The 60,227-nt window shown below is 41.0% G+C and overlaps 2 protein-coding genes and 1 non-coding gene across 3 annotated transcripts in view; 2 read left to right on the top strand and 1 right to left on the bottom strand.

Annotated features, from left to right (window-relative positions):
• The window catches only part of IFRD1 (interferon related developmental regulator 1), a 30,851-nt gene extending 20,668 nt beyond the window's left edge, over positions 1 to 10,183 (top strand). Inside the window, exons 9-12 of the mRNA XM_024757812.1 lie at positions 6,677 to 6,811; positions 7,311 to 7,439; positions 7,893 to 7,988; positions 9,866 to 10,183. Of these exons, the coding sequence (XP_024613580.1) occupies positions 6,677 to 6,811; positions 7,311 to 7,439; positions 7,893 to 7,988; positions 9,866 to 9,955 (450 nt within the window). The 3' untranslated portion in view covers positions 9,956 to 10,183. The remainder of the gene's footprint in view (positions 1 to 6,676; positions 6,812 to 7,310; positions 7,440 to 7,892; positions 7,989 to 9,865) is intronic.
• On the bottom strand, positions 1,878 to 1,984 carry LOC112408263 (U6 spliceosomal RNA). The gene has a single exon (XR_003004910.1). It is a non-coding gene; the product is annotated as a U6 spliceosomal RNA (small nuclear RNA).
• Positions 10,184 to 14,144: 3,961 nt separating the features above from the next.
• LSMEM1 (leucine rich single-pass membrane protein 1) lies at positions 14,145 to 25,460 on the top strand. Its single transcript, XM_024757853.1, has 4 exons — positions 14,145 to 14,512; positions 18,545 to 18,676; positions 21,018 to 21,146; positions 24,880 to 25,460. Exons 2-4 carry the CDS (start codon positions 18,550 to 18,552, stop codon positions 25,008 to 25,010), a joined length of 387 nt encoding a protein of 128 aa, XP_024613621.1. The 5' UTR covers positions 14,145 to 14,512; positions 18,545 to 18,549; the 3' UTR covers positions 25,011 to 25,460.
• The last annotated feature ends 34,767 nt before the right edge of the window (positions 25,461 to 60,227 follow it).

The following is a 60,227-nucleotide window of genomic DNA, read 5'->3' as shown; positions in this document are numbered from 1 at the left end:
GCTGCTTCCCACTAGCTATCTGTTTTACGTTTGGTAGTGTATATGTGTCCATGCCACTCTGTCACTTTGTCCCAGCTTACCCTTCCCCCTCCCTGTACCCTCAAGTCCATTCTCTAGTAGGTCTGCATCCTTACTCCTGTCTTGCCCCTAGGTTCTTTGGACCATTTTCTTTTTTTTTTCTTCTTTTTTTTTTAGATTCCATATATATGTGTTAGCGTATGGTATTTGTTTTTCTCTTTCTGACTTACTTCACTCTATGACAGTCTCTAGGTCCATCCACCTCACTACAAATAACTCCGTTTCGTTCCTTTTTATGGCTGAGTATTATTTCTGTGTATGGTGTTAGGGAGTGTTCTAATTTCATTCTTGTACATGTAGCTGTCCAGTTTTCCCAGCACCACTTATTGAAGAGGCTGTCTTTTCTCCTTTGTATAGTCTTGGCTTGTTTATCAAAGATAAGGTGACCATATGTGCGTGGGTTTATCTCTCGGCTTTCTATCCTGTTCCATTGATCTATATTTCTGTTTTGTGCCAGTACCATACTGTCTTGTTTACTGTAGCCTAGTAGTATAGTCTGAAGTCAGGGAGCCTGATTCCTCCAGCTCCGTTTTTCTTTCTCAAGGTCTTTGTGTTTCCATAGAAATTGTGAAATTTTTTGTTCTAGTTCTGTGAAAAATGCCAGTGGTAGTTTGATAGGGATTGCACTGAATCTATAGATTGCTTTGGGAAGTATAGTCATTTTCACAATGTTGATTCTTCCCATCCAAGAACATGGTGTATCTCTCCATCTATTTGTATCACCTTTAATTTCTTTGAACAGTGTCTTATAATTTTCTGCATACAGGTCTTTTGTCTCCTTAGGTAGGTTTATTCCTAGATATTTTATTCTTTTTGTTGCAATGGTAAATGGGAGTGTTTTCTTAATTTTACTTTCAGATTTTTCATCATTAGTGTATAGGAATGCAAGAGATTATGTTGGCTGTGGGCTTGTCATATATGGCCTTTATTATGTTGAGGAAAGTTCCCTCTGTGCCTATTTTATGGAGGATTTTTATCATAAATGGGTGTTGAATTTTGTCGAAAGCTTTCTCTGCATCTATTGAGATGATCATATGGTTTTTCTTCTTCAAGTTGTTAATATGGTGTATCACATTGATTGATTTGCGTATATTGAAGAATCCTTGCACTCCTGGGATAAACCCCACTTGATCATAGTGTATGATCCTTTTAATGTGCTGTTGGATTCTGTTTGCTGGTATTTTGTTGAGGATTTTTGCATCTATGTTCATCAGTGATACTGGCCTGTAGTTTTCTTTCTTTGTGACATCCTTGTCTGGTTTTGGTATCAAGGTGATGGTGGCCTCACAGAATGAGTTTGGGTGTGTTCCTCCCTCTGCTTTATTTTGGAAGATTTTGAGAAGCATAGGTGTTAGCTCTTCTCTAAATGTTTTATAGATTTCGCCTTTGAAGCCATTGGGTTCTGAGCTTTCATTTGTTGGAAGATTTTTCATCACAGTCTCAACTTCAGTGCTTGTGATTGGTCTGTTTATATTTTCTATTTCTTCCTGGTTCAGTCTTGGAAGGTTGTAATTTTCTAAGAATTTGTCCATTTCTTCCAGGTTGTCCATTTTATTGGCATGTAGTTGCTTGTAGTAATCTCTCATGATCCTTTGTATTTCTGCAGTGTCAGTTGTTCCCTCTCCTTTTTCATTTCTAATTCTATTGATTTGAGTCTTCTCCCTTCTTTTCTTGTTGAGTCTGGCTAATGGTTTATCAATTTTGTTTATTTTCTCAAAGAACCAGCTTTTAGTTTTATTGATCTTTGCTATCATTTCCTTCATTTTTTTTCATTTATTTCTGATCTGATCTTTATGATTTAAAATATGGAATGCTTCACGAATTTGCATGTCATCCTTGTGCAGGGGCCATGCTAATCTTCTCTGTATCGTTCCAATTTTAGTGTATGTGCTGCCGAAATGAGCACTCTTTGCTATTTTTGTTAAGTTTTTTGAAAGGAGGGGAGTGTCTGCTGGTGGGTTAGTGTGGTTACAAGGTGTTCAAAAAAATTAGTTAAACCATAGGTTGATTTAAATTAGGTTTTTGTAGCACAAGTGTGGCATCAAATTATTCAGAACCTTTTGCTAACATTAATTATTTTGTGTTATTATTAACCTGGAAATCTAGCTATGTGATGAAATCAGCCTGGGAGACTTAGTAAAATTCTCTCTGAAGAGCTGGCTTTTAGGTTGGGTTTTAAAGAATGAGTTGGTGAAATATTAATAATAGCTATTTGTTCAAAGTTGATATGAAGAATTAGTACTCCTTCGTTTTTGAGAGCTCCCTTAGTTTACTTTGTGTGTCTGCCATGTAACCAAGCAGGTAAAGAGCGTACTTAGGAGCTGCTGTGCCTGGGTTCAAATTTTGTCTTCCACCCTTATTACCTGATGATGTTGGGCAACTTCTCTATGCCTCAGTATCCATATCTTTACAATGGAGATAATAATAGTCACTACCTAATATGGTTCTTGGGAACACATGCCAAGTACAGTGTAAGTGGTAGCAGTTCCTGCACTATTAACTGAATCATGTATTACCTCCCTCTTACTAGTACTCTAGTAGTGGCCTTTTAGGAGCTCTCTAGGGTAACTTAAACTAAGACAAGGACTATTTAGTGAGTGGAATTATAGGTCTGAGGTCCATGTGATATGCTGATTCAGGGAGATATATCAAAATATAGTATAGTCAAACCTTCCCTAATTTTCCCTGCTCTATCCCCCACCTAAGCTGACAGGGGAAGTGCTTCAGGACACAGAGACAGAGCAGAAACAAAGAAAAGAAAATTTGAAGACTCACAACACACTCCCCAGGCCTTAAATCACTTAGATTTTATATTTCCAGAAAGGACAACCCCACGTGCTTCTCATTTCTTACCTTTGTTTATAGGATAACTGACTCATGTAAACATGTCTCCATACCCTGATGGAGACATTCTGCCTCAATTAGCAGGGAATGAAAAGAATAAAAGTCTTTGTAGTTGCGTAGAGTCAGATAAAACCATTCTAGAAATAGTAGTCATCACTTTGCAGTGAAGTGAGGAGAGATCAAATTCTGTTTTAATGTTAGGCTTCCCTGTTAGGATTATTTTTTAATACATAGGACAGCTGTGCAAGATCCAGCTTATTTCATTTTGTTTACAGTCAGTGCTCCAGTAACTTCTGTATAGAAATAGTAGTTTGGGGGGTGATTTTTGTGACCTTAAGCATCTCATCCTGTGTATTTAAACTCTTCTAAAAGTTTTCTGTGGTTTCATTTCATTCTAATGCCACTCAGCCTTTGAAACCATTTAACTTATAGTCATTTTAGTATGAAATAATTATCTTTAGCCGACCTGTTTGAAGCATTTATATTGTTATACTGAAACAGGCTATATCATAAAAGAGCTGTAGCATAATGGATGTCTATGTACTGTGTTTTATATATTTTTAGAATATATAAATATATTTTACTTAGGCCTTAAATAAACCTGTGAGATGTGGGTGGTATTAACTATCCCCTTTTTATATCAGAGGACCTGAGACACAGATTGCTAATGTAATTATGCCCAAGGTTATATATGTCTAAGTAATGGATGTTTGTGATTCAAACATAGATGTTCTGACTGCAAAACCTGTTTTGTATGACAATAAACTTCCTCATATAGCTGAAATTACTACACTGATTTTTTAAAAGTCCAATTCTATGTAAATTCCTCTAAATCTAGAATACTGATGTAATAGTTCATGCTTCATAATTTATTGGGCAAATTTATATTTCCTGTCTTATTTAATCCTTAAAACTATCATGTGGTGGGAGGGTGGATATTTTCATTTTACAGGTGATGAAACAGATTTGTAACTTTTAAAACTTGGTGTAGTGAGTAGTAGGCTTGAGGTTCTCATCTAGGACTTTTGACCCCGTTGTGTGGCAATGACCATGCAATTTTCTTTTCATTATTGATAAGAGTTAGGTATTTGTCCCTCTAGGAGCCCATTTTTCATTTGTTCCTGAGTGTGAAGTTTTACTCTGCATTTATCCCAAACTTCAGTAAATTGGCTTTTGGATGCTGTTTATGGACTATTTTTGTTATATTTTTATGTTTTCTTTCTTTTTAAAGCACAGGCACTTTATGGAGACATTTCCCTACAGTACTTAATATTTATTTTCATAAGTACTATATTCTGCTCAATGGTTCAGACTCTGTAAACTAGATTGAGTTTTATTGATTGCTAAGATTATTTACCATGGAGTTTCTCAACTTCAGCACTGTTGATATGTTGGGCTGGATAATTTTTGTTGTTGGAGGGGGCGCTGTCTTGTACATTTCAGGATGTTTAGCAGCTTCCCTAGCTTCTACTCATTAGAGGCCAGTAGCACCTCCTGGCAGATGATGATAACCAAAAATGTCTTTAGACATGGCCAGATGTATGCTGGGAGGTAAGATTGTTGAGACCACTAGCAGTAGTTCCCAGTTCTTAGAACAAATTAAGGTAATGCATAAAGTCTTGTTAATTTTTGGTGTATTCTCCCATATATATTTTTTTAAATCTTCCATAAATTTTATTTTTGAGAATAATACAAAAGAACAAGTAGTCAATGAAATGAGTAGAGAACTTCTAGTCCTTGGAATGTATTTGTTTCTAGCAGTAAAATGATTCCTGTTTTTTTATGATGGAATCAAATTTATTGGAATTTAAATATACAGATCAAAGTATCATTGGACTGTTTTAATAACATCTTATCAGCTTTGGTACCTGCTTTTCCAGATGAAAATCTTCTTGACAGGTGTTATTTCCAGCTAACTCAGACATAGGAAGTTGAATCAGAACATTTGAAGAAAACATTTGTTAGAACAGTTAAGGATATACAATCTCTAAAATACTGACAATGAGAAAATACTTTAAATTAAGAATATCTGGGGCTTCCCTGGTCATAGTGGTTAAGAATCTGCCTGCCAATTCAGGGGACGTGGGTTCGAGCCATGGTCCGGGAAGATCCTACGTGCCGCGGAGCAACTAAGCCCGTGAGCCACAACTACTGAGCCTGCGCACCTAGAGCCTGTGCTCCACAACAAGAGAAGCCACCGCAACAAGAAGCCCGGGCACTGCAACAAAGAGTAGCTCCTGCTCGCCACAACTAGAGAAAGCCTGCGCACAACAACGAAGACCCAACGCAGCCAAAAATTAATTAATTAATTAAAAAAAAAAGAATGTGTTAATTTCAAGCTTATTTTCCATGAGTGTAATAATGTTTTTCATTTTAGACGTGAAAAGAAATTATATTTATATTTTTTGAGATTGAACAATTATGTATACAGTGTGAAGAATGCCTAGAATAAGAGCTGCTTATTTTATTTTTTTATCTTTGGCTGCGTTGGGTCTTTGTTGCTGCATGTGGGCTTTCTCTAGTTTCGGCGAACGGGGGCTCCTCTTCGTTGTGGTGCATGGGCTTCTCATTGCGGTGGCTTCTCTTGTTGAGGAGCATGAGCTGTAGGTGCACGGGCTTTAGTAGGTGCAGTATACGGGCTCAGTAGTTGTGGCATGCGGGCCCTAGAGTGCACGGGCTCTAGGGTGTGCGGGCTTCAGTAGTTGTGGTGTGCACGCTCAGTAGTTATGGCTCTCGGGCTCTAGAGCACAGGCTCAGTAGTTGTGGTGCATGGGCTTAGTTGCTCCATGGCATGAGGGATCTTCCCGGACCAGGGATCGAACCTGTGGTCCCCTGCATTGGCAGGCGGATTCTTACCCACTGCGCCACCAGGGAAGTCTGAGCTCCTTGTTTTAATAGAATAAGTTAAGTGATTGTTACCACCAATGCAAAAAATGTTAAATAGGCATTAATAACTAGAACTGGAGATGGGTCACATTCTGGCTTCCATGCGTGTCTGCTCTAGTTTTGGTCAGCTAAAGAACTTGGAATAATCTTTTAGTTTAATGTGGTTGTAAAATTTAATCAGGGAGTAAAAACACCCAAAATAAAGAGACTTTCAAAGTATAGCCACTTAAACTGTAAAAAGGAAGCCCATAGTTAACTTAAGGTCATAGCAAATAGTAATACATTTTGTGGCTTCCCTCCAAAAGGGATTAAAATATCTTCCTTTCTTAAATAATTTAATCACTTGAGTTGTGCACCTGATGTAAATACTCGGTTGCTTATTTGAAATATGGCCAATAAATTAGAAATTAGGTGCTTTAAAAAGCATTACTGATAGCTTGCCCTTTAAGAATATTTGGAATTCTGGGAATATGTGCTTTGGGGACTAGGGAGCCAGGGGATAGAAGCTGTATTGGTTTATGTGTATCTGGCTATCACTGAACTTGGAAATCCCAGTAATGTCTTGAATACAGTAGGAACACAGTAAGCATTGGTTGAATGCATCTGGTTATACTTGGAAGAGGAATGTTCATTGTTTGGTGGTAGTGTATCATCTTGTAGGCAACATTTCTGGATTGAATTTTTGCATGACAATGAGTGTTTATGTGTGTATCTGTGCGAAGATCTCTAAATAGCTCAAAGATTTGCGTTGCTCTGTGTAACCCTGTTGGATATTTCCAAGGTGGACTGTTTCTTGTTAATTCTAGAAGAGGGTGGGGGGAAAGAAACAACAAACTACAAACAAAACCAAATTTTTTTTTTTGACCAGGACTTTTTTTACGAAGACATGGAGTCTTTGACTCAGATGCTTAGGGCTTTGGCTACAGATGGAAATAAGCACCGGGCCAAAGTGGACAAGAGAAAGCAGCGGTCGGTGTTCAGAGACATCCTTAGGGCAGTAGAGGTAGGCCACTTAATGCTGTAATAGATACTCCTTGGTGGTTGGTCTGTAAACCCCATTTATCTTCCCTACCTTTCCTAGATTTCTGCTTCCCCCAATTTCACCACTGGCTTGTGAGGATATCTTGTCTTTCTGATTTGTCCTGTAACCTCCCCTCCCTCCGCCCCTGCCAATCCTAGACCAGTACAAATATCTGACTTTTCACCAAGTTTGTTGAGTGCTTTTGAAATTTAAAAACATTCACAACAAGGTGGTTTTGCCATTAATATTTATCCAAACTTAGTTGTGTCTTTAAGTCTACCACAACTAGGCAAATTCTACACCCTTATATGTGGCATAGTACTTCCACTTTCTAGTCTATTCATATTTCAGGGATGGAGGTATTGGTTTAAACCACATTATTCATTTCAACATATACATGTCTATTTAGAAATTGTGTTTATGTAGGATCTCTTTAGATCATTTTGGTTCCTCTTACAATTGTTGTTCTTCTATTGGCCAGGAACGGGATTTTCCAACAGAAACTGTTAAATTTGGTCCTGAACGCATGTATATTGATTGCTGGGTCAAAAAACATACATATGACATCTTTAAGGAGGTTCTTGGATCAGGGATGCAGTACCACTTGCAGGTGAGTGGGTGACATCCTTTCTGTATGTTTGCTTTTAAATTAGGGAGGAATTTTAAATCTACCTTACTTAACTGGCTTTTGAAGTTAGTTTGAATATACAGAATGTTTTCAGCATATGATGTGCAAAATAGCAAGTTTATTTTTGAAAGTTAAATTTAATAAATATGAAACTCTTCTTTTTGTTTTTGTATTGTGTAAGCCTAGTGGAGCATCTGTATAGCTGTTGGAACACTTGTTATCTTTGTAGGGAAGCAGATAGTTTGACATAGCTTTCTTGAATTCAAGGCATTGGAAAACCATTTGGTCTTACGAGAAACAGAAAGAAAATAAATGACTTACATTCATATTTATAAGCTCTACATAACTTCTGTTAACCAGATTTCACTTTATGTAGTTAAAAAAAAAGAGCTGATATTTAATACTGAGACTTATTGCCTTTCTCTTTTATTTAAGTCAAATGAATTCCTTCGCAATGTTTTTGAACTTGGACCCCCCGTGATGCTTGATGCTGCAACACTTAAAACAATGAAGATTTCTCGTTTTGAAAGGGTAGGTTTGGTTTTTGTTTTCAATAGAACTAAATGCACAGAAGAAAAGTGGAGCCAAAGCTTTGATTCTGCCAGGTGATAGGTATTTAGCTATGTCTGTGAGATTTTAGTTCTCATGATGTTTCGGACACAGAGTAGCTGGACTAAAAGTATAGAAACTTCACTGCATTTAGAGTATGGAGGGTTATGATGAAAAATTTTTATCCATAATCCTGTTAACATAGAAGCTATTTTTATCTTTTGCTTCCTTTTGCTTATGAAGTTTATCTAGTTAAGGATAAATATTTACACAGTGCTTCTTTCGTATCAGATAACTGAGCCTAAACTTAGTACCAGATTCATTTTACAAATGAGGAAACAAATGTGCTCAGAGAGTTTGTAACATTAAATAGTGGTTAATATTTTTATTTAACATTTCAAAAACCCTTATTTTTTATTTTTTTTACTAAGGTAAAATTCACATAACATAAAGAACTATTCTACACGGTGCGGTTCAGTGGCATTTAGTACGCTTACAGTGTTGCACAACTGTCACCACTATCTACTTTCCAGACATTTTCACCACCTCAAAAGGAACCTTATGTCCATTAGGTATTCATTCTCCATTCCCTTCCCCTCTTCTCCCCGCAGCTGCTGACAGTCACTAATGTGCATTCTATCTATGGATTTACCTATTCTGGATATTTCATATACATAGAATCATATAATGTGACCTTTTGTGACTGGTTTTTTCATTTAGCATAATGTTGCCAAGGTTCATCCATGTTGTAGCGTGTCATTACTTTAGTCCTTTTTGTGGCCAAATAATCCTTCATTGTGTGGATATGCCACATGTTTATCCGTTAGTTGGTGGACATTTGGCTTGTTTCCACTTTTTGGCCCTTTTAAATCGTGCTGCTATGAACATATATGTACAAGTTTTTGTTAGAGCACCTGTTTTTGATTCTTTTAGTTGTATGCCTAGGAGTGGAGTTGCTTGGTCACGTGGTAATTCTGTGTTTAACTTTTTAAGGAACCACCAAACTGTTTTCTACAGTGACTGTAGTGCATTTTGCATTCCCACTAGCAGTATAGTTCAAATTTTGACATCCCTACCAACACTTTCTTGGTTTTATTTTTGTTTTAAATTATAGCCATCCTAGTGGGTCTGAATTGTTTAATTGTATATTGTAAAGAATCTTTACATTTAATCATTTTGATAGCCATATAATTGTTGGGTATTTTAAAACTGTTTTGAATAAATACTAATATTTTTACATAATTTCTCTTTTGAATTATTTCTTGGAAGAAATCCTTGCATGGGGCTACAGGGCTTGATTATGATTTTTTGATATGCATTGCCAAATTACCTTCCAAAATAATTCTATCATTTTTAATTATTTTCAGTGGTGAATGAAAGCATGTAGCTATTACACACATATTTGACAGCATTGGGTTTTATAATTTAAAAAATTTGTTAGTTTGAATGAAACCTTATGATAGTTTCCCTTATTATTTTATTTATTTATTTATTTATTTATTTTTTCCCTTATTATTTTAATTAACAGCAAAGTTGAGTATTTTGTTCACATTAATTCATGATTTGTCTTTTCCTTGATCAGAATAGATGTTTATATACTTAAAAAAATTTTTTTGGCTGGAATTTTCTTGGTATTTTACATGTTTGGGTGTTTTTTTTCATATAGAATAGCCATGAACTATAATGTGTTAATTTTCCCCCTCATTCTTTGTGTCTGTCTTATACATTTAAAATATTTCTAGAGTCAAATTAGTTCATTTCTTTCCTTTGTGATTTTTTTATTTATCTTTTTTTTTTAACTTTATAAGAATATCTGAAGCCTTAGTGGCTCACCTGTATTTTCCTTTTCTTCATTTCAGCATTTATATAATTCTGCCGCCTTCAAAGCTCGAACAAAAGCTCGAAGCAAATGTCGAGATAAGAGAGCAGATGTTGGAGAATTCTTCTAGGCTTTTAGCATTTGAAGACCACTTTCTAATTTCCCTTTTTAAAAAAAAAAAAAATTTCTAATGTATTTAAACTCTAGAGACAGTTTTTTATCTTGGGTCAACAGATAGCTTTTGTAGTAGGGGTTATATTATAATTTAATGTGTAGTATTGCAACTGGTGAGTTCTGGTTATTGAATATTCTCTGTATATATAATCAGTAAACATGAATAAAGTGTTTGTAGTGTGTGGTCATTTTCTATTTATGAAGAGAGCAAAAATATAATATTTCACTTGATTTCATGATGAGAAAAGCTATTAGCTGAGGTTAAATTTCTTACGTTGTGGTTGTCAGAAATATTGATTATAATGATATAGATATACAAGGTATTTAACTTAAGATCTTAGACAGATGAGTTCTGGGTACAATTTTGGGAGCTAGATCTTCTGGAATAGCTGCTATTTTCAATTTTAAATGGAACCTAATAATTTTGTTACTGGGATCAACAAAGGGAATTATACCATGAGACCTTACAGCTGCACTTACAGGCCATTCAGTCCATCTGTTATTCATAATGAATTTGTATATGCCAGAACATTTGCTAGCCTTGACCTCTGAGGGCAGTAACACTAATTTTATCTGCTGTGTAAGACCTTGTGCTCTTTATTTTGAAATAAAGATCTTTTCACACTAAAAGTGCTTCTTTTTTAATAGAAGAAACATTTATGGGTTTGAAGTTCAGAGTTCAAAGTGATGAAATGGGGTAGGGAGAGAGTGAAACAGAACTTGCTTTGTATATTTGGAAACATGAAAATAAATGAAAAAATATAGCAATATATCATTGGCATTCCAACTATTAAGACTATTGCTGCTTGGTTGCCCATGAGGTGATTTTTTTACTTTATGGGAAGTTGTAAGCATTTTGACAACGTATTAGGGTTTTGTTATTATTAAACTTTATATTAAAATTACATCGCACAAGTAATACCTGCAGTTTAGAATTCATAGATTTATTTCTTTATATTAATGCAGAAGATAGTGATGAGGGGTGGGGAAGCATGTAGATAAGGACCAAAATAGAGGTATTTTTTCTAAACTAGCATCTCTCTGCCACATCTTCAACCTCTTCTGGAAGGTCTGATGTGCCCTCTTCATTGAAAATCATTGGCCGGCCTGTGCAACCACTATTGCTTCTGGGAGTATGAGTTCCATCCCTCAGAAACAGTGCAATGGAAAACAGACTTGGAATCTCGAACCTGGCATTGTGTGTTGTCACCTCTTTATATTCCAAGTAGGTTAGAACCATGGAGAAGAGATTGCAAATAATATTTTTTTTCTAAAATTTCAATTTCATATATGTATATTTGAAAATATTAATGAATTTTTATTTTTATTAAAGTGATATATATATATACATAGTATAATAGTATTTCAAGGCTTATAAGGAAGTTAGCTCCCTGTGCCATCCTTTCCCATTTCTCAGGAGGCATTTCATTTCAGCCTTTATAGTTTTTTTTTCCTAGCACCTTGGTTTCAGATTTCTAAGTAGTATGCTTACACAGCTATTTCTTTATTTGATAGGTGAAGATTTCTGCCTTTTTACTTTTCCCTTCTCCCATTTTGTTTTGGTTTTTTGTTTGTTTGTTTTTTTTGGTTAAATTAGCATCGTTTGCATTATAGTGACCATATTTCTATTCATTTCTGAACTGGATGGTTTACTCTGCTTACATTTCCATTCTCATAGGACATCTTGTCTTGGTTTTACACACATATCTCTAACTTTTCCAAAATAGTCCCAAGTAAATTTGTAAAATTCTTTAATCTACCTTCCAAATGGTCAAAGCCGAACAGAGTACTTGGTTTCAGTCTAGACTAACTTCTCTCTCATCTTAGTATACAGCTGTTTCCTGAGACTTCATCATCCTGGGATTTGTTTTCCTCTCGCGAGTTGGATTACGCATCTCCTGGACCCCCTGTGTTCGTTATTAGGTTACTTTCCTGTTAAAGTGGAACACTTCCTTCAGTAACTTCTGGAAATGAGACATTAAATGTCTGACAGATACTTTGGCTTGGTATATAAAATTCTAGGTAGAAAACCAAATTCAGGATTTTGAAGGCATTGCTCTATTCTAATTAAAGTGTTGCTGTGATATCTGGTGGGATTTTAATTTCTGATTTGTTTTTCTTTTGTTCTTTGAATCTGTACTGTTCTAAAAGCGGGTGGTACTGTGCTTTGGTGGACTCTGGCAGTCTGGAAAATACTAAGTTCTTGACCTCCCCTCCCCCTTCACACACACATACACATTTTCTTTGATCTGGAACTCCCATGAGATGCTAGAGCTGCTGGGTTGAGCGTCTGGCCTTATTTCTTTTTCTTGGAAGATTTCTGTAACATGGCTTTCCAGTCTTCTTATTGCATTATATTTTCAGCTAACGTGAAATTACCTGCCTGTATTTAGCTCCATACTTCACTTTTGCCTCCAGTTCCTGAGCCTGCCTGAATTCTGCAGGGTCTGTCACCTCACTCAGCAGTGATGGTCCTCCGGAGGTCTGCTAAGGCAGGTACCAACCACTCTCTCCTTCCCATGTTTGATACATTTGTTGAAATCCTGCTCAGTGTTGTTTCCTCCTATTTTTATACGTGTGGTTTTATAATTTTTATTCTGCCTTTTTACTGGGATTTTAGGAGGAAGAAGATAGAAGCAAGTGTTAATTTGTATATTAAATTTATAGACGGGTGCCTTTTTTTGTCAAATTGATGGGTAGTTGCTAGACAGGATAACTGGGGATTCAATGTGAAAGAATGCTTGAGTTTTCTTCAGGGCAGTAAAATGGTATATGAGAGACCAATTCATTCCTTGATTCTTGGTTAATCTTGCTGGCTTAAAGGAATTTAAAATGGTCCCTGCCTAGTAAGTTCTTCGAGGTTCAGTCATTAATTTTGAACCAACTGGTATCTTTGACTCAAGTCTTTGGTAGCATGTTTTAATTTCCTGGGAATGAGATATAATATTTGAAAGAAAAAGCAAGAAATACTTGAAAATATCCCCAGGTTGAACAGTTCATGTGAGAATACCTATTTTCTTTTTGTGACTCAAAACTTCTGGATGTGGCCTTTCAGATACAGAGTAGATAAAATGAGGTAGGTTGTCTTGTTTTGTTCTTCACTGGTTCTCCAGAAGTCTAACGGCTCATAAGCCATAAAAAATCTCATCCCCCTCGCTGGTGTAAAATAGGGTCGAATTCAGACTTTGGCAGGAGGAGTTGCTTAGTCTCCATTTTCCTCACCTTTGAGGCGGAGTGGAGGTGACTGATACTTCAAGGGTTAGGTTTACAGGAGAGAGAAAAACAGTCAATGTTCAAAATGAGGCCATCCTATTGTTTTTTCAAAGAATAGATGGTTTAAAACAGATGAGGTAGTTGGGAGATTAAAGCTGAATATGATAATTAAAATAATAGCTAACATTCTCATTTTCCAAGAAATTTGGTATAGATTTTAATATATGCTTCTAAGAAAAAGTTACTAGTTACATTGTCTTTCTTCATGAACTGGTCCTCAGGTATAGATGAAGCTTTGAAAGATGACACTCTTTTCCTCCAAAAGGAGAGTGAGGTCCATACTGAATACAGACGTAAAAGGAATTCTGTGGAGCAAACATTTTCTAATTGACATGCAATATGTCTCAAGGATGAATTAATGTCTGTCTAGCAATGGCAATGGAGGGTAGGATTATAAAGGGTTATATATCTGTTTACCACTTAACCCTCAGTATCCTGCTCAGATAGTCAGCGGGGTAGGCTTGTGGTATAGTCTACTCCTCACTGTGCTGCTTTTATGTACCCCAGAGGGCAGATGGTCCTTGGCAAGTGTGAGAGGGAACCACGTCAGAGGCTGACATTCCTGAGAAAGGAGGATGCGTTAAAAACTCACAGAATAAAGCCTTTGAAAAGGAAAGAAAGTTGATGAGATAAAGTGCCTCCACTGCCAGCAGTGGGGGCACTGGGTCTGTAGCCATGCAATCTCCCACGCACAGTCCGCTCCTGTAGCTACTGCAAGCCCTAGGCGTCCTCTGATCTGCCCTCATCCTGGTTAGACGGTCAGCCTTATTCTTTTCCTGTTGACTGGAGTCCTGTGCAAGTTAGTTGTCAGAGTGGCAGCTCCAGCCTGCTACCCGATATTTATATATGAGAGCACCTCCTGGCAGAAGTGCAGGAACTGTGTCAGTTTACACATCTGCCAAATAAGGACGTAAATCTCAGTCCAATCAGAACCTCATCAGTTACCATTTAAATCAAGGCATGGTGGTTTTTTTCTTTTTAAAGCATAGTCCCAGTACTATATTTACTAAAAACCTTAGGCACTGTGAAAAAAAGTCACTATTTGGAATCTTACACTGCTTGGCTAAGTTAACACTAAATATAGACCAGCAGTTTCATGCTGGGGTTTATGGGCCTTATAAGAGCACCGTGTGCTGAAGGGAGGCAAAGAAAGAGCTACAGAATTTCTAGAAAGTCATTATAGTTGCTTCTGAATAATTTGTTTTTTCCTGGTAACCTAGCAGTCAAAGCTCACATTTTTGTAAGTAATTTGCATGCTATTACTCTACTGAGACTGAATTATGATTCTTGAGGCTGGGATGTTTTTTGTTGCATGTGCTTTTTTTTTTTTTTAATTTACTTTATCTTTGGCTGCATTGGGTCTTCGTTGCTGTGCGCGGGCTTTTCTCTGGTTGTGGTGAGTGGGGGCTACTGTTCGTTGCAGTGTACAGGCTCCTTATTGCGGTGGCTTCTCTTGTTGTGGAGCACGGGCTCTAGGCACACGGGCTTCAGTAGTTGGGGCACGCAGGCTCAGTAGTTGTGGCTTGCAGGCTCTAGAGCGCAAGCTCAGTAGTTGTGGCCCACAGGCTTAGTTGCTCCGTGGCATGTAGGATCTTCCAGGACCAGGGCTCGAACCCGTGTCCCCTGCATTGGCAGGCGGATTCTTAACCACTGCACCAGCAGGGAAGCCCTACTCTGCTTTTTTAACTTTTGATACAGATGATTTAGACTTGATTTTTAAAATTACTTCCTGGATGTGAAGAGGCACTGACTCTGAACTGGAATTATAGAACAAATTACCATGACTTGCTCAATAAAGCTTCCTATTAGCTTTGAATTAAATCCTATTACAACAATTTTTATTTTGTGGCAAGCAGTGCTGGTTTGAGTTATTTCTCTGGTTTGATACCAAGCACCTATGATAAAAAGTAAAGAGCAAAGCAAATTTTCATAGACGATGATATTGGTCAGTATTTATTAGTAGGTAGTCAAAGAATTCTTAAATGAGAAAAAGAATCAGCTGTTAGCATTGATCTAAACTGGAGGAAAATAAAATTACTTACATGTTTCAGCTCAAGGTATTAGAAAGGGTTCCATGAAAAGGATGCTACTTTGGTTGGTCAATCTTAATGAGCAAATTTGCACACCGCAGTCAAGAAGGAGGGTCAAGTTAGTGCAATGCAGAATTTAGTAACACTCTGGCTGCTCCAGCACTGCTGGTTGTTCCCAGATGCTCTCATGTGGAGATGCAAAGATAGCAACAACTGGGTGTCAAACAGCTATGGGTCCTGGCTTGAGGGCCATGTGATCCTGTATCCATTTACTCACAGGGTCATTTGCAGGCTCTTGGCGTGCGTGAACCACACTCAACTCAGTTTTTTCTCGTGGCTCTTTATTTTTCATTTGCATGTTGCATTTAATTAAAAATGCATTGAAATAGCATCTATTTACATTGTGACTTTACTCAAATGAAGAGATTTCCATTCAGAGCACTTCAGAGTTCACTCTAAGTTGTTATGTTAGTGCTTCTGGGTTTGATGTCGCATTGAATCACCTTTTGAGTCAGCAGCAAGGCCAGTAGTTTGGAGATTTTATTAGTCGTGCAGCTCTTAAGTCAGTTTTTGTAGCTATGATTTTCTAGCTAGTCCTCTACTTTGTAAACACTGATTCAAGCCTCAGTATGAGACTTAAGCAATAGTAATTACATCCCTAGAGGGGAAGCTAAGGCTCAAGGATGTCAAGTCAGAGATCCAAAAATGAACCATGTGTCAGCCACCAAGCCTAAAATAGATGCTGTGTCTGGAACGATGATCCTATGATGGGACACAACCTTTATGCCTCATCAGATATTAGTGTTTGGGATAATATATAAAGAGAGGATAAAATATAAAACATTTTTAAAACAATAGGAATCTGTGACCATGCATCAGTCAACACTTTTGGTTTTATCTGTAAAAGGATGAGATTTGATTGATCTCTAAGGCCCCTCTGTTCTATATGCTGTTACTTTTTTTTTTTTGTCACTTAAAGTCATTCCCTTAGGAATGATCCATGAAGTATATTTGGAATTCAGTAATATCTATATCTAAAGTGCTTCGGTAGTATCTTACCTAAAATATTCAGGGAGTTAGGTGTTCTTGTTAATTAAAATTTCAGCATAACTGAAACACCCTTTTAGATTTTTACTTTGAAAAAAAATCTAACTAGTTCATGGCTTTTCGAGCTCACTGTGTTTCTTAGCTAGGGTTCTGGGGGAACTTTGTTTTTACAAGTACTAGTAGGTTTTTAGTTGTTACTGGGAAATTGTTTGGTCTTAATATTTTAGTTTGCAGTTTAATCTGTTTAGTAAATGGCTGATACTATTTTTTTTTTCAGATCTTCTATAGGTGTTCATCTTTTTTTTCCTGAATTCGGTTTCTCCTAACTCTAATCATATTTGCCTTCATTCTGTAGCTGGGCATTAAAGGAAAATTTTAAAATGTTAAGAGGAAGTCAATAGTGTGTTGCCACATACAGGCAGACGTGAAGTTTTCTGCGTTGCTTTTACTAAAGTCCAGATAGATATGACACGAGGATTCTTAACCTCAGTTTTATGTTAGTGTACTTATTATTAACTGCCTCAAATTCTTTTGGAAATAGTGAGATTTAAATCCTAAATAAAATATTTTAGGTGTTCCAACTTAACATAAATCACTGGCTTCTAAACTTGGCACTGGGCATTTGAAGAATAGGATTGGAGATTACCCTATGGAGTGTTCAGTCAATTGGGGAAATCAAAGATGTAGGCAAATAAATGCGATAAAATAGAACAGATGTTCTGATAGAAGAATGTACAGTATCCAGCAAGGGCACAAGGAAAAGATGGGTTGATTCTTAATGGAGGTGAGGTTTGAGCTGAGTCTTGACAAAGGATTCGGGAAGGGTGTGGAGAAGAAAGGTAACACAAGGGAAGGGGCAGTGAACTCTGAAGTGTGAGGCCTCCTTCCAGCCCAGCAACTAGCTAATGTATGATCTTGGGCATTTACCTTCTGAGCGTCAATTTTCTCATTTGTGGAAAGGATGGGGACTAGATGAGAGCATGTCTAAAATCCTTTCCTGATCAAAAAATCCCACATCCATTATTAGACTCATTTTATGAAAAGAGATAACTGTGAAGAAGAAAGCTTTGATAGCAATCAGAATTTGTCTTCCTAGAACCTTCTTTTCACATAATTAAAAGGTCACAGGTTCTCTGTGCTAGAGAGACATCTTAAAATAGAACTTTTTAATCCATTCAGATTTTTCAGTGTAGCTTGAACTTGTGCTATCATTAGAGAATATTATCTTCAATGTAAACCACAATTTTAGAATTACTTATTACGTAAGTGACCGCACTCTAAGGAAACACAGAAGGAAGAGACCTGAGAGGTCCTGAAGTTTAGCCTCCAACAGCTGCAGTATTCATCTCCGTACTCAGTTTGCTAAGATTTTTGTCTTGAGGTCTCAGAGCCAGTCTGTAATGACTAAAGGATACCTTTAAGGTGGGGACTCCTATACCATATTGAGGGAGAATATAAAAAGTATAGTTTTGTATTAAAGCCTCATCAATTAGAATGGTTCACAGTAACATTTTCTTCTTCTTCTCAGAATTTTTATGGCCACAGGCTGCCTAGCTTAATTTTATCTTTTTATGTGTTTATACATTGTCTTCTTGCACAAGGGATTTGAGAAGTCTCGCCAGAATACGAACAGTGTAATAAAGAGAAACATTCAGGGCTTCCCTGGTGGCGCAGTGGTTGAGAGTCCGCCTGCCGATGCAGGGGACGTGGGTTCGTGCCCCGGTCCGGGAAGATCCCACATGCCGCGGAGAGGCTGGGCCTGTGAGCCATGGCTGCTGGGCCTGCACGTCCGGAGCCTGTGCTCCGCAATGGGAGAGGCCACAACAGTGAGAGACCCACATACTGCAAAAAAAAAAAAAAAAATCAATTACAAAAAATTAAAAGAGGCCCAGGGTAAATATAGACAGAATTGAGAAATCTGAGCAGGAAGAAAGAGCAAGTGCAGATAAGCAGGGTATTAAAGCGTTAAAATTGGGACACACACTTGACTCTGAGCTTCCAGGCAAGCAAAGCAAAAAGAAGAGTTTCAATATTGTCCCCAAAAGGAACAGCTAAACTTTTCTAGCCCTTCATTTGGCAGTAGTATGTGTGGGTGGGTCTTCACATGCCAGCCCAACTTCCTGTGGGCTGTGATCCATTTGAAGGCCGGCTCCCCAGCCCCGCCTCTCGTGTTTAACAGCAGTGTTTTCTTCCAGGGACAATGAATCCTTCTTCCCAGGACACGGGCTCTGGCGGCATTCCTGAAGATAGAAAGCTTTATGTTGTGGATTCCATAAATGACTTAAACAAACTAAACCTCTGTCCTGCCGGATCGCAGCATCTGTTCCGTATGTGTGCCTTCCCAGGCTTGGCCGCCCGTGCGGGCTTCTTGGCCACCTAAAAATAGCGAATGCTGAGCTGGACCTGTGGTCGTGGGCTGGGGGTGGGGTGGGCATTAGGAAGCCTCCGCGTTAGAGATGCTGTTTAGTATTAGGCAATTTTTGCTTTTGTTCTCTGAATACTTGCCAGGCTTGTGGGCTTTCTTGGCTGTTAAGCAAGATTTGAACTCTTGTCTTTAAAAGTTCTAAGAAGTTCCCTGTGGAGTTTCTCTCCCTGGAAAGCGGTGGAGGCTGCTGAGATGAGGCTTACTCATCCCTCTTGGCCGCTTTTGTGCCTTCTAGTGACCACAGCCAGGTCACCGAGGGTGCCCACTTTCCTAGAGAGGTCTTACTTTGTGTGCGGATTGTTCCACACGTTTATCTAGTTTTAAAAAAATCATTAAGATTTTGTTGGGCAAAAAAGTCAGCTTCATTTTTTTAGATTACAGATTGCCTCAAAGCATTAGAAAGAGGAGGGGGAACACAAAATAAAAAGCTGCTGAATACGAAATACTACATGTGTATCTTGTCCCCTAAATATTATAAATGAGTTCTATCAGGTTATTCTGAGCCCCATCTTTTCTAGCTTAAACGCTGACATTCCAACACAGGTGATAAATGCCCACTTGCTGTTTGTTTCACATGCACTCGAAACTCTTACTGTCCCAATTTTATGTCCATTATTCCCCTTCTAAATCCTTTTTGTTTTAATTTTATTTATTTTTATTTATTATTATTTTTTGGCTGCATTGGGTCTTCGTTGCTGCACGTGGGCTTTCTCTAGTTGCGGTGAGCGGGGTCTCTTCATTGCAGTGCATGGGCTTCTCCTTGCAGTGGCTTCTCTTGTTGGGGATCATGGGCTCTAGGTGCGCGGGCTTCAGTAGTTGTGGCATGCAGGCTCAGTAGTTGTGGCTCACGGGCTCTAGAGCGCAGGCTCAGTAGTTGTGGTGCATGGGCTTAGTTGCTCCGTGGCATGTGGGATCTTCCCGGACCAGGGCTCGAACCCGTGTCCTCTGCATTGGCAGGCGGATTCTTAACCACTGCGCCACCAGGCAAGCCCCCTAAATCCTTTTTGAATTCTTGTTTTTCTCTTCATTTTAATTTGTTCAGGTTTTCATCTGTTTTTACTGCAGTTGGTCTCAATAAATGCAGGTGTTTGGGTGTCAGCTTATGCCGTAGCTATGATTAGGAAGGAAAAGCTCTGGAGGGTGTGACACAGGATGTCCCTATAAAGCACAGGACCTAAGCCCCCACCTCTCCATAATCAAGTAGCAGAGGGTGTGGGACTGATACAAAGTAGGAGGGATTACAGAAGGCAATTCAAGGATCTCCATTACCACAAGTTTCTGTATTTCTTTTTCAATTTAATTTGGGTGTTATTAGGCAAATAGGCCTTACAAAACAGTGACCAAATGCAGACAATTCATGGTTTGGGTGAACCAAGCTGTTTTATAAGCATGGTTGCATTTTCAGTTCAACGGTAAAACATTTAAGAGAACCTTGCTTCCAGAGCATGTCCATCCTGGAAACAGCTTTTAGAAACCAAATCACATCAGGGTCATTTTGATGTTGTTGTTTAAATGGATATAAGCATAACTGGTTATTTTTTAAATTTTTTTTAAATTTATTTTTTTTTTTTTGCGGTATGCGGGCCTCTCACTGTTGTGGCCTCTCCCGTTGCAGAGCACAGGCTCCGGACGTGCAGGCTCAGCAGCCATGGCTCATAGGCCCAGCCGCTCTGCGGCATGTGGGATCTCCCTGGACCGGGGCACGAACCCGTGTCCCCTGCATCGGCAGGCGGACCCTCAACCGCTGCGCCCAGGGAAGCCCATAACTGGTTATTTTTATAGGAAATAAAGTTTTCTGGGAGATATCTCAGAGTGTTCAGCCTTTCACCCAGAGTAAGTGGCCCACAGCCAGCTGTGTTTTATTCTTGGCTCACTTTGGGAAAAGGGTAATAGAGCCTCCATCACTCTGAACCCTTAACTTCTTTATTCCCTGCCCACCACCCACCACCACCCTCCCCCAAGCAAAAGAAAAATCCAAGTCTGGCTACATCAGTGTTAACACGATCTTCAAAGAATTTTCCAAATAGGGGCTGAAGAGATAGCTTGACCTGACTTGTTCTTCGGATACTGATATAGAAGAAGGTGAAAAATTCTCAAAGAGCACCCGATCCAAAGACATTCCTCAAACATAAGTCTCTTTCCAGAGTGATCAGAGGGAAAATGGGCATATCCCTTACATCTCTCTCTCTCTCTTTTTTAATGCTGAGGAGTTTTTGTCTTTGTTGTTGTTTTTTTCACATTAGCTCTAGAGGAGAAAATCCCGGACGTCGGCACTGACTCAGGAAATGGAAACCACAGTCTGTTTTTGGTGGGGCTGATCATCGTGCTGATTGTCAGCCTGGCACTGGTTTCCTTTGTGATATTTCTGATAGGTGAGTACCATCGACACACTTTTCATCACTGCTGTGCACTTACTTTGTAGCTGGTTGTTTAGCTTTGCTCTGGTAACGAGGCAGTGCTTCCTGGCAGTCAGTGCGGCCGCTGAAGGCTGAGGGGGCATGATTGCCTAGGGTACCTGCTGCTCTGGGCCGGGTCGCTGGGGCACACATAAGCCCTCAGTGCCAGGAGTTCGCAAACATGGACATTCAATGTTTCTATAATGCTTTAATTTCTCATCTGGAGTCCCTAGCTGCCAATGGTAGGCAGCTTATTCTAGCTAACTTGGGGTTTTCTTCAGCCAACACATGGGTTCTCCATGAACTCAGGTCTATAATTTTCAGTCACAGTCAGGTTCACCCCCTCTTCCAGGTTCCCTGGCTTCCCTGAAATCCATTAGAAGCACTAACTGGGCTTGTGCCAGGGCCCAGAGGCAGTGCTGGGCTGGGAGGAGACTGCTCCTGTCTGACACTGCCCAGGCTGGCGTCCTGCCTGCCCTTGGCCTGGGCCCTGCATGTCCGCCCTTGAGTGGTGACCCAGGCTTTCCCACACAGCTCCTCAGCCAAGAGATCCCCTGAGGTCTCGGTGCCACTCTCCTCTCTGCCTCAGGTCGGGGAGGGGTGCTGTCCATCCTGAGGCACATTGCCCTTTCAGGAAAGCCCACCAACATCCTCCCTGAGCTGTCCCCTGCAGACCACCATCTGGGGTTACTTCAGTTCCCTCCCACCCCTCTTAAGAGTGGATGGAGCCTGAGAGAAGGAGTCACGCTTTATACCCTTTTGCCTGGATCCACCACACTGTCATTTCTTCTGCCCTGCAGGCCTTGTAACCTTCAGAACTCCTAAATGAGCAGTGGATCCCATGGCTCTGAAATGCCTCTATTTCAGATTCATTCAGGATCAGTGGAGGTAGCAGTGGTGGTGATGGGAAGTGGGCAGAGGGCATGACTCTTACAGCTTCTAACCCCTTTTCCTCCCCCAAACTTCGTCTCCCTTCCAGCTTAAAAGTCTTTTCCTGGTATAGGTTTCAGAGCTGGTGCGAAGCGGTGATGTTTAATTGCTTCTTTGTCACCCTGCTGATGCCCTTTTGCACTTAGAAGCTACAGTGTGAACTCTCCTTACAATAGTGGTGCCCTTGCATGTGATTATTCTTTGGAGGAGGGTTGGCCCTGAACCTGCAGGAAAGAGCACACGGATTACTCTTCTGAAATGTTATACCACATAAGTTGATGCTCCAAATATCATCCTGCCTCACCTGCCTGGGAAATGACTCAGTTACACTATTGAGAAATTTTAGGTATGCCTACCGACTTGGGAGCAATCCAAAGGGACTGCTGTTTTTTGTGGGAAAATAAGTAGTAAGATTTAGGGCAATGATAATTAAAAATGTTATGTATTGGGTGCCCACTCTGTCCCAGGCACTGTGCTAAGCATTTATGTCTGTTTGCTCACCACCTCATAACAACCCTATGGTGTAGGACCTATTGTTATTTTGGTTTTATCAATGCTGAAACTGAAGCTTAGAGAGATTAATTAATATGCCCAAGGCCAACAGACAATGGTGCCTAATCAGGGCTCAGAGACACCCCTGCCTGACGTCAAAGACCATTCACTTTATCACCATATTACACCCCGTTGTATGAATAAGATTTATTTTATGTTTGCTTCTAGTGTTTTATATTGAGGGCAACGTCATATCAAGAAACAGAAAGAAGGGACTTCCCTGGTGGTCCAGTGGTTAAGATTTTGCCTTCCAATGCAGGGCGTGTGGGTTTGATCCCTGGTCGGGGAGCTAAGATCCCACATGTCTTGCCGCCAAAAAACCAAAACATAAACAGAAGCAATATTGTAACAAATTCAATAAAGACTTTAAAAAAAAATGGTCCACATCAAAAAAATCTTAGAAAAAAAAAAGAAAATGTGAATAAAGAAGAGTGTCTTTTTATTGGACAATTACTCTTTGCTAGACACATTAATTTCATTATCTTAAGTCCTTACTCTACCCTTCAAGGTAGTGTCTAATATTTCTATTTTACCGATGAAAGACTAAGGCCCAGAGAGTTTAACTCTCCACATTTATCCAGCTAGTCAGAAGCAGAACTGGGATTCATACCCTGAGCTGTCTGCCTGCAGACCTCACTGGCCCTCCACTGCCTGTGTTGAAGTAATAATAAAGGCTTCCTGTGGTTTTCAGATAAACCTTAACCCAACCTAAGACCAGAGTTGGCACAGGCAGCTATAAATGAACTTGGCCTGTGCTCATCTTTAACAAGGAAACCTTTTTGCTGTCAGTGGGGTTCAGTGCAAATTTGTGTCATTTTAACTGAAGTGTAAGAACTTATATTCTTTATAACCCTGACATTTTTATGCAAGAGAAATAAGGCTATTTTATACTGATTACCTTGAATAAACTGTTGGGCCTTGTGTTTTTGTCACAATCTCTGTCCTAAAGAGGAATAACGGACAGCAAGGATAGGTTACTGTGGGTGCCTACCTGCCTCTGTAGCAGTTTCCAGTGGCCAAGCAATGTAGATATGTGGGATGTGATTAAGTATTGCCTTAATTTAAAAAAGGGTTCTATGGTCAAATGAGTTTGAGAATTGCTGGGTTAGTAATACTTAAGGTATTTTATTTTACTTCTTGTGAATTTCCAAAAGGCAGGTCAGGCATGATTTTTCTCTAATGGTTTTGCATATAGAAACCTTTTTCTCTTTTGGAATTTAACTTGGAACCACTGTATTGTGGAACAGCCTTAGTCCAATATGGCTGCTACTTCCTTCTGTGTTTGACTAACATAGAAGGTTCCCAAGAGGGGATTTATTTGTTTCACACTTTTCTCCAGAAGCAAGTGGTATCTCTGCCTGGCTCTGCATCAAAGCTCAATTAAAACATTTCTGTCATGTCTTGGACCATAATTCATCCAACATAATTTTTCAGATATGAGGGAAAGGCAGCTTCTGGGCAACAGTTTGTCCCAAGCCTGGAAGGTGAGGCTCTAACACTTTCCCACGTTAGTTTTTGGCTAAACCCAGTAGCAAGTTACCACCATCATTAGTTCCTGAAAGATATCTTGGAAAAAACTTGCCTGCAATGGAAATGATAAGGAGCTCATGTATTAAATACTGATTTTGTGCTGCTTTTCTTGGAAATTTTAACTCATAAGCAGACCTCAGAGTATTCCATTCCCTGACCTACTCAATAACCAGGGGTTCTATTTATTTTGGAAATATGGACTCTCTGCTCTCAGGGTGGTCTGAGGGGAATTATTATACATTCATTATGGGCTGGTAATTTAGAGCCAGGAGAGCTGTGTATATCAAAGTAGTCTGGAACCCAAGATATCCCACCTCCCACATGTGGAGTGAAAACCCTTTTCTGAGAATGGGTCTCAAACTGAGACAACATAACAGTCACTTCTGTGGGGATAATCAGACGCTGGTGGTTTCCTTTGGTTGCTCACAGCAAAGTCCTTCTTAGCGAAAATCTGTGTGGAGTCTGCCAAAGGTAGTCAAGTCTTTCACCAAGAGGTCATAAAAATAATTCACTTGATAGGTAACTTCAGTCTTCATCAATTTCTCTTCTGGGCTTCTGGGCTGCGTGGGATACTGGAGCAGGGGATTTGCCAAGAGGGCCTCTCAGCTCTCAAGCCAAGCACCCCAACGGGGCTCTGATGAGTCCCAATGGAACACACTGGAAACCAGTGTAACACTGTCTGTTTTTCATTTTAAAGTTCAAACTGGCAACAAGATGGAAGATGTGTCAAGAAGACTAGCAGCTGAGGGAAGGGACATAGATGATCTTAAGAAAATCAACAGCATCATTGTAAAGCGACTCAACCAACTGGACTCTGAACAGAACTAAAGGAATGATCGTCCAAGAGCAACTGCTAACACCTGAGCTTCTCGCTGTCCTGGGAGGGTACAGGGTTAAGAACCGACCAAGGGCATATCTGCAGGCAACAAAAGGCCAACTTTCCACTACAGGGATGGGAGCAGCTCCAAGGCAAGGGGGGCTGGGGACAGCCGCCAGAAGGGGGCTGGTTTTGTGGTAGGGTCCTTCAGCTTTCATGGGGTTGAAGGTGGCTAGCACGGAAGAGAACCAACAGGAAACAAGAACGGGAATTTGGCTCTGTATGTACAGCTTCTTTTACGAAAGGAGCTTTGGCACCAGAATACGTTCACTGTGGCCAGTAAATTTCATGGCACCTCATGTAACTTTATGAACTCCCTCGAAAGCCTAAGGAATTCATTGAATTATTTGTAGTCAAGGGAATCAGGTGATAACTCTTTACAATAAAATAGATTCTGCTCAGGTGATTACACTTTGACTCATTTCTCCAGTGACAGGGGGTGGGCGACCTCCAAGCTAGTTGCCTACTGGTACTTGCTAATAGTAGTTATGTGCCTATGGTAGGGTGGGGTCAAAAGAGAGAGCCCTATTTATTCAACTAATGTTTATTGAGCTGCTGCTTTGTACAAACCACCATACTCCAGAGAAGCTTACATTCAAGTGAGGAACAAAGGAGATGTATAGTTATGTGTAGATATATAAGCTTTTTGACTTTGTTTCTGATGGGAAAAAAATCCTTCAGTACGCTGCTGATTAATTGTGAGGAAATCTGATAGGTTTGTAGCCTTTATTAAACTACAGTGGGAAACCATATATTTGGAATATTTGGAGCCTGCCTTGTTTTAGCACAAAAGGTAAGGCACAGAATTTATGAAATTGGATATGTTGTGATATAAATCAGCTTTAAAAGCATGAGTCTTAGAAAATCTTTTATTTAATATAAATATATTGTGTAAGTCTGTTGTGTGAAGTCTATTGCAATTCTATCATTTTGGGTTCATCAGAAACATCTGGGTTTATTCTAAAGTTACACACATACATAAACACACATTTTATAACACTAAATAGTTAATGAAATAAACACAAGACATTTCACCTATCCATTTTTGCACTCAAAAACATTTGTACTGCATACTTAATTTTTAAAAATTGATATCATGCAGAATATTTTAAAAATCTGAATTGTATTTATTGGAAAATTCTTATTGACCTGTTGATGGGGTGTGGCAAAATAACTTATCAGGATTTGCTATAACATTGTTTCACAAACTACAGATGAGCTGATGCAACAACTCTTTTTAAAAATACCCATTTCTTTCTTTGAACCCGTTTGGTCTTGTTATGCCTTTTTTTTTCTTTCCCCTACACAGTGGATATTTTGTGCTCAGTAATAAATGATCTTTATTCCAAGGAATTTATGATTTTTATAACATGAAGTAGTGTAGTGTCTGATAAATCATTTCATCCATCTTTTTGCATCCATCTTGTTGGATCTGCACTGTCCTGCCTGTATGGCATCGATGGAGCCATGGTCACATACACAGCCTGGGGAACTCCAGGCATTACAGCTCCTGGTATTTGGATTCACAGATTCGCAACTTCTATTGATCCTGTTTTAACATATTGGCTGGCTACATGTAGTCTTTTTTTTTTTAACACAGGGATTTAAATTTGTTATTAAAACTATTATTGGAACAACTGGAATAATCTGAATAGGGTCTGTAGACTAGATAATAGTATTATATCAATGTTAATTTCCTGATTTTACTAATAGTATCATGGTTATCATGAGACAGTTCTTGGTTTTAGGAAATACACATGGAAGCATTTAAGGATAAAGGGACATCATGTCTTCAATTCCAAAATGGTTCAGAAAAATAAAAGTGTGTGTGTGTGAATAGATAACTAATAAGAACCTGCTGTATAAAAAAGTAAAATAAAATTCAAAAATTCAAAAAAAATGTATGTGTGTATAAAGCCCCTATGGTAAATGTTAACATTTGGAGAATTTTTGTTTAATAAAATCATCCATTTTTTTCTTTCCTTTTTCTTAAAAAACAGCTTTGAGATATAATTGACATATAAAAACTGTATATATTTAAGGTGTATAACAATGTTTTGATCTATGCATACATTGTTAAATGATCACCATAATTAAGCTAATTAACATATTCATCACCTCTACATAGTTACTATTTGTATGAATGTGTGTGTGTGGTGTGTATGGAAAGATCTAAGATCTATACTTAGTAAATTTCAAGTGTACAATACAGTATAGTTAAACTATCGTCACCATTCTGGACATTAGGTCTTGAGAACTTGTTCGTCTTGCATAGCTGAACCTTCATAACCTTTGGTTACATGTAGTCTCACTGCAGTCAAATATGGTGGTTGAGACATGGGCTGGGGAACCCAACTGTCTGGTTTGAATCCTGGTGCCACCATTTACTGTGGCTTTGGGGAAATTAACCTCTTTCCTCCTTTATCAGTAAAATTAGATCATTATAAAATGTTTTTTAGTATTGTTGTAAGGCTTAAAAGAGTTGATAAATGACTTACACTGTGTCAGAAACAAAGTACTCAGTAAATGCTAGTTATTATAATTATTAATGTTAAAAGTAGTAGGTGTTGTATAAGGGAAATAACCCACTAAATTTAACATCTACTGATGGGGACTTAGGGCCAAATGTTTTTCTGCTGCACTTAAGACCATAGCATCCTGATCTGATCCGACCAGGGATGGTGGGGTAAGAGCTTTTGGCAAAACAACATGTTAAGCTAATTTACAAGAGGTGATCAATATAAGCAGGAGGGTTTGTGGTTTTCCAAACGATCTAGTCTGAAGAACATATCAATCCACATTTGCTTCTCTGAGGTCTGTCCTGGACCAAAGCACAACGCGCAGTGGCAGGAGGGAGCTGGGACAGTAATGTGAGGCAAAGGAGTAGAAAAAGAAAGAAGGGACTGCTGAACTGAGACATGTCCTGATAGGGAAAGAAAAGAAAGTTTTGCATCTTTCTTTGGACTTTGTACATGTTCACAAGAGGCTCAGAGAGAGGTGATTTTTTTCTGGCAATGGGCTCTGTCTGCATGCCCTTCCTGGTGTTGCCGTGATAGAAGAATTATCCACGTCTTCTGACCCCAGGAACAATGCCATGCACTTTTCAGTCCACCAGGAGGACCCTAGGAGAGCCTTCCTACAGCTCCTCAAATTGTTCTGATTGGCAACCACCTGCAGGTGAGCCGGCCCCAGACCCGCCCACCACACTCTGCTGTGACACCTGGAGGCCATTGGGGTGTGGAACAACCCGGAAGGAGGAGGCTTCAGCTTCCCAGTGTGGCTGCCCGGCCACAGATTAGGGAATACGGGGTGCTTCTCTCTCCTGCAAAGACCAGGGTCATCTGGCCAGGACTCTGCCAGTGGACACCAATCTCCAAAGCAAGGCTCTTAGGTAAGAAGAAAACCAGGAGGGTTAAAAATAACACAATTGCAGGGGCTTCCCTGGCTGGCTGGTGGTTAAGACTCTGCGCTTCCAATGCAGGGGGGCGGGTTTGATCCCTGGTCAGGGAACTAGGATCCCACATGCCGGGGGGCCAGAAAAAAAGAAAAACACAATTGCTTTTTTTTTTTTCCTAACAGCAGTCTGTGGTGGAAAAGAGAAAAATTTTGGTGTGCATGACATTTGGACTGAGATGTCTTGGGAAATACCGCACAAACCATTGTGTTATAATCCATTTTTATTGCTTAGAAAGAGAATTTTAATGGAAACAAGGTCTCTCTGAGTCATGGTGTATAAAATAATTTTATTCCCGCTTAAAATAATGACCCCATTTAAATTCAGTAGAGGATGGCCAAAAGAAACATCATAAGAAAAGACTGGTAATCTATCCCCTCTGTGAATGAGTTTGCTCAGAAGAAGCTGCGAAAAAGCATTAAGACTATGAGCTATCTTTCCACAGAATCAGGAAGTGTATTTTTTTTAAAAAAGGAAATTAAACATATTCTTATTGGAACCCATGTGTGTACTTATTCTCATTTGGTAAAGATAAAAACTTCTCAGTAAATTTTTTTATAGGCAAAACCTTACTGAAATATAATTCTGCTTTTCACGATGATGAAAAGGATTAAAAAAAACAATGACAAGCAATTTAGAACAAACTTAATTCCCTATAACAAGCAGGTGTTGAGCGTATATGTGGTGCCCGCCTGTGTGGGCTGATGGTACAGAGGACTTAAGAGGAGGCTAATTGGTCGTGCAAATAAGACATGTAAGAAGCCAGTAATGATCTGTAATAATGAACAGGAGAAAGCAGCTCCCCAATGTGGCTGTCCAAGGATCAGCTGGGAGGCTTAGAAAGACCCAGGTTCTTGGATCCTATTCTCAGATATTCTGACTTAGCAGGCAGGGCGGATGGGATTGAGAATTCATCATCTTAAAAAGCTGCTGTGGTGAGTCTGATGCTCAGTTTGGTTGAGTTGCTGGACAAATGATGTATTCGGAGTAAACTTGTGTTTGGATTCTGGTTCTGCGCACAAGTTACAGTGAGGCCCTCACCTCTCTTGCCTCTGTTTCTTTTTTTTTTTAATTTCTTTGTTTTTGGCTGCAATGGGTCTTCGTTGCTGCATGTAGGCTTTCTCTGGTTGCGGTGAGCCGGGACTACTCTTTGTTGCGGTGCACAGGCTTCTCATTGTGGTGGCTTCTCTTGGTGCGGAGCACGGGCTCTAGGTGCACGGGCTTCAGTAGTTACGGTGTGTGGGCTCAGTAGTTGTGGCTCACGGGCTTCTCCTTGCAGTGGCTTCTCTGTTGTGGAGCAGGGGCTCTAGGCGCGCGGGCTCGGTAGTTGTGGCTTGCGGGCTCTAGAGCGCAGGCTCAGTAGTTGTGGCGCACAAGATTGGTTGCTCTGCGGCGTGTAGGATCTTCCCGGACCAGGACTCGAACCCGTGTCCCCTGAATTGGTAGGCAGATTCTCAACCACTGCACCACCAGGGAAATCCCTTGACTCTGTTTCTTAACCTCCCTGACTTTTGGGAGTTTCGTCTGTATAGTGGGAGGGTGTTGCTGCTGGTGAGAACAGTGAAGTTGACAGAAAGTCTTTCAGGCTCTGTGCTGTTTATAAGCGGCTCATAAATTGTATGTTAAAGAGGGGGCCCAATTGTGGATGTTATTTTTAATCCTCAGGGAACACTATTAATCTCTTGTCAAAGGAACCATAAAAGTCTTCAGAAGAACTCTCCACTTCCTCCCTCACCTGTCTTTTTTCTTCCCTCCCCCTTCTCATCTGTGCTTGGCTGAGGATCCAGTTTAGGGGGCTGTTCAATTTGACTGAAGAGCTGGTTGAGGGCCATTCTGAGAGCAGAAGGTGTCAGTGAGAACTTGGGAATGCTGAAGGGCGAGGAACCTAGGGAGAAGCCAGACAGAGGGGTCTGCTCCACTTCCTGCCCCAGGAGAGCAGAGAAGAATTATTGCCATAGGAGCTTTGTGGCGCCATGACCTAGGGGCTTCCTGGGAATGTGAGACACGCAGGCCTGGCCAGGCTGGTAGACTGCCCAGCAGTTTGTCTTTTCACATGTTGGAAAAATTGTGATCAATCTTGATCTCAAGACACAAATGATTCAGATTTCCGTTTTGTTTTGTTTTTAAGAAAACTAATGCTGTTCAGGGCCCTAGAGTCCTGTGAGTGGCCTGGTAGCACCTTAGAGTCCCCCCTGCCCTGGCCCCAATTATCAGGATCTGCCTCCTGGTCATTTGGAATGGGAACCTCCTGTCTTGGATATTTTCATCTGAAGACATTTTATAGGTCCTTTGACAGAATTTTGACATTCCCTGGACATTGAGAATCATGTCTGGGAAAGGTCACCCTCCTCTTTGATATAACAGTTATAAATGACTCAGAGTTGGTAGGATAAAAAAAAAAATCAATACCCAAATATTCAATAATCACCTGAAACCAATGACAGTCATGGGCCATGAAGTGAGGCAAATAATTAGTTCAATCCTCAGCACCTGAGGAGCAAAATCAACAGTTGAAACAGGGACTAGGCCAGGTGCAACTCTTAAAACTGCAAGGATTAGAAATCCTGTCTTCAATTTAGGTGCATTTTCTGTCTTTGCAAGAGTTCATTTGGACACAACTTGTGTTACCCCTAAATTTCTCACCACCTAAGAGAAATCAAACTGCCCCTAGAGAAAGGCACATTATTGGTCAAAAAGAAATCAAAGAAACTGTTAATTTTGTTTCATTTCTTCTTTCTCTCTTTTTTTGCCTTCAAGGCTGGTCTTGCCAATAAAATACGTAGGGATTTTTCTGTAGACATTTGCTTTTAGACCAGGAATGTGGGAAGTAGGATATGAGGGTTAATAAGGGCAGAGAAAGCAGCCCTGGAGTGAAGTATAGATCCCACCTGTCAAGCTGTGGCGTTTTAAGTCTTCCCGGATAAAGGCAGATGAGCTCTGTCTCGCGTCTTGTATGTGAAGAACGAATGGGCTGTAGAAAAGGAAGTCATGATCCTAATTTCTCGTTTCTTGGCCTCCTCTGACTCTCACATCCCCTTTCAAATTATGAAACATGATTCATTCTTCATGCATGAATCCTCAAAGAAATGGATTGTAACAGCTTATTCCATGAGGAATATCCTTCCTGAATATGGAATACTGCTGCTACAGAGTATTTATTGCCTGATGAACAAATGGGGCAGGTCAAACAATTGAAAAACCAATTAATAATCTAATTATGGCCTCTCAAATGCTAAAAATGTCTAATGTTCCATGTCCCAAAGTGGTTTTAAATATTGCCACAAATAGACTAAATTAGAATTCTACCCACATCCTTCTCCCTCCCCCAAATTTTGCAAATTTCTTTAAATATTGATGAGTTGGGGTCAACTTCTGAATTACTATAAATCCATTCAGGGGCTCAAACAGTTTCTTACAGGCTCAGAAAACACGATGGAAAAGACATTAGGTAGCCTTTGAGGTACATTCCCTGACCTATGTTTAACCTTCATTTAGTACAGATGAGAGAAAACCCAGGTTCTTTCCATATTACTTGTAGAAGTCACAAAGGAATCATTCATAATTTTTTCTCCAATGGACACAATGCAATCCTTTGAGCCTAGAACTTCATGTGAAACTCTCAGATTTTGCCTTGTCATTGTGTACCTGTGTTGTACCCTTTGCATGATGTTCTCATCTGGGCATCCTCGGGCTATAGTGATGGCTCAGTAATGGGAATTTGTGTAATTAATCTAGGACAGGTTTCCATGCTGCCTGCATTGCCTCTGACTTGCAATAGAGCCAAGTGCTGCTCACTAATAAGAGGGGAGACACCTGGTGGCAGTTGGTTATTTCAGAGGAAGGAGGTCAATTTGAAAGGAAGAAAGAAGGCAGGAGTTAAAATATAGTGTGTGATGCTGGAGGGAGAGTGAATGGTTGCATCAGACATAGGACAGCTGGGGGCTACATGTGGGAGAAATGGCCACCAGGCTAGGAGGCCACCTTGATGGTGGTGAAGACCGTGGGCTTTGGAGTCGAAGGACCTGCCTTTGAATCTGGCTCCGTTGCTCACAAGCTGTGCAACTCTGGCTAAGTTACTTACCTTTTCTGAGCCTTGGTCACCTCATCTGTAAAATGGGAATAATACCTGCCTCACAGTGTTGCTGCAAAACACCTGGTGTTTGGTAAGCTCTTGATTAATGGGAGTGGCTATTACCTTCCCCTGTTCACATAAAGAAGGTGAGAGCAGGGTTTGAGGTGAGGGAGAGATTTTCTGCTGGCTCTAGTGAAGGGCTGATATTTCTTTTGAATTTGGAAAAATTCCCTGGAAGGGGCCTCTCTGATCCTACTTTTAGGAAGGTCCACAGAAGGTAACTTATTGTCAGGCCTCTGTTGGGAAGTATCTTCCCATGAAGCAATAGGAATTTATTAATTTCCAATGTCTTTTCACTATGCAGACATGCTGCCCTCATGGAGCTTACCCCTAAGTGGGGAGACAAGATTACCAGACAGAGGCAAAACAAGAAATAAGGCATGGTTAAGTTCCCAATTTTGTGATCCACAGAATAAGATCTGGAACAGTTCAGAGGAGGAAAGACATCTTCCTGAGCTGACAATAGGCTGGCCATCTATCCTGGGAAAGTCTTCATTCGCTGGCAAGCTGGGATGGTTGATCATTCTACCTTCAGAGAGAATATTGATGCCACCAGAAGGGTTCCTCTGGATGGCTACCTTCTCTCTCTGCAGACTTACCTACAACTTCACCCCAGCCATGGCTTTTCCTCAAGAATCAGATCAACGTGAACTGCCTTCTGTCCTTGATCCCAATCTCTTTTCTTTATCAGGGACCATGTTCTATTTAGTCAGTCTGTCCCTTTCCACTAGCTCCTATTCCTATAGATACCCATTTAAGTCTCTTCTATCCTTGTAAATCCTTCTCCAATTACCCCCAATGGCCACTATCTTTTTTTCTTACTTGTCTAGACTTCTCAAAAATGGTAGGCTGCACTCATTGTCTCTTACTGTTTAACTTCCCATCCTTTCCTCAGAGATGTGACGTTCACCCCCACCTGTCTACTGAAACTGTCCTTGCTAAGGTTATAACTGATGACCTCATTACCAGATCCAATGACTATTTTTCAAACGTGTTGTTAATGGAACTTTATGTTGCATTTGACATTGTTGATCATTGCCTTCATGAAACTCCTTAGTCCCTTGACCTCTGGGTCAGCACTCTCCTGGTTTTCCTTGGATGCTTCTAGGGTTTCTATTCTATTTCCTCCTAGGGCCCCTCTTGCTCTACCTGCCTCTTCAATGTTGCTGTTCCTGCTCTCCTCTCTCTACACACTATTTCTGGGTTAGTTCATTTTATGGTTTCAAATGCCATTTTTATTTATAGATGACTTCTACATCTATTTCTTCAATCCAGATCTTTCCACTGTGCTTCAGATATAGAAGAAATTGCTCAGTATCTGGACCTAGATAAATTCAACATGTCCAACACAAAACAGATTACCTTTCCTCATGAAAATTTCTCCTCTTCTTGTATCTCTTTGCTTAGCTGGGGGCATCACCAACTGCCCAATTACCCAAGCCAGAAACCTGGGGGATCACCTTTGACTTCTCTCTTTTCCTTACTTACCATATGTGGTTAGTCATCAAGGATTTTTTATTTGACCTTCTAAATCATTTCTCAAATCCATCCTTTCCTCCCTATCCCTCCGACCTGTGCCCAACTTAAGGTCATCATTGCCCTTTGTCCGAATGATCACAATAGCCTCCTAACTGGTCTCTCAGACTCAATGTTTATTTCTTTCAAGTCTTCACTCTGCAAAGTCATTAGAATAATCTTTCTAAAAATATAAATCCATATTCTCCCCGGTGAAAAATCTTTAATAGTTCCCAAATCCTGCTTTGTGGGTCCTTACAGCATGTCGTTTCCACTGCAATGCCTTCGTTCATAGAGTCCCTTCTGTCTGGGGGACCTTTTCTAATCCCTCCATCTCAACACCTCTTCTTCAGATATTGAGGCTTCTCAGACATAGTCTCTAAAACATTTTTGGATTTATCACCTCAAGGAGACCTACCCTAATATTTTCAGGCAACAGAAAGACTTAGAGTCGGGCATACTGGATTAGTATCTTAGGTCTACTTCCTGATAGTTGCATGGCCTTGGGAAGAAAACTTAACCTCTCTCCACCTTAGTTCTCTCCTCTGTACAGGTGAGAATGATAATCATCAACCCCATGGTGTGTTTGAAGGGAGATGACATGTTCGTGCAGTACTTAGCACAGGTCTTGGCTCATAGTTTTACCCTGGACTCTAGCCACCATGGCAGTAGAAACCATGTCTTTTTTTTTCTTTAACCAGTTAAGGCGAAAAAGGGACTTTATTGGCTCACAGAACCTGGGTCTCAGGGACAATTGAGACTAGGAACTCAAAAGCCATCAGGACCATCCCACTCCCCTCTCGGTCCTCTTCTTCCGTGTGTCAGTTTTATTCTTTTTAATTTTTTTTTATTCTCCTGCAGATTGATCCTTCCAGGTATTGGAACTATGGCACCAGCAACTCCTGCCTTAATGTGAAACCGTGTCTATCTTATTCACCCTTGAATCCTCAGTGCCTGACGGTGTCTGGCAACAGAAGGAGACTTTTTAAATAAAAGAATAAAGAAATTGTATCTATTAGGAATATTTTTATGTACATGTATCTGTCCTACAATTTTCTGCTTATTCATAATGTTTGGGGATAAGAAATCTATAATTCTCCTAGGCCTTGAAGGGCCACTCTCCTATTTAATAGTGTAGCTTTTTACTCATCACATTCATTCTGCAAGAAGAAAGGTGATTTAATATGCGAAGATTAGAGATGTCAGTTGACCAAAGAAGGACTTTTTGTTAACATGTAGTGACCACTCTGGAGGAAGCCATTGCTTAGTGGACTCTGACCAGGCAGCTTTTGCTGCTAAGGCACATCCTCTTTAAACATGTGTCTGCTGTCCTGGGGCAGGATGTCTGGGGGAAGCTCAGTCAACAGGGAAGACAGGAAGGGGATCTTGCAGAGAAAGGAGGTGAATGGATTGTCCTTGTTCTTGCTTTAGTCTCTCTCCAGATTTGTCTTATTTCAGAGGTAGGGAAAAAAAGACCTTTTGCTAATAGTGGTGAAGTTATTTACAATCCGAGTGTATTGAAGGATCAACTATATAATTTGTGGGGTCTGGTGCAAATTGGAAATGCAGGCCCCTTGTTTGTAGATTACTAAGAATTTCAAGATGGCAACAGTAGAGCATTAAACCAAGCCCAGGGTCCTGTGTAAATGTATGAGGTGACCACCCATGAAACTGCCCGGGTTTAGAGGCTGTAACAGTGTTGGCAGATAAGAAAGTTGGTGTGTTCCTGGCATTTTCTACTGTGTTCAGCTCAATTCCTGACCCATGAAGTTTAGAAAAAGAAATACCCAGCCAACAAGTCCTCTCTCCTTCATAAAGCTAGGCTGTGTTCCCTATGATTCATACTCTTTGTTTGTTTGTTTTCTTGCCCCAAACCCTCAAAGTCCTTGTATTATGGATTTTGCAGGTTTAATTCTTTTGTCCTCATGCCCTTGTTCTGCTCTCATCCTTTCTATTAAGAATTTGTGTACTGTTTTTATTATTAGATTTCATCTGTGCATCCTTCCTTCTTTGTCTTTGCTGTCTTTAAACCAGATTTTCCATCTTTAATTCATTTAGATTGTTTTAAAATATCTACCCTTCTGTGGTCACTTTTAGTTTTCTTTGGATTCCTTCCAATTTTCACTTGGTCTTCAGCAAATAAAGTGGATGTATAGGCAGTGCTAGGCTGCCTTATCTCAGGAGACCCAGCTTATCAGTTGATGGCTCACCAATTCCTAACCATTGTTATGACCCAAATTATATCCACACTCTTTTCTCATAATTGGCTCCTCTCTCACCATATACTTGGCATCTCCTCTTTTCAAGCTTTTCCTATATCTATTCAGTATCAGTTTCCTACATAAAGTTTCACTTCCAATTGTTTTTGTTAGCACTCACCTTTAGTTAAAGTTTGATTGATTTTTGTGTCTATTTCTCTACAGTCTTTGGCTCTGTATCAACTTATATTTTGGTCTTTATTGTTGTCCTAATTTAAGAAAGGCCACCCTTTCTAAGAAAGGGTTAGATCAGAGATTTATTTAGCTTAGAATTCTGCCTCTGACTCTCAAGGATACTTTATGGGTGAATACAGTGGCTCTCCATAGCTCATCTGAGTGATTAGAAATTAAAAACACATTATGGATCTGTAGTCTATGATATTACTTGTGTTCTTCTTTGTAGTTACTTGTTTATATATTCTATTTTATTTTGATTTTTGACTTCCTGACATCCCCTGCCAAACTATGACCTATACCAGGGATATAAAATGTCCCCTGCCATCAGCTCTCTTTTTCCCCTTTTTAGGAAGTTAGGTATACCTGGAAGGATGCTAATGTTGAGTATTCCCATGCAGACTGTCTGGTCTGCATCTTTCCCCGCAAGATCAGGAGAAGAATAGTTACCTTCCCATGAAGAGATTTAAAGGTACAGGAGAAAAAAGGATAGTTTTGCATATTTTTATTTTAAAAATTCATTTAAAAAGCACATGAATTCTACTTGTTCAATGTATCAGATATTTTGCTTAGGCAAAAAATGGAATTTCTTTGAAGGACATTGGTTAATATGAAGAAATCCAAGAAAAAATTGACAACAAGCCTTAGGAAATGGGAGATGGTACTTCTGCTTCTGATCAAGACTGAGTAACTAGGACTGGATTCCCCCCTCCCCCACCACCTGAAAATATACGCAGCTATGATTTCAAGACAATTGGCATCAGGCATTGAGCAATTGTTATTTCTAGAGACTGGAAACAAACAAGGTGAGCCTACAATTGTCCCAGTGTACTGCCTTGAACTGTATTGCATATGTTTAAAAAGCTAGAGACAATAAAAATATTAAAAAGACCTAAATTAAAGCATATAGAGATAAAAACTACATGTGTGAGATGAAAACACAGTATGTGGTATTAACAGCACATTAGACACTGCAGAAGAAATTATCAGTGAATTTGAAGACATAGCAATAGAAACTATTTAAAATGAAACATGCAGAGAAAAGAGAATTAACAAAAGGATATAGACCATCAGTGAGCTGCAGGACAACTACAGCAGTCTAATATTTGTGTAGTTGGAGTCTTCAAAGGAGAGGAGAGAAAAAATATTTGAAGGAATAAAGGCCAGACATTTGATGGAAAGTAAAACTCCACGGATCCAAGAAGCTTGACAAAACCCAAGCACAAGCTAGATGAAGAAAACATATTATAATAAAATTTCTCAGCCAGTAATAAAGAGAAAATCTTGAAAGCAGTCAGAGAAAAAAAGACAAGTTAAATGCAGAGGAACAAAGATAAAGATGACAGTAGATTTCTCATTGGGAAAAATATAAGCGAAGGGAGGGATAAATTGGAAGATTGGAATTGACACATCTACACTACTATATATAAAATAGATAACTACTAAGGACCTACTGTATAGTATAGGGGACTCTACTCAATACTCTGTAATGACCTATATGGGAAAAGAATCTAAAAAGGCATGGGGCCGCATAGCACAGGGAGATCAACTCGGTACTTTGTGTCCACCTAGAGAGGTGGGATAAGGAGGGTGGGAGGTAGACGCAAGGAGGAGGAGATATGGGGATATATGTATATGCATAGCTGATTCACTTTGTTATAAAGCAGAAACTAACACCATTGTAAAGCAATTATACGCCAATAAAGATGTTAAAAAAATAAAAGTAAAAAAGAGTGGATATATGTATAACAGATTCACTTTGCTGTACACCTGAAACTAACACATTGCAAATCAACTATACCCCAATAAAAATTTTTAAGAAAAAGACAGAGTGAAACAACATCTTTAAAGTACCAAAACTTAAAACAAAACACAAAACCTCTGAACCCAGAAAAAATGACTTTTAAAAACAAAGAAGTATGGCTTCCCTGGTGGCGCAGTGGTTGAGAGTCTGCCTGCCGATACAGGGGACACGGGTTCGTGCCCCGGTCCGGGGAGATCCCACGTGCCGCGGAGCGGCTAGGCCCGTGAGCCATGACCCGTGAGCCTGCGCGTCCGGAGCCTGTGCTCCGCAAGGGGAGAGGCCACAACAGTGAGAGGCCCGCGTACCACAAAACAAAACAAAACAAAACAAAGAAGTAGAATCATTCAGACATACAAAAGCTGAAAGTATTCAGCAACAATAGATCCACACTACAAGACGTTAAAGAAAATCCTTACCAGAAAGAATTGAGAGGTTCTAGACACAAGGAAGACTGATGGAACACAGGCGTCTCATCAGTCTGTTTCCTGTGGGAATATGTGGTTCTTCTGTCTCTGCTTCATTCTTCTGTCTCTGCAGACCAATCTTGGCTTTACTGTGGAGTAACTTCTCAACAGCTTCTGAGTGTATATGTCCTTAGCTTCAGAAACAATCTGGCTCTCTTTGACCCCATTTCAAATTTCTAGGAGAATCTGTGGCTCAGCTTTTACCAAGTGACCGACTATTTCTGGTCCATTCACCTGTGGCTGAATTGAGGTGTGGGGTCATACTATACAAGCGTGGCTTTTGAGGGGTAGTTCTCAGAGGAAGAGTTTTATTATGAGCTGGATATACACCTAAAGGTGACTGATTGAGCCTTTAATTGCCTTATATCCTAACCTTTCATTGAAAGTGTCCTAGAAATATCTCGATCTGAATCAATCCTAAACATCTGTTGAGAAATAGGAATGCCAAGGAGAGATCATCAAGGATACTTGGTGACCATATTTTATGGCAGAGGGTGAGAAGGGAGAGAGAACATTAGTTTGGGCTCAGATTTGCCAGAAGCAAGCACATAAACTCTGAATGTGGGTAGACATTGGTGTTGGTGACTCCAGGTGTGCTGTGACATGGACTTCAGAAGATGGGAGTGGAAGAGGATACTTGTGATCTCATCTCCTCATTAAGACAGTATAATCCAGAAGATATTAAAGCTCCATTTTAAAAGGCAGGGAGGGAATCTGTTGACAGGAGGCAGCCAGCATTTTCCTCAACAGAGGAGGCAGGAAGAAAGGGAAGACACATTTAAGATAACAGGGCATTCATACATGGTGTAAGGAATGGAGGTAGATGACTTTTAGAGTGTAAAATGTGAAAGTAAAAGATGAACGGGGAAACAGGACACTATTTCATGGTGTAGGAAGCCCAAGGTGAGTGAATCAAATACCAGGTGATGTGTAAGCACCTGGATATTCCAGCAGATAAGCAGACAAGGCATAACACATACCAGGCAGGATGTTGGAATACCAGAAGTATTATTCCTATGTCCCTATTGACAGGTGTTTTTTTCTTCTACCTTGTCTGGAGTCATCTTGGGCTGGGGCCAGTGATGGCACGAACTAAACCTAAAATTCCATCTGGAAGACAGAAGGAAATGTGGAGAAGTGCAAAGACCTTGTGTTTCTTTCAATGTCAACTCATGATGATTTAGTGTTGAAATAGACTGAGGTCTCCCAGGAAAATTAATCGGTTTCTTCCTCTTCTCTCTTTCTCTTCTCTGTTGCCTTAATCAGATCATTGGCCCATAATTTCTGTGGCAAGTTGTGTGCCTTCAACACTATTGCCTATGATGGAGTAGCCAAGCTAAACAAAGCATCGGAAAATTCGTATCTATGAATAAACGGAATTGTTTACTCATTGTAAGTGTGTAACCTCAAAATCTATTGAAAGAATGGGACCCTGCTTCACAGACTTGAAGGAGAAGATTTTGTCTTTTCTCTCAGTTTGATTGACTCCCAGAGACAGACGTGGATGTGAATTCATGCTTATCATGTGCAAGAGGTTAAAACCGTGCCTGATGTCACCCACTTGTGTTGTCAACACAAAACACAAAAATGGAAAAAAGTCCTAACAATGGAAGTAGATCTCTGAAGTTCCCAGTAACTACTGCCCACCTAAGAGGTGGTAACATTGCTGAAGTCTCTGAGGCCAAAATTTACACAATCCTTCATTGATTAAAGGTGTTTTTAGCATTCCCTTAAAACTTGCATGTGTAGCTAATGGCTAACGGCTAATGCATTCTAATTTCTAAAAAGGATTTATAGTAAATAATGGAGAGTTTTTCTACTAGGTGGTAGGCCATGGTCCTAAGTCTCAAAATGTTGGGAGGAGGGAAAGTAACTTAAAATTAGAAAGAGTTGAATCAAGAAGGAATGTGACTGTAATAATGACACTACACATTGATCAAATAGATTTTTTTTTTCTTGGTACAAACACAGAAAATGACTCCTAATGCTCTTCTTGAAGTAGGCCCAAAATGACACAATTCAAAGATTCTAAAATTTCAGAATAAAACTGTGACTTTAAAGAATACTCTTGGAGGGAGACTTAGTTTGTAGTTTATGCTCTTTAATACCGATTGAATTTTTTTTTAAATTGAAGTATAGATCATTTACAATGTTGTGTCAGTTTCTGGTCTACAGCAAAGTGGTTCAGTTATATATAATATTTTTCATATTCTTTTCCATTATGATTTATTACACCTGTTGAATTTTATATCATGTGTGTTTTACATATTCAAAAAATTTTGATTCTTTTAACTTTTTAAAGAACCATCTTGAATCTTTGCAAGACTTCAGTCCTCTTTGATTGTTGAGTGTCTTTTAGCAAGTATGTCACTCTAGCATTTGCCAGAATTGATTATTTTGTTAACAACATCTTTTTAATATTAATACTTCTGAGAATGAAAATTCAGACAACTGGAGAGAGAAAAATCTCAAAAGATAAAATTCTTTACTTATCAAAATAGTTTTTATTGAACATCTAGTTTCTTGTTAAGGAAATCATTCTAAATCAACCTCCTTTGTCTGATTTACTTAAATGTTACTGTGTTGATAGCAGTAATTACTGTACATCCCACAAAATATGCTTTTAATCCATTATTCCTAGTTCTAGTGAAGAAATAAGATAATATTCCCTGTTTTTAAAGTTTTTTACTTGGCCAAGGAATTAAAGTGTTTATATTTCCATCTAGTTTCTCTGAATAAAATCTTGTCTCCTTAGCTAAACTCCTTTAATTTTCCTTATCCTTTCATCGTTCCCCTGGTGACACCCTGGCCCTTTTCCCTGGATCTTTTGAGCACCATAGAAGACTCTGTTGAAAACAGGATTCAGCTCTCACCTCAATATATTTGGGTCAGGCTCTATGACTTATAATTTCAGGCCTTAGATAAAGGCTGGCTAGACATTGGTCTAAACTCACAGTATAATTTGCCATCCAGAGCCATAGCCCCGAACTTTTGGCTTTTCTGCTATCTGGGTCTTTCTTCCAGGGCAGAGCTTGCTTTCCTTTCATGAAAAATTCACAAATTGAAAGCTATTTTTGTAGTGGAATTGGGCTTAGGCTCTTGTTAACCCTCACACTGACTTGAGGTGCTTCCCTTCATACAGTAAATGATACATCTGACTCACTGGGTGCATGTTCTGGACTTTTTTCCCTGTTGTGTGATGTTTTGGGGAGGTCGTCTGGTGCTCTTGGGGCATTCTGTTATGGGATATTTGTTGGAAAATTATTATTGATTGCCTTTTTTTTGCCAGACACTGCAGAGTGCTGAGGAGACATAGATGTGTAATGTGGTCTCTGACTTCACAGATAATATCTAACATGGGGTAAAGATGAGTGAGTTGACAGTGATAGCAGTATGAAAAGTTAGGATGGGAAAGGCACAAGTTGCCATGGGAGTCTAATTCATACCTGGGTGGCCAGGAAAGTGTATCAGTTCCTAGTGCTGGGTAACAAATTGGACCAAAACTTAGTGGCATAATACAGCCATTTTATTACACTCAGAATTTGTTGGTCAGAAATTTGGGAAGGGCTCAGTGGGATCAGTTCTTCTGTGTTCCACAATGTGTGGGACCTCAGCCAAGAAGACTCAAGTGGCTGGGGGCAACTCAATGGCTGAGGGCTGAATCCTTGGTGTTTTCACTCACATGTCTGGCACCTGGGCAGAGGGTATCAACTGAAACACCCACATGTGTGCTTCCTCACAACATGACAGCCTTAGAATAGTTGGATCCCTTGTGTGGTCAGCTCAGGGCTCCAAAGAGCATGTGGGGTAAAAGATATCATTGTGGCCATCTTTGGAAAATCCTTCGTAACTCAGTTACTACCTAGTGCCTCATAAATCACACATTACCTTATCTGATGTAGCCCAAGGCCTCCAGCTAAATGAAGGCACTCATCAGGAAGGACATTTCAAGGGCCTAGAGATCACCTTCCAGGAGCCAAGGGCAAAGGCCAGACCTCTGTTTGGGTGAGGTTAGTTCTTTACTACACAATGGGTTTACGGGTAGGTTAGTGGAGAGAAAGTAAAAAGTCACTTGATGGTTTCAGTCTGGTGACTGAGAGAACTCAGGTGCTATTGTCAGAAGCAGAGCTAAGAAGTGAACCTGGTTATGAGATGAGGACAGGAGGAAAGGAGTATATTCCTGAATTCAGCTTTTGTGTTTGACACGGTCCAGCATCCAAGAATGTTAACTGACTACAGAATGGCAGTGGTGGTGGAGGTGGCAGCCCTGTCTCAGTAGCGTGGGAGGTGGAGGCCAGCGGCTCAGGTGGGAAGGGCAGCTGGTGTCAGGGCCCTGAAGAGAGACAGTGAATGGAGTAGCTTCTGGGACACCAGGAACCACCACTTATCCCACCCACAAGTCTCAGACTAGGAAAATGACCTCTGAATAGTCCTCCTACCAGGCACTGTGGGGGGAATTGCTCTTGATAAATGCCTCCAGTGACAAACCTGTCGCTCTGTTTGGGCCATTCTGATGTGCTGTAAGAAAGTTTTATCTACCATATTGAAGTGAATGATTTTCTAATCAATAACATCAGTAACAGCTTTGAGGTTTATTTCTCTTCAAGTATTCCCCCCCCACCCCGCCCATTTCAATTTACAGCTTCTTCAATATCAGTGGTATCTGCCAGGTAACTCAGTCTTTATCCAGAGCACAGCGTATACAGATCTGGTTTCTCTCAGTACCTTCCAAATGTTCATTTTCCTAGCAGACCCATAACACTTTGTGTTTACAATATCCCTTACTTAACTCGAGTTTAAATTTGCCTTTAATTTCTCTTTGTAAAGATGCTTTGGGGATGAACAGAGCTAAAATGCCTTCCCTGGGTATGCTTCTGCTTTCTGTGTTTCCCCCAGCCAAGCCAAATTTCCCGAGACCCCTGGGCCCTCTCGTCTACAGAGTCATTGAATTGCCATTGCTTTTGCCCAGAGCCTTCCTGATGGTGGCAGCAAAACCATAAATTAAGTCAAAGCCAAAGCCAAAGGATTTAAATGGGACTCTGCAAAGCCCCAAGCAGATGTTCCTGGAGCTTGGAAAACAAACATACCCAAGCTCCTAGGGAGGTAACAGGCTGGGCTGAGGCAGGAGACGGGGGAACTTCTCCTCCCCTTTCCTTGCAGGGCGCGGAGGAAACAATGCACCGAATCTTTCATTCTGAAAGGCTGCGAATCTCCCTGCTGTTGACTGTCTTCCATCCTTGCAGGGATGTGCTGGCTACATGCCTCTCAGAGTGTGGAAAGGAGATGACTCCCTCTATGTGCTGTTTCTCAGAACTTCCCATACCCTTGGTAGAGTCTCAAGTTGGCAGGAAGGGACCTACTGAGGAGGGGTCCCCCAAAGCCAGTGTCTCTCACACACTCTACAGGTACCTGACCACTGTTAACATCCTCGCTGTGCCCTGCCAAGTGCCGCCTCCCCACATGCCCTCAACCCTTCTCCCAGAATTACCTGTACATAAATTTAATTAATAGGTCTCAACATGGCAGAGGCCAGACTGGTAAATGTGTATCTGTGTCACAAGGCCTAGAACAGAGATGCAGCTCTATCTGGCATATGGGGTGACAACCCTTCGCCTCATGCATCCTTTTGCCTCCCCTTGTATAACAAGGTGTCCCATAGGCTGCTTTCCTTGAGTCTTTTTTGTTTGAGAGAAACTGACAGCTGTATTCTTAGTGAATGGAATCACATGGGACCAGATCTTTCACTGACGGTCAGTGGAGTGACTCCACTGCTTGATTGTCATGAGATTCATACGCAACAGAAGAGGAATTGTTCCCCCAAAGAAATAGAGTCGCCGGCGGGCAAAAGTAAGAACCAGCTACTGTTGCTGATGGATAGCAAGATGTTGGGTAAAGAGTTGAACAGCTTCTCTCTCCACAGACCTGTGCTCTGTGGCAGTAGATTCAACCCATATCTTGGATGCTGCTTCTAAAATAGGTGGGGGAAATCCCCAAAGGTTGACTCCTGGAGATAAGAGCGGTGAAGGGCGGGAGGCACCGCCTGTGTGACTCGGCTTTCCTTCTGTGGGTTTGCAGATGAATTATTGGGTGCTGTCTCTGCCTTTCCCCTGGGAGTATCTAGTAGACACTGGTGCAGGGCAGGGAAGGTGAGGGGCCCAGGCCACGTCCCAGCAGCTTTGTCTCGTGAACTGTCACCCACACAGACCTCCCTTGTCTTGCACACGCTGTTTCTGTGCAGGGTTTGGAGACAGAGCTCCTCCTGGTGCAATGAGGAGACACTGGATTAATCTGATTCATTCTGTTTTTTAAAGGATTATTTTTATCAGCTGTGGGTGATTCGGAGTTAGAAGGTAGTTGACAGGGTTTAGGTTTGAGTGGTAACCTGCCTCCTATTTCCATTCACTGTAATTGGATGTGGATGGGTTTTTCAGGAGAAGGTAGGATGAGAGGGGCCTCAAAGAAAGGAGGGGAGGACCCACGATGGGAGATGGCTCCAGGCAGAGCAGCTAGAGAGCAAGGAAGATTTATAGCTGGAGGTGGGTGAAGCCAACAGAAAGGGCAAGGAGGAAAAGGCATCTTCCCGGGAGGGAAGGCTGTGGATGGAGATGGGTGGAGATGGATGGAGATGCACAGAGAGGGGAAGGTGCAGAAAGAGGGGCCGATGGAGGATTTGCCAGCCAGGAGTGATTTAGTGAAGCGGCCATATGGAAAAAAGGATTTGAGGAGAGTTGTGACGTTTGTGAATCAGTAATTCAGATAAATAATTTTAGCTGTCATGGTAGAAAACGCACATCACAATTTACGGGGTGTACAAAGTAAAATCTAGGATGGAAAAGATTGCAGATGGATGTCCACTGTCTACTGTCACTGTAATTTGGTAATTTGATTCTGTGGCCACTTAACAGGAGCCAACTCACATTTATTGAATGTTTACTATGTGCCAGGCACGGGGCTAACCATGTGACCAGGATTATCTCATTTACTCCTCATATCAACCCTCTGGAAAGGCACTATCTAAGCAGCCCCGTGTTATGGTTGGAGGAACAGGCTTGAAGAGCTAGCCAACTGTGTAAGATCACAGGCGGGGTTTTGGAGCATGGTGGCTGGATTCCAGTGCCGGGGGATGGAGCCTTCCTCCACCCACTCAGACCTTCGTTGGCCCAGTGTATATTTCCCAGGGCTGCCATCACAAGCGGCCACAAACTGGGTGACTTAGAACAACAGAAATTTATTTTTTCACAGTTCTAGAGACCAGAACTCTGAAATCAAGGTGTCAGCAGGACCATACTCCCTCTGAAGCTGCTAGGGAAGGATCTGCTCCAGGCCTCTCTCCTAGGTTCTGGTCGTTCCCTGGCTGGAGCAGTATAACTCAGATCCTCATAAGGCATCCTTCTGATACATGTGTTTGTCTCTTCACATGGTGTTCTTTGATAGACATCAATCATACGGGATTAGGGACCCACCCTCCTCCAGGATGACTTCATCTTAACTAATTACATCTGCAACAATCCTGTTTCCAAATAAGGTCACATTCTGATGCATTGGGGATTAGGACTTCCACATACTAATTTTGGGGAGACAATTCAACCCATAACACCCAGGGACCCACAGACGGTGTCCTGCGTCTAGGCAGTCCTCTCCGCCTATTCCCACCTCTGACTGGACCCCTGGCAAGGTCCCCTTTGCTGAAGAAGCAGGTGTCCCTCTGGCTCCGCTGCTGGCTCTGGGGCTCAGCTGTGGCATGCACGCTGTAGCCATGGCCTTGGCTGGATAGACTGGAGTCTCTGCCAGGGACAAATGTTCTTCCCCTGCCATCACTGCTAGCTGCATCTTTGTCATCACCATCATGTCTTGCTGACCTTCTGGAGGATCTCCTGCTATTCTCTGTTCACCATTCCTGTTTGTCATCTGCAAGTAGACTTCCAGCCTCCATCTGTGTGCTTGTGTGTCTGTGATGCCTGTGTAATTGTTTAATAAATGCTTTTGGAAAATGACTTCATCCCAATTGCAAGTGCCCCAGGATCCATTTCCCTCTTTCTCTCTGTGGCCTTAAAATGGGTCTCCTCCTCTACCTGCTAAGACCCCAGGAAGGCACATGTAAAGAGCATACCTGCTTGGGGGTCCCACTGTCTTTGAGAATGAAATTATAAGCATCCTTTCTCTTTCTTCGACTGACTTTAAGAGTGGAGGCCTGTTGATCTAATTTCCTGGCTGGTTTCTATGCAGCAGCGTATTTGATAGGAAACTGTGGTTTGAATGATTCTGTTTCTCCCCAGAAAAGCCAGCCTTTTTGTTATCCCTCGTCTTTCTGATTTGGAAGTCTGCAGAGGACACACAGTCACATTCCCCTTTCCTGTAGAATGTTCCAATCAGCAGCCAGCATAATGAAATCCAATTAATGTGTTAGGCTGTTGTGATTCTAAAAATATTTCACATCCCTCAGAGGGACTGAGGAAATTGGGGGAATCAAGGTATTATAGCCAACCCGTAATTTGCAGAGAGGTTCTTCAATCATTTTGAAGGTGGTAGATTTGTTCTTGAGAAAACAAAAATAGATCACCTCTCCAAAATGAGGCTGTCCCTGAGATCATTTCGGTGATTCTTTCTTCAGATGCCAGCCCTTGTATGCAATGTAATGATCCCTTGGTTTGGATATATATGAATTATTAAGGTCAGTTAATTAACACATTTTTCTTCTGCTGAAGCAATTAGATGAATAGAGCTCTTGCCCTCTTCTTGGCTTTACTGCCAATTGCTCAGGGCTGAATGGAGACAGTAAACATATTGCCACACAGATGCTAACCAGAGAAGTAATTTTTAGGTTTCTGTTTGATTTCTGAAGCGTCATCCTGCAACCCAAGGCAGCTTCCACCTGGGGAGAACAGGGGGACGGCAGTGGGGAGCTAGAGGGGAGAGGAGAGGAGAGGAGAGGAACAGGCAACAAGCCCTCACACAAAAGCTGATGGAGAGCATCTTCTAGATGCCCAATATTCATTTGTCATTCCGCCCAGTTTTAGGCTTTGCATTTTACAATTTTGTCCTTCCCTCACAAAGCCTCTATGTCATTTCTCCACAAGTTATCCAACGTGAATAGTTATCACAGCTGCATGTATTAATATTCCAAGGTCATTTTCTTTCTGTCTCCCGTGTGGCCACAGAGTTCATAGTTGCCAGAAATTAGAATTTGGTAGGTTTAAAGTGATTTTTTTCTGTAATCTGTGTTTCCTGATTTTCTAGGTCATTGGTTCCCAAAACTGCCTATGTGAGAGTCATCCGGGGAGATTTACAAAGTTCAGATTCCCGGCCTTCACCTCACATCTGTGGTCTCACAGTCTCTGGGGATGGGGCCTGGAAATCTGGATTTTAAAAATCTCCCAGGGTTAGGCTGATGCTCAGTCCAAGTTCGGGAACCACTGTTCTTTGTAATAACCATGGAAATGGCAACACTTAGCATCTCTCCTGTTCTTTGCTGACGGGTAGCCTGCTGTCATTCTTCAGGTGAGGCCTGATCTCCAGTCCAGGAGGGCCCTTGATCCCCAGGCAGACACACAGAATGGCTTGATTTGTGGGTGTGAGAGGTCTTTGTCTACATCACTTGACTTTTTTTCCTCTATGGCTTCTGCCCACCAAAACAACCAGCATTTTATGGAAATTACCAGCTGTGAGAAGGCTGGCTGAGTGAGGAGATCATGACCATAGAAAAGAAGGATAAGACATAGGTACCAACCACCAGACTTCCCACAGCTTCAGTTTCCTCGCCTGTGAAATAGATTTAATGATAGCAGCCCCATGTGGCTGTGAGGCAGAAACAAGGTGACGTATGTAAGAATCCTAAGTAGATTTTAAAGCACTGTATCATGGAAGCATGATGATGGTGATGGTGATGATGACTTAGCAGAACTCTGATTGAGGCAACGGAGCAGAATGGAGGACCGGAGAAGATAGGAGGAAGACACTGTGCTGTCTTAGGGTAGGGCAGGTGGACAAGGTGCGCCATGCCTGGTCCATGGTATACAGTCAATAAATGTTTCCTTGCTGACCATTGTCTCACTGAGGTTTTATGTGGTTTTCCTGGTATTTTTCCCCCATCTTTTACACTTCATGCTCACTTTTGCTGATTTTTACAACATTTTGCTTTTAAAAACATTCTGGATGCAGAAGGTCTCCCATGGTGTGATTCACCCCAGCTTCACACCTCCCACGATGGCCCTGCAGACAGGTCTATGCATGGGGGTGAGGGCAGGGCTGTTCACTAAGACCCACCTTAGGAATTTCGAGACTGTTTGCACAGACTTGCTAGGGCTTCCAAGAAAAATGGTGGTGGGCATTAGGATTGGTGGTAGGGCTCAGAGACTGTAAAGATTAGAATTCACGATTAAAGGGGTGATTGAAGATGTCCCCTGCTTTGGGAGCTCTTTGAGATAGCAGGGTTGAAGCTTGGGCTCCGTAAGTGGGATACTGGGTCATGTTTGTTGTCAGGCAGGAGAATATCAGATTCCAAGTGCTTTGTATGCAGCACCTCATTTAAGTCTTAAAACAACTCTGAAACAAATAATATTATTATAAGAGGGGCATAATCCCTTATCTGTAATTCTGAAATCCCCAAAGCTTTGAGAGTTTTTCTTAACTCATTTGAATGTAAAACTGACCTGAAATCTTTTGACAGGAAAATCTGACTTGAACTTATGTGAGGCTATTTATAGTTTTGACTTACCCCACTCAGTGTGAATATTCTTATGTTTTGCGGCAGAAATATTGATGGATTTGATTATACAGGACTGCGTCAGACCTCGCTGTTTGCGTAGGTAACATATGATAAGGGCAATGCGTTTCTGTCCTATAATCCAGAAAATCTGAATTCTGGAAACACATCTGACTCCACTCTGAGTTTTGGAAGAGGGATTTTCATTCTATCCTCTGCTTCTATAGAAAAACTGAAGCTCAAAGAGGTTAAGTAATTTGTCTGGGGTCACAAAGCTGCTACATTGAGAGCTATGGTTCCAACATAGGTCTGTTTCGAGCTATTCGGCTAAAAGTTGGTATTTCTGCCTTGGTTTTGAATCACGTCCCCCAAAGCTGCCCTCTTTTGTTATCCTGGCTTGTGTGGCAGGCCCCAGGAGGAGGGTGTGCGTGGGTGTGTGGTGGAGAGTGGAGTTGTCTTCTCGCTGCGTTACCCACACTGGTTCTGCCCTCCATTCTGGAAACACTTTACGTTTGTCCTAAAACATATGTCTGATCATTCTGCTCATCTGCTTAAAGTCTTTCGGTGCTGCTGGAGAGTCCAGTCCAAGCTCCTTAGGATGGGATGTGAAGTCCACTCTGAACTGGCGCTCGCCTGACTATAGGAACAGTGCTTAAGAGTGTGGACTTGAGCTGGGTCAGGAGGTAAAACCCCCTCTCTGCTGCTCCCTAGGTGTGTGTGACCTTGGGCATGTAACTGACCCTCTGCCTCAGGTTTTTTTTTTTTTTTTTTTTTTACCAGAAATGATATCCTTTATTATAACATACAAAAATTATGTCCTTATTTTGAAATTTTTAGATATGATTTAAACTTTTTGGAGGGATTCATAATTTTAAAAATGGAGAGGCCACAACAGTGAGAGGCCCACGTACCGCAAAAAACCCCCAAAAACAAACAAAAAAAAGGATCTTGCTGTGATTTATGTCATAGAGTGTTCTGCCTATGTTTTCCTCTAAGAGTTTGATAGTTTCTGGCCTTACATTTAGGGTTTAATCCATTTTGAGCTTATTTTTGTGTATGGTGTTAGGGAGTGATCTAATCTCATACTTTTACATGTACCTGTCCAGTTTTCCCAGCACCACTTATTGAAGAGGCTGTCCTTTCTCCACTGTACATTCCTGCCTCCTTCAGGTTTTTTTTTGTCTGTAAAATAAGGGTAATGGAGTCATCTGCCACCTGAGGTTGTGTGAGGAGTGAATGATTTAAAGCAGTGTAAGCTATGTAGTGCACACGATAAGCACTCAGTTGATATTATTATTAGGGTTTCTCCAGCCTTTTAAAAATATCACCCAGGGCTTCCCTGGTGGCACAGTGGTTAAGGGTCTACCTGCCGATGCAGGGGACACGGGTTCGTGCCCCGGTCTGGGAAGATCCCACGTGCTGCGGAGCGGCTGGGCCCATGAGCCATGGCCACTGAGCCTGCATGTCCAGAGCCTGTGCTCCACAACGGGAGAGGCCACAACAGTGACAGGCCCACGTACCGCAAAAAAAAAAAAAAAAAAAAATCACCCAGGTTTACAGAGATGTAATTGACACATAACACTGTGTAAGTTGAAGGTGTACAGTGTGCTGATTTGATATCGCGAACCTTTTCTCTTGCTGCCCAGACTCCTCCTTCTTTCCCCAACCCCAGGCTTCGACTGTCCTCCCAGAACGAGGAAGACCATGGTCGCCTCCTTGTCTCGCTAATGCTGTTGCCTTTGTCCTGTTGCCCGCCTGCATGTCGACCATCTGTTTATATTTTACAGCGCAGCTCAAGAGCCATCTCCTTAAAGATTTTCTGAACTTGCCCTCCTTCTCCCTATCTGCTGGGCCTATCTCCCTATCTCCCATGATGCTGCATTTGTATTTCTGTCATGGCCATCTACGATATTTTAAAGTTCTTCTTGGTTTGCTGATTTGTCTCTTTCCCTGAATTTTAAGGCCCTTGAGAACGTCCTGTCAGTGTTTGCATCCCCATTCCCTGGCAGAGTCTGACACAAGCCACATAATTAATGTGCATGGGTAAATGCTATGGAGAGAATTCTTTCCTACTTGGTAGGAATTTCTGCTTCAGATGCTACTCGGAATCCACTCTTGCTAATTTGAGCTGAAAAGGAATTTATTAAAAGATATGAGGTAGCTCACAGGATTTCCAAGAAGCTGGAGAACGGGACTTGGATTTTTTTATAGCCAGGAGGAAGATGCAAGCCATGGCAGTTCATTGTTCCGGTGGAGGTCTTCCTACCATTCTGGTCCTGACACTGAGTGTGGGCACTGCCTCCAGACCATCCCCACTACTGCCTCTGTAAGCTGACGGTCTCTCTTGCCACCCTCCCGCATCCTTGCCAGCAGGTTGTCATGCAGTGCCCAGGTGTTGCCTTCTAATTGTGTGGCTTTCTCCCACATTGAAATCTCCATGGATGCACCTGATTGGTGGAGTGTAGGTCACATGCCTCTCTGTAGCCTGCAAAGGAGGCCGGCAAGGGGAAGGCATCTACTTTGAGAAAGCATGGGTTCATTTACTGGGCATGCCCAGCAAAGAAAGGAGTTTCAAAGGTACTGAGGGGCCAGAGTGTCTTGGCAAGAATGGCAATGATGACCAGAATTTATACCACGGCAGCAGTAGAGGTGAAGGGGTGATGGGTGAACAAGGTCGTGAAGTGGTGGAGGGAGAGGGTTTCCTGGGCAGCAGAAGGAGAATTTTCATGGACTTGCAGTGGGCAACTTCTAAGACTATGTGGAAAAAATGAGGGAGACATTCGAGCTTAAAGTTCTAGACCCCTGCTTTTCTTACCTGTGCTCGTCACTGTCCTTTCCATATCAAGACGGACATTGTCTGGAGAAGTGAGGCTCGTGCTCACACATCACAGTTGCTCTCCTCTCTGAACTGTTGACTGTGAGGCGTTCATTGATAACAAAGAAAAGGAAGGAATTATTCCTTGTCCAAATTAGTGCTGTTCAACAAATGTTCTATATCTGGACTGGCCACTGGCCTCACATGGATAGCACTTGAAAGGTGGCTAATGTGACTGAGGAACTGAATTTTTATTTATGTTAATCAGTTTATTTAATCAGTTTAAATGTAAATAGCTACAGGTGGCTATTGGCTACCTTGTTGGATAGTGTAGGTCTAGATAATTTGACCTGTTTAGTGAGGCACAAGGGATCACTTTTTTTTTTTAATGTGAAAAAATATTTTTAAATGTATCACAGACTAGCTTATAATCAATTGTTGCTTCTTGGCAAGTAAAGCCTTTATTGATAGAAATATGTCGTGGCATGTTGATTTAACAACAAACAAGTGAATGGTGAGATACTGGATTTAATCCTCAGTAGTGAGTCCTCACTTGAAGGTTTGTTAAACTAAGAATCTAAAAGCTAGAGTTTGAATAACAATATTTTCCAAATAAATCACTTTGGAAAATGCTATTATTTGCCAAAAGTAGAAAAAGGGACAATGTTTAGGACGGTGAATCTCAAACCACTCATCAGAGTCACCTTGGAGGGCTTGTGATAACACAGACTTCAGGGTCCTATCCCCAAACCTTGGATTCTATGGGTCTTGGGTGGGACAGCAATTGGCACTTCTAAGTTCTCAGGTGGTGCTCCTGTTGCTGGGCTGGAGCCACGCTTTAAGGACCTCTGGCTTAGGAAATGCTCTTTTCAATAAAATTAAACCAAGTTTTTCATTGTAGGACATCTCTGAATCTTTCATCTACAAATATTACTCTGAAGCTCCCGGGGAGAACTATGTATGTGGCACATCACACACTGATTTGTTCATTAAAACCCACTTCCCACTGAGTATCCCACGGACTAGAGTTGGAAAAACACAATTCTATGAAATTCCGCTGAGTTAAATATAAAGCTTAGTTTTCCATTCTTCCACTTCCTCTATCTAGTCACAGAAATGGTGTTCCCTGGGGCTCAATTCTGAGAGGCTTTTCTTTTCTATCTGTCCTCTCCTCACAGGAGGGCTCATCTCAGGCCGTGGCTTTAACTGTGGATGGACACCCAATTTGACACCTCCACCCAGTCTCTCCTCTGAACTCTACAGAGTGTACCATGGCCTACGCGGCATTTTCATCTCAAACAGAACACATCTTGAGCTGAACTCATGTTTACAGCTCCCTACTGACCCAGTCTTGACTCCTCCTGATTTCCTCTCCTCAGTAAATGGCATCACCAACCACCGCCTGGACTATCATCAAATTCATCAGCAAGATCTGTCATTTCTGCCAAAAAAACCAGGCGTGTATAACAGTGTGTATGTGTATACACTTAGATATACATGAAAACAGCCAGAATACATATGTGTATTATGGTTCATAAACATATGTACATCTCCTTTTATTCATCCATATGCCACATAGCTAGTCCAAGATATGAGCCATCTTTGATTACACCATCACATTCTTTTTTTAAAAACGTGATGATTCCTATTTCCCTGGGCCATGCCATCCTGGAGGTTATAATGGGGTCATAATGCAGGAGAGGATAGAAAGGCATTTCTGTAGCTCTGCTCCCATCTATAATTATGGAAACTCAAATGGTTCCCAGACCTTTCCAGCTGGTTCAGGGAGATGCTGAAATGCTTTGCGTGTGCTCAGGAGCCGGTCCTCTCTGCCAACGTGCCCACTCTTCCTGCCTTGGATGTGGCGATCTCACCTGTCACCCAGAGAGGAGCCCAGACGCATGTCATTCTCTCCTACTTTTCTGTCCCAGGGAGAGGTGAGTCCCGCTTTGTGACCAGCCTGCTCTATCCCTCTGTTGTAACGAGCTGCCTCCACATTCCTCTGACAAGAGATATGAAAGGGTACTGAGCTCCTCCATATTGTTTTTTATGTTCTCCATCTAACTGGAAATTTAGTGAAATAGACCTTCTGTTTTTCCTTTCTTGCAATTCAGGCTCTTTTTCTGGGACTCAGGGAAACAGCTGTCCCTAAATCTCCTCTCCTTTCCTACCCCCACCTGGTGTTCTTGGATCAAGTTTGTATGACGTTATTCTCCTTTCTTTAGGAAGACTTTTAAAAAGTGGGTTCTGATTCCTCATACATATAGAACCATGGGGGTCTGTCCCACACTGGCCTTTCTTGTTTTCTTCCTGGGGTGAGCCCAACCTCTTGCTTACCTGCCCCCCAACATGGACATAAATGTTCACATCTCTGTGCATGTGTGTTATATATAAATTATATGCCTACTTCTCTCCATTTTATTTGCATCACACCATAAATAAAATCCACGAGTAGGCTCCACTTCTTGCCCCCTTCCTTTTGGACTGTCCTGAATTGTTCTTGGTTACCTTCAAAAACAGTGTATGAAAGTCAGAGAAGTAGATTTTGTCCTTCCAACCATGTTGGAACTCTAAAGCCCATTAGGCCTCTGAGCACAGGTTCTTCAGATTTTACTGGCTTTATTTACATCGAGGGAAAGAGCCAAACTGCAACCTGAGCTTCGAGGAGAGCGCCGTGGAAGGGCATCTCCACCCACCTCGCCCTGTCCACGCCTCAGGTGCGCTGCTTCTAGCGGAATCGCCCTTCTCGCAGTGCCGGGGGCGCACGCGGGCTGCAGAGGCTGCCAGGAGTCCTGCAGGTGGAGCGGGGCTTTGTGCACAGCTTCGCTGCCTTGATTGCTCATCAGGAAGCTGGGTGGACAGATGGAGGCTCTTTTCAGTTTCTCACTTATTAGCAGTTTGTCACGTAGCATAATCCCACTTAGGCAACTTGGTGCAGTTCGGGCTCTGTAATTTAAAAGATCAATGAGGGGGGCTTCCCTGGTGGCGCAGTGGTTGAGAGTCCGCCTGCCGATGCAGGGGACGGGGGGTTCACGCCCCGGTCCGGGAGGATCCCACATGCCGTGGAGCGGCTGGGCCCGTGAGCCATGGCCGCTGAGCCTGCGCGTCCGGAGCCTGTGCTCCGCAATGGGAGAGGCCACAACAGTGAGAGGCCCGCATACGGCAAAAAATAAATAAACAAAACCATTTAAAAGATCAATGAACAAAGAATGAATGAGTTGTGAATTAAGTGTGCTGTGGATTTTTTTCAAAGTTAAAACAGCACCTAAGTAGAGGTAAAACACACATTTAAAGGGAAACCATGTCTGTGCTCAGTTGTTCCTCTTCCTATCACAGTCCCCAATAAATAATTTAGAGATTCATTTGTCGTGACCCTATGCCAGTTTAATACCAAATCATTCATGTCATTGAAGGGGTCTGATTTTCACTTGAGACTTTTTCCAACAATTAAAAAAAAACCCCATAGTTTTCTACTGTAGAAGGCGATAGAAACACCTTCTACTGTATATCTAAAAAAAAGGGAGATTCTTAATCTCTGGGAGGGAGGGGAAGGTGTGGGGAGCATTAAACCAAAGAGCTGATTCCTGACCACATGGTCCCTGAGTGTTCTGAAGTCCTGCTTTACTGTCACCAGAGAGGTTACCAACAGTGTCAATATTAGCTTGATATTTTTCTCTCCAGAGCAATAGTTTCCAAACCTGGCTGCTCAAGAGAATCACCCAGAAAAGCCTATTAAAAATATAGCTTCTTAGTCCAGTTTGGGATATCGGATTCCCATATCCAATATCCCAAACTGGGATAGGGTATTTGGGATACCCTAGGTCTAGGGTAGATGTAAGGACCTATGCTGTCTTCAGGGTAGGTAGCAGCCATTTGAATTTCCTTCCCTCTGGGATTTTTGCCTAGGAGAAAACACAACCCATAACCTAGAGCTGGTCTGCTTGCTGACTCTGGTCCCAGTATGATTTCTTGTAAAATATTTGGAACAGCTTTTCATTTCTTCTCAACTTTCTTGCAACTCTCTCTTTAAATTAGATTCTTTGTTCAAAATTTTCTTGCTTGGCCTTCCCTGGTAGTGCAGCGGTTGAGAGTCCGCCTGCCGATGCAGGGGACACGGGTTCGTGCCCCAGTCCGGGAAGATCCCACATGCTGCGGAGCGGCTAGGCCCGTGAGCCCTGGCCGCTGAGCCTGCGCGTCCGGAGCCTGTGCTCCGCAACAGGAGAGGCCACAACAGTGAGAGGCCCGCATACCGCAAAAAAAAAAAAAATTTTTCTTGCTTGTCTGGCAAATAATTGGTGGGACACCATGTACCTACCAAATACCTTCATTATCATTAGTGACCATTATTAATGAATTGTTTCCAAATAGAATCCTTCAGAAAGTATTGCTTCTTGGCAAGTACTGTGCATTGCTTTCAGAATTGTATCAGTTATTTTAAGAACTATTTCGAGTCCATTTGGCTATGATTTATTTTATGATGTTAGTTATTCAATTTAAATTTCAGCACAGTCTGTAATAAGCATGGTATTTCAAAAATATGTATATATGGTTGTTTGCTTCTCTTTATATAAGTAGGTAAAAACATAATCAGTCTTTTCTTCTCTAGAAGTGACAGAAAGGAAAAATGTAATCTCTATCCTCATGTTAGTATTTTGAGAAATGGTTTGGAAATCAGTTATTTAAATATTAGTTGCAAATGTGCATTTTTATGGACATTTCTCTCCATTTGAATGTTCAAAAATCTAAAAATTCTCATCATATCTCTTCAAAGAGTGATTAGAGGAAATAGAATCCTCTGTTTAAGGCAAAAACAACTTAGAAACTTATCAGTCTTTCCTGTTACCGTGAAGCTAATTTGAATAAATTTTTTTTTACAATGTAATAACTCTGATTTAAAACTCACTATTCAACTAAAGGACTAACATCACCTGTGTACTCATTAAATTTGAAATGGTTCTGATTATGTCAACTTCTTTTTCCTACCTTGGACCATTTTCTTTATTAGGAGACAACTCTTCATCCCCTGTCAGGTGCAAATCCGTGCCTGATAACCAACTGCGTGAGTGGCCAGGAGCAGCGATGTTTCCGAACTCACAGAAAACTGAGTGCCGAAATTACTTGCTTCCCCTTCTATTTCACACTTGATTTCCTAGCGAACCATTGATCACATTCTACCCCAGTCCTGTTAATAGCATTTAAACATCTCTTCTTGCTCTCTATCCTCCCTTTTTAAAGATCGTGGCTGTTTTTCTTTTCCTTCTTTTCTTTCTTCCAAGTTAAGTTGTCTCTGAAATTCAGAGCTTTCTTGTAGGAAACAGTTTTTCTCGCAGGAAACAGTTTTTACCTTCAGGCAGTTCTCTCTGCCGGAAGCACTTTGTACATCAAGTAGAAGTAGACTCCTCTGGGGTACCTGCTCAGCTCACGATGACCACCCCACCACTGCTTTCATTTGGGAACAGTCTCCTGATCTGTAGGGTGGCCCCCAGAAGCCAGGTTGATACTAAGAGTCTTGACCATCTCCTCTAGCCATAAGGGTCGACACTTGACCCACACTGGGTCTACTGTAGTCTCTCTCCTCAGAAAGTGAGGGTGGGACTCGGACACAGAGACTTAGTCTCTGTGAGTGATTTCCCAGCCTCCAGAACTGTGAGAAATAAATTTGTCTTGTTAATAAGCCACCTAGTTTATGGTATTTTGTTACAGCAGCCTGAAAGGACTAGGACACAGGGCAATGGTAGAGCACAAATGTACACGTGGAAGTGAGGCAGGCCTTACAAGCCTGGGTTTGGAACTGGCATGCTTTCACATCTGCCTCATTCTGTTTGCCTGACAAGTCAAGTGTTGAACCCAACATTAAGATGTAGATACATATACGCTTTCCTTTGGTAGAACTGTAGCCATAAGGCACATTGCATGGATATGAGGCCCAAAGGGTGAGTGGTGGGTGGTGAGAAGAATCAAAGTGAATGATGTAATCTATTACACACGTGAACTTGGGTTTATCTGTGGGGTGGCCCACATACCCCTCCATGTGGGCTAGAAAATAGAGAGAATGCATCTGCCCTGAGAAGGAAGAACAAAGCAGATACAAAGAATCAGAAAGGAGGGATAGAGAGTTCTGATGACTTCCCTGTTTCCTATTCCAGGTCCTTTTTTTTTAAATTGAAGTACAGTTGCTGTACTATATTATATATTACAGGGGTACAAGATAGTGATTTGCAACTTTAAAGGTTATACTCCATTTATAGTTATTATAAAATAGTAGTTGTATTCCCCATGTTGTATAATATATCCTTGTAACTTATTTTATACCTGATAGTTTGTACCTCTTGATCCCCTAGCTGCCCTATATTGCCCCTCCCCATTGGTAACTACTAGTTTGTTCTCTATATCTGTGAATCTGCTTCTTTGTTATATTCACTAGTCTGTTGTATTTTTCAGATTCCAAATATAAGTGATATCGTACAGTATTTTTGTCTTTCTCTATCTGACTTATTTCACTTAGCATAATGCCCTCCAAGTCCATTCATGTTACTGCAGATGGCAAAATTTTGTTCTTTTTTATGGCTGGGTAGTATTCCATTGTGTGTGTGTGTGTGTGTGTATGCCACATCTTCTTTATCCATTCATCTGTTGATGGACACTTAGGTTGCTTCCCTATATCGGCAATTGTAAATAATGCTGCAGTGAACATAGGGGTGCATATATCTTTGTGAATTGGTGTTTTTGTGTTCTTTGGATAAATACTAAGAAGTGGAATAGCTGGGTCATATGGTAGTTCTGTTCTTAACTTTTTGAGGAATCTCCATACTGTTTTCCATAGTGGCTGCACCAATTTACAGTCCCACCAACAGTGCACAAGGTTTTTCTCCACATCCTCTCCAACATTTGTTATTTCTTGTCTTTTTTGATGATAGCCACTCTAAAAGGTGTGAGGTGATATCTCACTGTGGTTTTGATATGCATTTCCCTAATAATTAGTGATGTTGAGCATCTTTTCATGTGCCTGTTGGCCACCTGTATATATTTTTAAATGTCTACTTAGATCTTCTGCTCATTTTAAAATCAGGCTGTTTGGATGATTTGGCATTGAAGAGGTTCTTGCTTTAAGATTAAGCAGAAGTGGCAGCAGGCTCTTTTTGAGGGGTCTTAAGCAAAATTTCAGCCTCAAATGTTTGCCTGGATGTCAAACCCAATTGAAACAAAAAGATTTTGTTTACTACTGCACCCTTTGTTTTATATGTTTTTCCTTTTCTGCTCTCTTTCAAAAATACCCTGGCAACTCATATGTGGATATCTTCACAAGAGAGTGTCCACTCTCTTTCATGTCTGAAGAGAAACTAACCTTTTATTTAATACAGTACTGAACATTGAAGAATTAATGAATTGTCAAATACTCTGAAGCCTTACCGTAATACAGACTTTGGGAGCTGTGTCAAAGAATTATGGATTCATTAACATATAGTGGAGTGATTTCTTTTGAGAATTACAATCTATGGTACCAGATCCAAGACTGAATTTTGTCTTATACCAATTTTCAAGCTTTATGGGACTGGGTTATAGTGGTAACCCTCTAGCACCCTCCTTGTGGTTTTAGGGTAGTCACTTAAATTGATGGTGGGCTGGTATGTGTAAAAAAGAGAAAAATGACTCTTTTACAGTCTTCCTGAAAGACCAGAGAGGAACTCATGATTACAGTGTTTTATTTTATTTTTTCTTATTTATTTATTTTTAAATTTTTGAATTATATTTTATTTTTTTCTACAGCAGGTTCTTATTAGTAATCAATTGTATACACATCAGTGTATACATGTCAATCCCAGTCGCCCAATTCATCACACCATCCCCCC

Source organism: Neophocaena asiaeorientalis, unplaced genomic scaffold (genome assembly GCF_003031525.2).
Source record: "Neophocaena asiaeorientalis asiaeorientalis breed wild unplaced genomic scaffold, Neophocaena_asiaeorientalis_V1.1 scaffold116, whole genome shotgun sequence".
NCBI lineage: Eukaryota > Metazoa > Chordata > Mammalia > Artiodactyla > Phocoenidae > Neophocaena > Neophocaena asiaeorientalis.
This window is presented reverse-complemented; position numbering and strand designations above follow the sequence as displayed.

What these genes read in the sequence shown, in the direction of transcription:
- LSMEM1 (XM_024757853.1), top strand. Translation starts at nt 18,550, where the DNA reads ATGAATCCTTCTTCCCAGGACACGGGCTCTGGCGGCATTCCTGAAGAT. An exon ending in CGGATCGCAGCATCTGTTCC is followed by an intron (nt 18,677 to 21,017) that starts GTATGTGTGCCT and finishes TTTTCACATTAG; the next exon opens with CTCTAGAGGAGAAAATCCCG. An exon ending in CTTTGTGATATTTCTGATAG is followed by an intron (nt 21,147 to 24,879) that starts GTGAGTACCATC and finishes TTCATTTTAAAG; the next exon opens with TTCAAACTGGCAACAAGATG.